The 72089-nt window shown below is 35.8% G+C and overlaps 1 protein-coding gene across 2 annotated transcripts; it reads right to left on the bottom strand.

Moving 5' to 3' along the window:
• Positions 1 to 1609: 1609 nt before the first annotated feature.
• On the bottom strand, positions 1610 to 41189 carry LOC149804289 (uncharacterized). Of its 2 annotated transcripts, XM_089938527.1 has the most exons (8): positions 40780 to 41189; positions 37892 to 38165; positions 36052 to 36165; positions 32404 to 32553; positions 17658 to 17720; positions 16272 to 16415; positions 15111 to 15254; positions 1610 to 10285 (listed from the first exon to the last, which is right to left on the bottom strand). In XM_089938527.1, exons 1-8 carry the CDS (start codon positions 41140 to 41142, stop codon positions 9861 to 9863), a joined length of 1677 nt encoding a protein of 558 aa, XP_089794653.1. In that variant the 5' UTR covers positions 41143 to 41189; the 3' UTR covers positions 1610 to 9860. The 2 variants fall into 2 exon arrangements, with proteins under 2 accessions (XP_089794653.1, XP_089794647.1); XM_089938521.1 differs by lacking the exons at positions 32404 to 32553; positions 36052 to 36165; positions 37892 to 38165; positions 40780 to 41189 and adding an exon at positions 29284 to 30885.
• Positions 41190 to 72089: the final 30900 nt, after the last annotated feature.

The raw sequence follows: 72089 nt of genomic DNA on the forward strand, positions 1-72089 counted from the left end.
CACATTTTATAGTGACAGAACACAGTCTAGTAAAATCGGTGTAAACCATAATGTGATGACACATTTTATAGTGACAGAACAGTCTAGTAAAATCAGTGTAAACCATAATGTGATGGCACGTTTTATAGTGACAGAACACAGTCTAGTAAAATCAGTGTAAACCATAATGTGATGGCACATTTTATAGTGACAGAACACAGTCTAGTAAAATCAGTGTAAACCATAATGTGATGGCACATTTTATAGTGACAGAACAGTCTAGTAAAATCAGTGTAAACCATAATGTGATGGCACATTTTATAGTGACAGTACACAGTCTAGTAAAATCAGTGTAAACCATAATGTGACAGCACATTTTATAGTGACAGAACAGTCTAGTAAAATCAGTGTAAACCATAATGTGATGGCACATTTTAGTGACAGAACACAGTCTAGTGTAAACCATAATGTGATGGCACATTTTATAGTACAAAACACAGTCTAGTAAAATCAGTGTAAACCATAATGTGATGGCACATTTTATAGTGACAGAACAGTCTAATAAAATCAGTGTAAACCATAATGTGATGGGACATTTTATACTGACAGAACAGTCTAGTAAAATCAGTGTAAACCATAATGTGATGGCACATTTTATAGGACAGAACAGTCTAGTAAAATCAGTGTAAACCATAATGTGATGGCACATTTTACAGTGACAGAACACAGTCTAGTAAAATCAGTGTAAACCATAATGTGATGGCACGTTTTATAGTGACAGAACACAGTCTAGTAAAATCAGTGTAAACCATAATGTGATGGCACATTTTATAGTGACGTAACAGTCTAGTAAAATCAGTGTAAGCCATAATGTGATGGCACATTTTATAGTGACAGAACAGTCTAGTAAAATCAGTGTAAACCATAATGTGATGGCACATTTTATAGTGACAGAACAGTCTAGTAAAATCAGTGTAAACCATAATGTGACGGCACATTTTATAGTGACAGAACAGTCTAGTAAAATCAGTGTAAACCATAAAGTGATGGCACATTTTAGTGACAGAACAGTCTAGTGTAAACCATAATGTGATGGCACATTTTATAGTACAGAACACAGTCTAGTAAAATCAGTGTAAACCATAATATCATGGCACATTTTATAGTGAGAGAACAGTCTAGTAAAATCAGTGTAAACCATAATGTGATGGCACATTTTATAGTGAAAGAACAGTCTAGTAAAATCAGTGTAAACCATAATGTGATGGCACATTTAATAGTGACAGAACAGTCTAGTAAAATCAGTGTAAACCATAATGTGATGGCACATTTTATAGTGACTGAACACAGTTTAGTAAAATCAGTGTAAACCATAATGTGATGGCAACATTTATAGTGACAGATCAGGTAGGAGATCATGAAAATCTCTGCTCAAGTTTTAGATCGAGTCTTCACTTTTAGTCAATCAGCGATAACCTTTCAAATTAAAAAAAAATGTCATTTGTAGCTGGATGAATCTAAATGTAAAGAATTTAAAAATTTCAAGCCGTGGGTCGAAACTGTTTACAAATGTGTGCATGCTATATATGGCAAAATACTATGAGCAACTTAAAGAAAATGAAAAGCAGTACTGAGTAAAGATATTTTATTTTGTACAAAAATATAACATACCTACATAAAGACAGACTGCTGTAAAGAGAAAACAACAAGAATATAGCCATAAAACTTAAAGATAGATATCAAAAACAACAAAGACAATAATATCTGGAATTCACATGAAAAATTATTTTTTTAACAAGATTTACTCTATCATGATTTTATAAATATGGAATGTAAACAGTGAAAGAGAAAGAACCTTTGAACCTATCTCCAAAAGTTTTGCTTTGAAAATAAGAAAACTGAAAAGTGACTACAAACAAGAGTCCCTCAATTGGACTGGTGCTCTACTATCAGAAAAGAACTTCCAGGAATTCAAGACCATTTCTTCTTTGTAACTGCTTCATGTTGAAACCAACTCTGTGAGCATTAAGATTTCCAAATCAGTCTATGTGGCTGCCATAACAGATGTAAGATTGGCATAATATTTCATTTGTGACAAAACAGACACCATTGAGTGGCTTTTTTTGTTGAAAACTCCATGTTGATATGACCATCCATTTACTAGAAATACTGATATGATTTTCAATATGATTCACTGCAGCAGTCATATCTGAGGTCAATTCAGCACCATTATAATCTTCTGGAGAAAACCCCATGTTGATATGAATTTCCATTTAAGAGTAGAAACAAAACATTCAAGATGGCAGGCATAGTGGTCATACTTGAAATCAGAGCAAAACCATTTGCACTTAGAACCAAGTAGAAATCATAAGAAGTCTTCTGGTTGATACAACTTTCCATCTAGGAGTAGCAGTAAGATTTCTAGGATGGCAATGTGGTGGCCATATTGGATATCACTAGATACCATAAGAAGTCTTCAGGTGAAAATGCCACCCTGACACAACTTTCTGTTCAGGAGAAGTAGCAATAATAACAAGATTTTCAAGATGGCTGCTGTGGTGGTTATATCAGGTGTCAGATCAACACAATTATTATGCAAGAAAAACAAGACATTATAAGAAGTCATTTAGTGAAAACCACATGTTGATATGACCATCCATTCAGGTGGAGTATCCACAACAAGAATTTCAAGATAGCCAATGTAGTGGCCATATTGGATGTCCAGGTGGCACCATTTTCATTTCGGATCAACAAGACATCATGATAAGTCTTTAGTTAAAATCCTACACCAATATGACTTTATTTTCAAGAGGTGTTACAAGAACAAGTTGCTGTTGTGGGCTTAAATCCATTTATCAGCACATGATAGGCTATACATGGTGGCCAGTATAACTGGTGGAGAAAGAAACCAGGAAAACTCCTGGAAGAACACTGACACAAGGAAGAAAATGTCAGTAACGACAAGATTTGCAAGATGGCTACTGGGTCCCATACTTCATGTCCAGGTGGGCACCAATTTGACTTAGGACCAAATGACTAGACTAGGACTAGATATCATAAGAATGTTTTTTTGTTTAAAAATGCCATGTTGCCATAACTGTCCATTCAGGAGAAGTACCAATAACAAGATTTTCAAGATGGCCATACTGGAAGTCTAAGCATCACCATTTTCATTTAGGACCAGCTAGACTTTGGAATGAATGTGTTTGGAAAGTTTTGTAGTAATCCTCCAAGTACTCTGTGAGGTGAAGCTTTGCTAATGTATGGAAGATTACAACAGGACATCCTATAAACTCTACTGGTCTAACACCTGTTGAACTAAAAATAGATTAGTGAATAGGAGTTAACTGAGAATATAGAAGAGTGCAATTCTATAACTAATAACACATCACAAACATCACACAGTGTCAGAATAACATCACAGTTTCTGTATATGCTCAAATGTAGTGCTGTGAACAATATGACAAATAAAAAATTATCACTTTATACAACTGTAGTTAGCAGACACACAACTGTATGGAATCTATTCACGCTTTTGTTTATTTTTTGTTTTTAGTCACAATATCCAGACATAATTAATTTTAAATAATGATAACAAGGTGCAAATGCAATCAAGGAATGTACAAGAAATTCCAAGAAAGAAAATTTTCTTTACAATCTTAACAATGATGGAACATTACCTGTATAGCTCTATGAAAGAATTGGCACTTGCAGTGTTAGGACAACAGAACAAATGGCAGACATGTTCAATATTTGTGCAAGTTGAGAAGTAATTTTAAAATGTTTTGAGGAATGTGAAAATTACGACTAATACAAATCTGTTTGAACAAGTATGTACCATATGTACTTGCTTGTAAGTTGAGTCCAATTGCAAACTACACAGACCCAGCTCTGCCAGCACATCATGTACCAGCAGATCTGGGTCTGTGCAGTTTATTAGGAGTAATCAGTAGAACAAACAACATAGACCCTGATCTGCAGGTTTACATTATACCACAGCAGATCAGGATATTTGTTGTTTGCAGTTTGACTTATAAGTGAATATATATGGTACACTGACTATATATTATGCTTTCTGTATTGTCATTGGATTTCTCATGAAATTTATTACCCATCGGATTCATCAAATTTGAACAAGTAATGTTGTTTACTGTACATAAATGTACTTGAATTAGTTATGTAATGCCATCATCACTTTGAATTTGTCCTTATTTTACATGAAAGATATCAATTCCATATAGGAATTGTGGTCTTGATTTAGAAAAGTAGCCAAGTGTTACATATTTAAAAAATCTGGAAAGAACGGTACTTTTTATTTAGGCAGTTTTAAATGATGAGTATGACAAATACTTATTTGACTTTTTCCTGGAACCAAACCTGATGATAGAACATGCTACATACAGAAGCATATTCATCTAGAGATGATCAAATTAGAGCAAGTTTAATGACAAGAATTAAATGGCTGCAAATCTGTTTAAGTTGCAAACCTGATGATAGAACATGCTACATACAGAAGCATATTCATCTAGAGATGATCAAATTAGAGCAAGTTTAATGACAAGAATTAAATGGCTGCAAATCTGTTTAAGTTGCAAACCTGATGATAGAACATGCTACATACAGAAGCATATTCATCTAGAGATGATCAAATTAGAGCAAGTTTAATGACAAGAATTAAATGGCTGCAAATCTGTTTAAGTTGCAGGCAGAAATTATTTATAGAGATAACAATTAATAAGCTTAATATTTACCTGTATTCAAAAGGTCTTTAATTTGGCAAGTCAAAGCATGCATGACTTTGAAGCTAACACATCCCTTTGAAAAGAAGAAAAAAATTGTTGCCACACAATCTGATTAAGGCAATTTATAAATTTAATTACTGTGTACCTGACACACTTATATAATTATTCTGAGAAACATTCTAGCGCTTCTGTTGTATTTAAAATATATTTATTCATTTTCTGTATAACAAAAGTTCAAGAACTTCTTTTTGTGTAAAATGAGCCAAGAATTTTTTTGTTTTTCAAAAGCTGATATTATTAAGAATATTTCTGCAAATTTTCTTAGCTTCATAACCATTCATCACAAATGTGAAGAAAATCCATCATAGAATTGAGGAGCGCACTGAAAATGAAAATACTTTAAAATGAATCTGAAACTCCAATTATCTATAACAGTGACCTTGACCCCAAAGTTAATGCAGTGAGCAGACATTTCACAAAATGAACTTAATTTTATAAAGGTTCATCCCAAATTACGAAAAAACATCCACCAACAGGTTTTAAGAATTATTAGCAAATGAAAGAACTTTAACAAACCCTAACACCAATTTTCTATTATTGTGACCTTTACCCCAAGGTCAAAGGGGAAAGTGAGCATATAAAGAATGAATTATCATAGTTTTATTAAGTATTCATTCCAAGTATTACAAAAATCCATCATGGGGTTTACATAATGTAAGCAAATTAAAAACTCTCACAAAAACTTAAGAGTAAATGTTTGTGATTCAGGGGTCATACAGGCATATAAGCGTGCCACTGAATGAATTGTCAGTTTCACAATGATTCAAACATCTATCAAGGGGTTCAGGAACTTTAAGCAAATGAAAAACTTTAACCAAAATCGTGACCAACTGTTGATGCCAATGCATACAGAAAAGTGACTATGTCCCACATTCCAATAATGTGGGCAGGACAATATACTTGTGCACAAAAATAAAGAACATATTTATGCAGATAACATAATATCATATTACAAGGATGTGTAATAAACATTCAGGCTTTGGTATATACATGCAATTTTAAAGTACAAATTTTTCAACAGATATTTTCCCAGTTGCAAAAACTGAACATATTTATACAGATAATACATTATTCTCTCTCTCTCTCTCTATATATATAGATGCACATTACAGATTCAAGTTATTGTATACATATGCACTTTGAAAATAAAAATGTTTCGAAAGTTATCTTCCCATTTTCAAACAATGGAAATCACATGGAAACATTCTTTTAAAAAGTGCAACTGACAAATCTTTTTGATAGTGTAAAAAAAATATCCACTGAGTCAATAATATATTTACAAGTTAATAAGACATTAAATGTATACAAAGAAAAAGGCATAAAAAGGATAGAACATCACAAAAATGTCTAGTTTTCAAAAAAATACTACCTAACATGAACATAACAGCCAGTATAAACTGATATACTTTTTAATGTTTCTACTATGAATTGTTTCAATCAATTCCTAATTTCGTGACACAAATTGTGTATTCCCCAACAATTACCAACTGGCAACTACGATCCTTATACTTCACACAAGCAAATCTTCTTGATCTTTAGGCATATCCATTGATCTTTAGGTATATCAACTGATCTTTAGGCATATCTATTGATCTTTAGGTATATCTGTTGAAAAGAAAATGCTGCTGATGTATATCAGCCAAATAGAAAATGATTGTGTGTACCTTTTCAAACAAATCTTTCTCTGCACACGAATACTCATTTCTTCAATGGCAATACTGGAACCAAACGAGACAAAATTCACATATTAAGTATCATATTATCTTTTTCACCCCCTATTTCTCCTTACACCATCAATTAATACAAATTATATTAATATATAATTTTTCATACTTTACAGGGAGCCTTTTTAAAATACTACAAACTTTCATACTAAATAATACTTCGAAAATTAAAAGTATTTCTATCTAATTTATTCAAAAATTCCAATGATTAATAAAAAGTGCATACAATTATTAAAGAAAAGACTGTATTTTCTTTGGATAAAAGAGACCATTTTAATTCTTTTCATAACAGCCTTCTCATTATCTTCTGAAGCAGTCAACTCAAAATTAGAAGTACAAGGTTAAGCCAATCAAACAATATTAAAAAAAATTAACAGTATTGTTAAAGCAGGCAACTCAGTTGTAAAAGAAGAGGGTAATTAATCCAGCAGCCAGTTGTAAAAGGAGAGGGTAATTAAACTGGCAGTCAGTTTTAAAAGGAGGGTAATTAAGCTGGCAGCCAGCTGTAAAAAGAGAGGGTAATTAAGCTGGCAGCCAGTTGTAAAAGGAGAGGGTAATTAAGCTGGCAGCCACTTTTAAAAGGAGATGGTATTTAACCTGGTAGCCAGTTTTAAAAGAAGAGGGTAATTAAGTTGGCAGCCAGTTTTAAAAGGAGGGTAATTAAGCTGGTAGCCAGTTTTAAAAGGAGAGGGTAATTAAGCTGGCAGCCAGTTGTAAAAGGGGAGGGTAATTAAGCTGGTAGCCACTTTTAAAAAAAGAGGGTATTTAAGCTGGCCACCAGTTTTAAAAGAGGGTATTTAAGCTGGCAGCCAGTTTTAAAAGGAGGGTAATTAAGCTGGTAGCCAGTTGTAAAAGGAGAGGGTAATTAAACTGCCAGTAAGTTTTAAAAGGAGGGTAATTAAACTGGCAGCCAGTTGTAAAAGGAGAGGGTAATTAAGCTGGCAGCCAGTTGTAAAAGGAGAGGGTAATTAAGCTGGCAGCCACTTTTAAAAGATGGTATTTAACCTGGTAGCCAGTTTAAAAAGAAGAGGGTAATTAAGTTGGCAGCCAGTTTTAAAAGATGGAAATTAAGCTGGCAGCCAGTTTTAAAAGGAGGGTAATTAAGCTGGTAGCCAGTTTTAAAAAGAGAGGGTAATTAAACTGACAGCCAGTTTTAAAAGGAGAGGGTATTTAAGCTGGCCACCAGTTTTAAAAGAAGAGGGTATTTAAGCTGGCAGCCAGTTTTAAAAGGAGAGGGTAATTAAGCTGGCAGCCAGTTGTAAAAGGAAAGGGTAATTAAGCTGGCAGCCAGTTTTAAAAGGAGAAGGTAATTAAGGTGGTAGCCAGTTTTAAAAGGAGAGGGTATTTAAGCTGGCCACCAGTTTTAAAAGAAGAGGGTATTTAAGCTGGCAGCCAGTTTTAAAAGGAAAGGGTAATGAAGCTGGTAGTCAGTTTTAAAATGAGAGGGTAATTAAGCTGGCAGCCAGTCGTTAATAAGAAGGCTGTCATAAGCTGGCAAAGCATATGGTTCCTAAAAGTCTGCATGCTTATTGCTCACATTTTCAGTGATGGACTGAAATCTGAGCAAGAAACCTTCATAATTATTTTGTAAAAATGATCATCCATATCAAATATGTCAATTTAAGCACAGTGAAGACACCATAAAAAACTCCAAACTATTTAATACACAACACACACATACAAATACAAATTAAAACATTCAAGCTTTCTATGAGCAACAATTTTTATGTATTTTAATTATATCTGTTAAATATATGTAAAATTTATATCTTTTTAATGTATGTAAAATTGATATCTTTTTAATGTAAATTTTTCTTATTACAAATGTTGGTTTAAGATTTCAAACCATTAAAAACGACACTACAAAATTCTTTTTATCAACCACATCTGTCTCATACTGTTAAAGGCTATGGAAAATACTTAATAAATGTACAAAATTTATCTCAGATATATTTTGATTCTGAAATTCCTTCTCCATTGTTGAAAAAGAAATGAATAATAGAAACATGAAACATAAATAATAGAAGCAATATTTTTGTGATGCTACAATGTCAAGGTCATTCATCTGTAATCTTATATAATAAAACAAGCTGCTATCTGTCTAGGTTTTGACAGATGTTAACAAGATTTCATTCCACAAGAAATTTCTGATGAATCCCAATTTTCAATACATGGGGAACTACCGTATAACTGACACCTAAACATGAGAATTGTTATAAATTTCGTGACACAAAAAGTTTTACACATCCAAAGATTCATTTTCTATAATAGTACAAGTTTATATCATGCATATTACCAATGAGATTCAAAATATTGTATCATTCTTGGCTGGTATATTCAAGATGTTCTTCAAATCAGTAAAAATTGTCACATTTCACAAGAACCAGTCCTTGTATAAGACCTTATTATCCCTTGCATCAATTTAACAACTTGGAGTTACTATAGTAAAATATCATTCAAACTCCATATCCCAAATTGTCTTCTTAGTCAGTCCTGCCCCCATATTACTAGTCAGGGTACTGTTTGCCTGTCAGGGCAGAATGCTGGTTGCCTGCTGGGGCAGAATGCTGGTTGCCTGTGAGGGCAGAATGCTGGTTGCCTGTCAGGGTAGGAATAATTGTTTCTTGTAACATTTTAAGCACTAAAAGGTCTCTTCTCCAGGAATCCTCTTTTTAAAAGAGAGCATTTCTATGCATTCCACTTGTGCATTTAAGGTATTATTTTCACTGCAAGCAAAATAAGGGTAGATTATGCAAAATTGATGCCTGATTTTTACATGTACAGTGTTACCATATGCAGCATATTAAATCTCTGGAGATTCATGACAGGCCAACCTCTAGGAGAACAGTGTACACATCAAAATGAGTAGGGCATTTTTCAGTGACGGCAGAGTGCCAGCATGGTGGTCAGCGTACCCTCCAAAACAGGCAACAGACAACACTGTCAGTGTTTCCTTGTATAACTTGTGAGAAACTCTTAGGACTTCACATTTAGTTCTAGAACCTTTCATTATGACCTATTAAGCTAACTTTGATTTTTAATAATGTTTTATTTGCAGACATTTTAAACAAAGAATTACAACTTATTCACAACCATCTACTTTAATTGTAGATTTGTTTAATACAAAGAAATATCATATTAGAAGGACTAAGTGCCTAGCTTACCATTTAATACCTTGGGAGTGTAGATTTCAAGGGGTTTATTATGCAAAAAGTAACGCTAATCATACTGAGAAAAAAAACACACAACCTAATGGATAACACTGTCTGAATAGTTAAGATATTTTATAAGTGATGTCTGGGTACATTATAAAGCAGCTATAACCAAAACCAAAACTTTCTATTTTACAAATTTTCTACAAGTACATGCCATTGATCAGGTAGTCTGCTTCATTTGAATGAAGTGCTTTCCCTTTTCTCAAGCGACGTTTAACAGTTCTCAGCCGACAGCCTACAATAATAAGCAGCAGCAAGGTAACTGCCAAGCCAACAGAAAGGGCCACAATAGGTCCTTGAGAACCATCTGTAGGACTGGCTACAATAACCTCTTCCATCCCATAATTCCTGGCCTTTAAACTGTCATCTGTATCATTTCCAGGGGCAGTGGTTGTGGTGGTGGCCCTTCCTATCTTATTCTTGAAGGACGATGAATCCGTTTTAGTGTCAACTAGAGCAGATTTATCTTTGCTGACTGAGGAACTGGAAGGTTCTATCTTCTTGTGTGGACTTGAGATCGCTTCAGTTAATTTTGGGTCATGAACATTATTTCCTGTTTCATCACCTACAAAAAAAATTAATTGTAAATCAAATTTTTCATCCTTGATCTTTAACCAATAGTTGATGATACAGACAATAAACATAAAATACATGGGTTCAGCAGACCACAATGTCTCATTCATGTACCACATACTCCTTTGATAGAGCTTTTGTACTATAAATACATGGGTTCAGCAGACCACAATGTCTCATTTATGTACCACATACTCCTTTGATAGAGCTTTTGTACTATAAATACATGGGTTCAGCAGACCACAATGTCTCATTCATGTACCACATACTCCTTTGATAGAGCTTTTGTACTATAAATACATGGGTTCAGCAGACCACAATGTCTCATTTATGTACCACATACTCCTTTGATAGAGCTTTTGTACTATAAATACATGGGTTCAGCAGACCACAATGTCTCATTCATGTACCACATACTCCTTTGATAGAGCTTTTGTACTATAAATACATGGGTTCAGCAGACCACAATGTCTCATTTATGTACCACATACTCCTTTGATAGAGCTTTTGTACTATAAATACATGGGTTCAGCAGACCACAATGTCTCATTTATGTACCATATACTCCTTGGACAGGGCTTTTGTACTATACCACAATGTATACTCCCTCTATATGACTTCTGAAATGTGCCACAATATATACTGCCTGAACATGACTTTTCCACAATGTATACTCCACAGATATGACTTCTGAAATGTGCCACAATATATACTGCCTGAATATGACTTCCACAATGTATATCCCACAGATATGACTTTTGTACTATGACACAATATATACTGCCTGAATATGACTTTTCCACAATGTATACCCCATAGATATGACTTTTGTACTATGACACAATATATACTGCCTGAATATGACTTTTCCACAATGTATACTCCACAGATATAACTTCTGTACTATGACAGAATATATACTGCCTAAATATGACTTTTCAACAATGTATACTCCACAGATATGACTTCTGAAATGTGCCACAATATATACTGCCTGAATATCACTTTTCTACAATGTATACTCCATAGACATAACTTCTGTACTGTGACATAATAAATGCTGGACATAATTTTCAAAATGTAAATACAACAATAACACATTTGTCACTGTCACTAGGAAGACACACTGATACAGTGGAATCAGTATTGCTCACTGCGTACCAATTTTTGGAATTTCAAGGATGTTACAAGCTGTGAATTTAAGGACCCGAAACAACATGAACGTACTGTAGATAGAGGGAGGGAGTATCTTAGATGGTACAGTGTTGGGCTTGTGATCCAAGGGTTGTGAGTTTGATACCAACCAAGGGTATTTTGGATCAGCTGATATGGTGTATCCATGAAAAAGGCACTTAGCTACCATTTCGTTGGCATGATATAGCCAATAAATGTGTAGCAAATCTGATAAAACCTGACTCATCAACCAACATGTGTGGATAAAACCTGACTCATCAACCAACATGTGTGGATAAAAACCTGACTCATCAACCAACATGTGTGGATAAAACATATTTAGGTCCTGATGAAAATCCCTTTTTCCTAAAACCATGAAAACTGACACCTACAAAAATAAATTAATTCAAAATGCATATATCTGACGAGTACCATCAATACACCAAATACTTAATTCTGAATTAGTCCTTATCCAGATCATCCCATATAACTCTTGACTTCTTTGTCCTGCTTGTAGGTGTTGAAAGAAAACCCCTCACTGACCAATGGTCACATTCTGATGGGGTTTGGATAGTGATGCAGCAACAGGTCTCCTTTCTGGCATCTTGTCCAGTTATACAATAGGGTACATGGTTACCAAATCAGGATCAGTAGTTTTCTCTCTTCACAATATTCAGGAGCAAAATAAACCAAATTATTGGTGAAAATTGTTGAGATTTAAGTTATTCCTACATTTTGTGAAATTACAAGATCCCCACCCCCGCAATGCTTAAATTATGTGCTTTCATGGTCTTCAATGGCAGCAGTAAAAGCAACATTTTTCACATCAGGCTTTGTATTTTGTAAAATGGAGGAGAGCTGCAAACAGCAGATGACATTTTTGTGTGCATAAGTGGAAAGGAACGGTGATGATGGCTGCTAATGTAAATGTCAGTGAAGTAAAACAAAAATTGCGCATTCAAAAAATAAATATGTTTGATAAGATGTCACCAAAAAAGATAAACTGCTGGGAATAATGTTTCATCATAACTAAATTAATTAACATTTTACGATTTTCCTGTTACAAAAATATTTACAACATCATCGTTTATGACACATTATGTAATATATCAAAATGATAGAACCTGTAAATGTATCATATTTGTGAAAGGCAAATGCCATTAAATCTGGAACAAAAATAAGAAGTTCACTAAGAAAACATCTAGATCTTTGAGAAATTTACTAGTCCTGCCAAATCTTTACTAGTCCTGTTCACAAAACAATGTCACACAGCTTTCATGTACGTTTACTGATTCAATTTTAAAGTTCGAACAACCCACAACAAAACTGGATGTTTTCTGTGTGTTTGTTTTTGTGAATTGCGTACACCAGTTACACCACATAACGTTCCTTTCCTCATCATAATTCAGTCAATCCCTGTCTTTTGTCCATTTATTCTGAAATTTACCATTACGCTTTTCCCTATCATAAGAATTATTCCTCATCATTCTCATTCAACTTTTGCTTTTTTTCCGGTGGCTTAACACCTTCTATCAAATGCCTCATTTTGCCTGTCTTATAAGGAGGGAATTGTGCCTTGTTTTGAAATATGAGATGTTATAGTATAGCTGACACGAATTATTTAAAGCAAGAAAAGGAATGGCACAGTGTCCTTTATGTAAGAAAGTCAGAGCAAGAAACATGTTTCAAAACACGTGTCTTTGTCCCATCCCACATTTAAATGGCCTCTCCCTAACAAAGACTTAAATTCAGCAGATGTTCTGCATGATCAAAGCAGTGGCTATTGTAAACACTGTTATAAAATATTAGCATCAGAAGATAGTGTTAGTTTCAGCTTGGAAAAGGCACGTTCCCATCAAATGAAGCCATCTGACACTCGGCGCGTTGTATTTAACAGCTCCAATTACGGTATCATAAGTCGTAAGTTTGGTAATTGTTCCTAATTAATCGAACCTCAATGTATTGTTGAAATTAATAATAAGGCGGAAAATTTTCAAATTTTAGATGCCCATGCTCAGAGATTTTAATTCCCAACAATTGTATGGCATTCTGCTTGGATATCTCCACGTGTATTCAATTATTTGTTCTTTCTTGTAAGGGAAAAATATAAAAACTATTCTTAACATCATAGAAAAAGTAGCTGTATGGAAAGGATGTGTCAATAACGTAATCATAATAAACTGATCTAATTCTTATAATTATTTCAATGGAAATGTAAAATATGTATGTAGTTTTCTGGTTGTGACTGTTGGAGTGTTTGGGTAGCGAGCAAAAAATAAAAAGAATCTTAAACAAAAAAAGTGCAAACTAATTTCTTTGAATAGTTTTTACCGTGTTCTTTTGTGTGGTATACCGCTTTGTAGTTTGTTACTGTGGTCGAGTAAATAAAGTGTGATACGTCATTTTTTCATTTAATTCGTTACCAGATTAATTAGGATCAATTAACAAACTTCCGTTGTTAATGATGGGACCATAACTTTCGCTGTTAAGTGAAATGCACAAAATCGGATGTTTTCTTGTTATAGAAATGTACCTTTCCAAGGCAGAAATTGACTTCATCTTCTCATGCTAATATTTTATGACTGTGTTTACAATGGCCACTGCTTTGATTCCACAGAACATCTGCTAAGTCAAGTCTTTATTAGGGAATGGTGTAAACAAATGCTGATTATTGATAACGGAAACTTACTAGCCCATCAGACTATTAACATTATGAAAGTTACTAGTCCGACAGGAAATCTGCTAGCCTCGGGCTAGCGGACTACCGTTAATTTTGAGCCCTGCACTTATGTATGAAATTATGTCCTCTGTGTTTCCATGTAAACAGTATCAAATTTCAATATGGTCTCTCCTGATTCAACTTGCTGCTGTGGTTGGATACAGTAAAATATTTAATAAAAAGGTCACAAATAGAACCGATAACACCTTAAGATATCTCAAAGCAACTCTTCTCTTAAATCAGAGCTTTTTTTATAAGTAAATTAATAAAATTCAAGTCAAGGTTAGCTTGAGAGTGTGCATGTGTTTTGGAAACAAGAGTAGTATGTAATAAAAAGAAAGCTGATTTATTTGTACTAATACAAGATATATTTTATACTATGGTACCCTCCCCAATGATATATTTTATGTTAAAATATAAATGTTTTTTGTAGCACATGATAAAATATATAGGTATTAATGCAAGAAAGTAAAATGTACATGTCCACGATCATTAATTATAAAATATACTTGCAAAAAGTATTTTTCAAGGTTGATACATCAATCATTTTTGGAAAGAATGAGACCAACTGGCAAAATATTTCCAGGTGAAAAATGGTAAGAATTCTGTTTGATTTTGATATACATTTTTTAGACAAGGGATAATTTTCAGCTCCTGAGAACTAATTTAAAATAAACCTCTGCAATAAATAAAGCTTAAATGCTGCCCCCCCCCATCTCCATTATAAATATTCTAATTACAACCTACAGAATCAGTCATCATCATCATATAGGTAGATATTCCATGGCTTGGTGTATACATCATTCATACGTAAATGCCCTTAGTTTACTTTCTCTTTTCACTGCATGTACAGGTATAAGAAAACTCCTTAAAACATGAAAATATCAGCTTTTACACTATATATAAATAGCATCTTGACCTATACCTGATGGCGATTTGTCTTGACTTGAACCTTTGACATCAGAGGTATCAGTTTTCCCTGCATGTTCCATTTTCTTTTCTTCATTGCCAGCACTGATGTCTGCTGGCTTGTCTACATCTACTGTGGGCATAACATGGTCCTGACCACCTAATAATAATAATAATAATAATAATAATAAAAATCAAAATGCACAATTTGTCTGGTGGTACAAATTTTGGTGCATTTCATGGTTGCTTCAAAAATTCACAAATTTTAAGACCTAACATCTTCCACTACCAGTCAGCATGTTATGAAATGTTGGTGGGCTGGACAGAAACTTTTAGCAGGCCACATTCTGGTCCATGAGTCATACACTGGAAAACCCTGGAGTACCTTCATTTAGTATTTATATCTCTTAAAAAGGAATTTTTCGTATTTACATGTCTTAAAAATGAAAGTTCTAACAGTCCTTTAATCCAATAAAGGTATGTATCATTTTGCAATCTTTAAAACAGCTCACATTTGAACACATTACATTAATTTTATCCTTTTTTGACAAATTTCTTAATGAGGAAGAGAAAAGGCATGTATACACATTTTAGCCACATATATGTCTAGCAGATGTAATAAGTCAATGTCCTATACCCTTAAGAAAAGGCATGTATACACATTTTAGCCACATATATGTCCAGCAGATGTAATAAGTCAATGTCCTATACCCTTAAGAAAAGGAAGCATTTTTTCTGAAAATGAAAGTGCTGCAACTGCAAAATAACATCTTCCATCCTTCTGCGATTTATTTCAATGGTCAGTATACAATACAGTTTGGTATTAATATCAAATACATGTTCCTAAAAGAAAAGGCCCCCATCTCACTCAGTAAGGCAATTTACCATCTCCAGACCCTAAGGATTCCTACAATAATTTCTGTGAAATAATTTTTCAATTTAAGGAGATATCCATTTCCCATCTATGACAAAAATGTCACAACTACATTCTCTAGTACCATGCATCATCATGGAGGTATTTTATTACTCTGTACAAAACCCATACTCATATGTGAATACCCTTGGATTTTATTGTATGTATGTATATGTTTATGAAGATTCCTTTAAGAAAACTACTTTTAAACATACAGAATAAATTAAATTTCATTTTATATATAAATGACATTACAACCTATACCTGACTGAGAGTTGTCCTGATTTGAACTTTTGACATCAGTCATATCAGTTTTCCCGATGTGCTCTGGTTTCTTCTCTACCTCAGGATGACTACTGTCTGATGGCTTGTCTTCATCTACTGTTGGCATACCCAAGTAATGACCACCTGATAAAAATAATGATAATAATAATAATACAGCGCTCCCTCATTATAATGCAGTCAGTGGACTCTATAATTGCTGACCATGTTATATGCCAAACTGCATTATAGTGAGAACTGTGCTATATATGGAATCATGATATACAGAGAATAGCATAATATACCAAAATGCGGTACAGCAGGTACTATCAAAAGTGGTTCAACAAGCGTGATTAGAAAAGGGAATAAAGATATAACACTAAGCTTCACCTTATCTTTCAGCCCATATATAAACATTTTTATACTTCTGTCATGGAATGGATTGTGGTATAAAAGTTGTGTCCAGGTGCATTATAACAAATTCCATAATGATGAAAGACAGATTTAATACCAATAATAATAATAATAATAATTATAATAATGATGATGATGAAAAAAGAATTCACCATTTTTCCTGTCACTTAATACCAATTTACATGCATTTTATGGTCGCTTCAAATCCATGAATTTAAATTACTCAAAAAAAATATAATTTTCCTCAAAACCATGAAAATCAAGATTGGAATATGCTTAAAATCTTCATTTTGTAACGATTAAATCTTAAAAATTAATTTTCTAAAGGTCCTTTAATCCAATAAAGGTAAAAACAGTTATTTTCACTATCTTTAATACAAGGTACCTGCAGCCCAGTGAAGATCTTTAATGTTATCCTTCCTGTCCAAACAAGTTTACCAGGATGAGAAAGTTAAGTATACACATTTTAGCCATAAAGAACAATTAGCCAATGTTCTCAGCCCATACCCATAAGAAAAGTATGCATCTGTTGTGTAAATAAAAGCTCACCGCAACTGCAAAATAATATTTTCCAGCCCAACCAAATAATTAAGAGTTCTGCCATTTATTTCAATGATCAGTGTAAAATACAGCATATTTTAAATATCAAATACATGTTCCTACATTAGAAGAAAAGAACCGTCTCACTCAGTAATCGTCTATGCCAAACAGGTAATTTACCTTCAAAAGGCCCATCCCATCAACTGAGTAATTATCTATGTCAAACAGGCAATTTACCATCAAAAGGCCCATCCCATCTCACTGAGTAATTATCTATGCCAAACAGGCAATTTACCATCAAAAGGCCCATCCCATCTCACTGAATAATTATCTATGCCAAACAGGCAATTTACCATCATTGATCTGAACTTCTTACTAAGTGCTGTTGGTTAAAAAGGCCAACTGTAGAGAAAACAAGTACTGATATTATCATACCTTGTCTTCTGTCCTCATTTGTGTTTGACCTGCCTCCATTGGTCTGTTTACTATTACCTGGTCCTGTTGAAAAAGAAATCATCACACGCCGCGTTTAGATACAAGGAAAATCAAGATGGTTGTATCAAAGATACCACATATACTCATTTATAAGTCAAGTCAAATTTCAAACAACAAATCTGCCGTAGCATAATAATAATAATACTGGTAATAATAGTAATAATGCTTTATTTATAGAGGGTGACTCATTAGTCAAGGACTATTGTCCCTTGAGGCCCTCTTGAGGAGAGTATAACAATGCACCTGCAGACCAGGGTCTATGTTGTTTATTCTCCTGATTACTGATAACAAACTGCACAGACCCAGATCTGCCAGCATATTATGCAATGGCAGATCTGGGGTTGTGCAGTTTGCAGTAGGACTCAACTTACAAGCAAGTACATATGGTACAGGAAACTGTGGTGCAGTGCCTTAAAACAGGACTCAAAATCTACTTGTGTGCTGTAAGTAATACGTGAGAATTCTTGATAGGTTTGCTAACATTGAAAATGACAAAACAGGGTCATGTTAATGCAGTATTGATTAAGCCCAATTTAAAAAAAAAATTTACATAAATTTTTCTGACAATATCCAATTACATCAACATCAGATCACTCTGTTATCTCTGAATCAAGCTCTTCCTGAAAGAAAAACAAATGTCTTTAGGTCCATAAAACAGAATGCATGGAACCAACTTTTGAGGGTAACTCCCCTTTATTCCCACTAGGTGGCTACCATTATCCCAGATGTAACCAGTTTTAACTTGAGAAAAACCTTTAACAGTATGCTTGTACTGAAGGGTGGAGAGTAACTTGGTAATAAATGTGGCCAGGTAAGCATTATTGGAAAAACATAATTTACCATAAAATTTGCTTTCCCCAACAAATACATTGCCTGATCACATTAACATTCAGGGGAAGATAAAGGTAACATGAGTAAATGCTGAGTACCAGCTACCAATCTTTACTTGTATCACCCTATAGGATCTGCTCCACAGAAAGGATGATCTTTTAAAGATGAGCGCAACCAAAGACAATACGCTTATAAAGATGTGAAAGATATATCTCAGTGGAATCTCGTACCAGATTATTGTCTCACATGCAACAAAAGTTTTCTGGACAAATCCAGCAAAAGTGGCAAAAGCATGTCTGAATATGATGTTTTCCTTTCATGAACTGGGTATAGCAAATGAAATGTCTGGCAGCTACCAGAGGCCCAGTGAGACTCAGCTTGCTCCATAGCCAGCTCATGCACGACTCCACTATGTATCAAACTGAGATATCATCTTTGAAGGCCAGGCTCATGGAAATTATTTATATTTCATGAGCTGAAATCTTCATCCATCATACCTAACAAGTTCAGAGTATACTGATTGTCCAGCACCTGCTGGGTTATGTTTTGCAAACCCACCATAAGTGGTAGGAACAGACTTCTACAGCACCTGAACATATTTTCTGTACACTTCAGATAGCATCTGAGGATACACCTATAATCTTGCAGTTTTGCATTTTTGCAGAGTTGATCAAAGTGACACAGTAGTTATTTCTTGGTTGCCTAGTGACATCCTGTTCTTAGCAACAAAACCAGGTTGCATCATTAGAGCTACTTAGCCATCAGAACACATCTGCATATAGTTTTGATCCACAAAGAGTGCATGTAGATAGCACTATCAGGAAGCAAATCTTGCATGATATTTGCCTCAGTGAGATGGAAGATAGGGGGCTTGATCTTAGACATTCTGAACCATATTAAGACCCAGGAACAGTTCCATTTTGGGAACAAGGGTGAGTGAGCATGGTCTGGATATGTTAAAAGTTGACAGCAAGTCAGAGAATAATCCTATGTTAATTTGATGATGAAGAAATACAATTTTAAACTTCATTAATTATCAATTAGGGGCAGAAATAACATATCTTACCAAAACTATGAAGAACTGATAGCAATGGCTGGGACTGGTGTCACCAGTAACTAACACTGCCAAGACATACCTCTACTGGCAGGTGTCTTGGTGGGAGACAAAAGGTCATACCAAAGAGACATAGAGGAGGAATGTGGAAGGCCTGATGTGGGAAACCATTACTTGGAGGGCTTCAGACCATCAGCAGTAGCAATCTAACCTTGGCATAACCTTATATTCAATCTAAGTCTTGAAGGGGGATGAAGATTACATTTTAAAGCAAAACTATTATATCCTGAATCTGATTAATGTCAGCCATCCCCCACCCCTAATCAACCCTGGAGAAATTTACATCACAAATATTCAATCAAAGAAATATACACTATATAAATAAACTTTCATAAAAACAGACCATCATTTCAATGTTTACTTAAAATTCTATTAATCCTAGGTCCCAAGTCTTATGATATGTGAAACTTGTTAAGGTAATTTCTGCAAATGAATTTGCTATCAATATTAAGAATGACAAAGAATACATGCTTTTACTATACATGGATGGGGAAATAGCTTATATTCATCGAGCATGTGAGCACAGCAGATTGATTAATATCCAAAATCGACTGGAAAGAATTATGTAGTATTTCAGTTGTAGTTCTTAGCAATATTTTAAATTCTTATTAATGCGAAATTATATCTATGCAAATCTGTATCCTTAAGATCAGGAGTTTTGTCTATCAAATAGTAATATGACTACGCTTGCAGACACCAAGCAAAAAAATTATATTTCATTTTGGAACTTTCAGATATCATAAATAAAATATGTATGCACTGTTTTTATTTGAAGCGATGATATAAATTTTTAAAATCAGATGACACTGACCAACTGCAGTCCAAGATGTATAAAATTGGCATCAGTCTAAGGTCATCAGTATAAGCATAAAAACAACATGCCTACCAATTTAACTTTGTCATGTGGTTTTTGTGCAGTTGTACTGACAAATTATTTACCCCAGTACAGTGTTAATAATATTGTGGCATAAAAATAGAATATATATATATATATATATATATATATATATATATATATATATATATATATATATATATATATACATACACACACACCATAAATGTAATGTTTATTTCAACAAATGTTTGTACACTATCGCAAACAAGAATTTAATCCTAAAATAGGAGCTATTTTAACAATAAATTAAAAATGGAAAACTGTTGAAAATGTAAAGAAATTCTAATCAGATCATCTTTATGCACATACAAAATAGCCTTGTACAACTGTGCTAAAAAGTTATCCAGATGGAGAGACAAACAGACAGGACCAAGTCAAGATGACTCCTGCTTACATAAGTCATCAAGATGGAGAGACGAACAGACAGGACCAAGTCAAGATGACTCCTGCTTACATAAGTCATCAAGATGGAGAGACGAACAGACAGGACCAAGTCAAGATGACTCCTGCTTACATAAGTCATCAAGATGGAGAGACATACAGACAGGACCAAGTCAAGATGACTCCTGCTTACATAAGTCATCCAGATGGAGAGACATACAGACAGGACCAAGTCAAGATGACTCCTGCTTACATAAACAAGAGTCCCTTAAAGGGACTGATGTTCTACTGGCCAAAAAGAATGTCCAGCAGTTCAAGATAAGACCATTTCTTCTTTTTAGCTGCTCAGTTTTAAACCATTTTTGACATGCTTCAACAATAAAAAAAATCTTCAAAACGGCTGCTGTGGTAGACATATTATATGTCAGATTGGCACCATTTTCATTCATGACCAAGACAACATTTTAAGTCTTTTGGCCGAAACCCTATGCTGATATGACTTTCTCATCAAAAGAAGCAACAATAAGATTTTCAAGATGGCTGTCATGGTGTCCATATTAAATATCCACTTAGTACCAATTATACATCATCCAAAGTCTTTTGGTGAAAGCGCGATATCTATGACCTGCCATTTTGGAGTAACAGTAACGAGATGTTTAAGGTGGCCATTATGGTGTCCATATTGGGCATCAAATCTCTATTTTCCTTTGGAATCAGTAGATGCTGTAAGAAATATTTTGATGAAGTACAATATCAATATGACCAGCCATGCAGAACAAGTACCAATAACAAGATTTTCAAGATGGCAACTGTGACAGCCATGTTGGAAGTCAGATCGGTACCTTTTTTCATTTATGACCAACTTGACATCATAAGAAGTCTTTCATTGAAAACTCCATGCTAATATGACCATTCATGCAGGAGTAGCTCAGAAGTAGTACTAAAAAGACTTTCAAGATGTCAACTGTGGTGGCCATACTGCATGTCTCAGCAGCACCATTTTATTATTAGGACCAACTAGACATAAGAAGTTGCTTAGTAAAAATCCCATGCTGAATGACCATCCATTCAGGGAAAGCAGCGATGACAAGATTTTCAAGGTGGACACTGTGGTGACCATATCAGAGCTGCAAGCGACATGATTTTTATTTAGGACCAACTAGAGATAAGAAGAGTTTTGATGAAAACCATATTACTTTTTTACATTTTGTTCAGGTTAAGTAGTAATAACAAGTCTGTCATAAGTCGGTTTTAATCAAAATTTCAAGATGGCCACTGCAATGGCCATTCTGGACATCAGATTGGAACTGTTTTCCTTTTAAACCAACTAACATCATAAGAAGTCTTCTGGTCAAAACCTTACATCAATATGACTTTTTGTTCAGGAGAAGTAGCTATAACAAGATTTTCATGATGTCTGCTGTGGCAGCCATTACAGACACTGGACTGGCACCAGTTTCATTTATGACCAACTAAACATTTCATTAAGAGTTTTAATGAAAGCCCTAAGATGAAATGACCACCCTTTTTCGGGAGGAGTTTTAATGAAAGCCCTACGATGAAATGACCACCCATTTTCAGGAGGAGTTTTAATGAAAGCCCTATGATGAAATGACCACCCATTTTCAGGAGGAGCAGCGATAACAAGATTGTCAATATGGCCATTGCAGCAGCCATATACTGATGTCTGAGTGGCACCAATGTTACTTAGGACCAACAAGATCATAGGATGAATGTGTGTGTAAAGCTTCATGGTCATCCTTCAAGTAGTTTAAGAGTAGCAACAAGAAACTTATGCAAACGGATGGATGGACAATGAATAACAGACTATCCCATAAGTTTTTCTGGTCTATGACCAGTAGAACTAAAAATATAAAACAGAATCAGTGAATAATTTATTTCAATTCATCGACATCACCCCAACACTATAACAACATAAGCAATATTTACACTTGGTTATAAAATATACTACAAATGAAAATGTGCAACATTTTTACTAAATCAGAGGACAACAGCTGCATGCACTGCAACAATAACATACGAAAAAACAAAAGAAATCATAGAGGACAAAAATAATATATAAACTAGATTAGTGTTCGCAAGATATGAACAACAAAAAGGTCAAAACTTTAGAAAAATCTACAATACTGATGTAATTCAACAAAATCTATTGAGGTCAGCCTATTAAGACTGTAATTCAACAAAATCTATTGAGGTCAGCCTATTAAGACTGTAATTCAACAAAATCTATTGAGGTCAGCCTATTAAGACTGTAATTCAACAAAATCTATTGAGGTCAGCCTATTAAGACTGTAATTCAACAAAATCTATTGAGGTCAGCCTATTAAGACTGTAATTCAACAAAATCTATTGAGGTCAGCCCATTAAGACTGTAATTCAACAAAATCTATTGAGGTCAGCCTATTAAGACTGTAATTCAACAAAATCTATTGAGGTCAGCCCATTAAGACTGTAATTCAACAAAATCTATTGAGGTCAGCCCATTAAGACTGTAATTCAACAAAATCTATTGAGGTCACATACATACAGCACTCCCTCACTAAAGGATCCTTCTACATTAGAAGGTTACTCTTATTAGGTGAGTATTGTCATGGATCCCCATTTCATTAAGAAGTAAAATTCTATGTATTGTTTACCTCATTATAAGCTGGTCTCACTGTAAGGCAGTACATTCTATGCCCCCCATGGCTGGCATCATAATGACTGAGCATTGTATAAATACAACTATGCATACATGTAGCAAAATTTGACCTGTCCAATTCAAGTACCTTTTGCTCAATTTGGCTAAAATGGTTTTTGTTAAGTCATCATACAAAGTTTTTTATACAAGACTTTCATAAAATCCATTCCCAAAAAGCTCAAAATGTGTAAACCTTTCAAGAACTGCTGCAATGAATTTCAAAGCTAAGTAGGTTATCTGCATATGAAATTTAATTTGTTGACCTCAGGTTGTTTTTTCTCATCAAAGTAATGAGGTTTTTAAAACTATTTAACAACGTGATTTTTTTTAGCAAGAGTATCACAAACAGCTCATTTTATGTCCAAGCCACATTGAATATCCTCTATGTAGGCACTAGTGCGGTAGGGTTGATGGAGATTATCAGTGACATTGACCTTTAATCAAGTTATGCAGTACTGAATAGAACATACTGTGCAGAAACCATTTTAGTCTTATCCCACTTACCATGTTCATGGCCTCAGACAATTACACCCAAGAATCTATAGCACAGGTCTCACTAAGATTTTAAAACTAGGAGTCCAGGACTCCTCTTTTTGGTAAAAATAGGAGTCCCACCAGCAAAAGTTGCAGTCCCTTCCAGAAGCATGTTGGGCATAACTGAAGTGGCTAAATGTCCATTATAATGCCAGGAATAAAGAGACACAAAACCTTATCAGTTTTATTTATTTTGTAATTAGTTGTAATTCTTTAAATATCTATGTATTAAAATTGAGATAATGTATGAGTATCATATTATTTAACTACAATATAGTTCACTTTCATCTATTTCTCAATTTGCAAACACTAAGCCAGGCATCACACACATTCATACACTTGGCTCAGCTTTATAGTATTCCTAATGAGGTGGTAGTCTCCATTTTGAATGGTTCTTCTGAAGGAATATGTTTAAGGCAGAAAGATCAACTGTAAGCCAAACTTTCCACCTTACCTGGACAACAGGAAAATCTGGGAGTAGAAAGTTGGAGATGTCTTTTTCCTCTCTCCTGACTGTGTCCTTCTACAGAAGAGTGTTAGCTTCTTCTCTTAAATGAACCAGCTAAGACTGGTGAAACTGGACAATGGTCCATTAAAGAAGATGTTGCTTCTATAAATGAAAAGTAGAAAGGACACAAATCTTCTGTGAAGCTGGAAAGAGGAATATACAACATGAAAGGACACAAGTCACTAGGGTAGGTGTTGGCAAACTGTGGCATCCAAGACTCAAGTTTTTTTAACTTTATGTAACAAAAATGATAATTAAATTAAAAGAATGAAAATAACTTGGCATGCAGCACTCTATAATTGAGCAGACCTGGCACAGAAGTTCTAAAAAGTTGCTGATGCCTGCCCTAGGGCCCTCGAACTTCCTTGAGGAAGAAAGATGATCTTGCATACTTCCTCTCTTGGCTTTTGTGACTGCCTCATTTTAGTAAAAGATGGGTGATAGGAAGATTTAAAATGTGGATTGCTTCTGGGATTATTGGGCTGCATCCTCTTAAAAAATTGGCAGTCCAGATAAGCATGTTTCCTGTTCTGCTTCAATGGGCCCAGTGTCTCAAATCCTGATACACCATTAAGGGAACAAGACCTTCAAAGTGTATCTTGTAGAAGAATCTTGTTGGGGTACAGTAGGACCTACAAAGTGTCCAGAATAACATTTCTGCAGGGGTGGAGCATCTCTGCCAATAGTTCCATGGACACAGACAAGGTATGCCTCAATGTGAAACTCAGCCCCTGAAATAATTAAGTGCAGCTGGAAGCAAAGATTCCTCCTTCAGACAACTGAAGGAGGCTGCCAAAAACAGATTGGCATGTGAGCCTATGATGATGAGTTTATGACTCTTAAGCTCCAGCATCTGCAAGGTCTTGACCAGAGGGGTAGTCATAGGACCCTTCTGAAATCCCCCTTTGTGACCCACAAGAAGGGGAGGGTTAAGGAGCCAAATGGGAGTAGACTCATAGCTGGATGCTAAAACCAGCAGTCACCATATAGAGGTGGGGATAGAAAAGCCCTTATGTTGCCTGGCAAATACATGGACCCTCAAAAACTTCTGGGGAAGCTCATGTACCATCATGAAATGAGGGAGTAAGAGACGATCCAGGTATGATGGTGCCCCAGAAAGTCTCTCCAATCTTGGAGGGTGAGGGGCATCCAGCTTTCTTCCTCTTCCAATCCCTGGGCCAACAGGCAGGAGGATACTGGGACCCAAAGGGATGGGAAGGGACTTTTTCAGTTGGTTCCTCATCAAACGCATTCGAGTTGACCAAAACACAAAGAGCATTCACTCCCAAGGGGAGGCAGGACATTCCATCCCATCATCTCTCTCTTCAGCATGAGACTTGGAAATAGGGATATCACCATTTTGTAACTCCTCATGGGAGGTGATGGAACTGCCCTTATTACCAGACCTTTAAGGAGGGCAAGTATGCATTTCGTTCTTTCTAGACCAACTGGGGGAAGAGGACCAGTCCCTTTTCTTTTTCTTTGGCTCCACTTCTGCAGATGAAGCAGGTCTACATCTTTCAATATCCATATCTGCTTTGAGAAGAAGGCATGAGATCCATGGTGCCATGATGGGAAGTGAAGATCTGCTTTCCTACAATGAAAGTCCCCATATCTGATACAGATTTCAAGGGGTCAGAGGAAAAGGGGAGGGGGGATCACCTCAATTGTCAGATTTGTATATTCCAACTCCCTATCCCCCTTGTGATTGATCAGTATCATAGAGGCAAGAGGGAGTATCAACCTGATCCATGTCTGTAGACCAATGATGGGACTCCATTAACTAGTGACTGGCATCTGTAGACCAGCACCTCATTAAAGACTAGATCTGATGTAGTGCTAACATCACAAGATACAGAGCGAGATCGCTTTCTACAGTTAGGTGTGATGTGCTCTCACCATACCACTGAAAATGAGAGGGTGCTGCTCTATCCTACATGGGGTGGGGTGAGGTGCAACTCACTCTCCATTAGGAAGGACCCAGGATCAATCCCTGTCAGTCACCGACTGAATTGGTTCTTTTTCTCAAAACTGAAAAAATTAGATACTCTCCTGGGAGAGAATGGAGTTGTCAACAGAAGACAAAGAGGAAGAAGGTCCCCTTATACGCATGCAGACTCTCAGGAAGGTGTCAAACTTCATCTTGCCACAGACAGCAAAACGGGCAACCATCTGTGCTTGCACAGAAAGTACACACTAACCATGGGGTCTATTTTGTGTCCACACCTTCCCCAACTCTATCATTTCAGCCTAAAATGAAAATTATTACAAAAAATATTCAAAAATAACACAAAACAAATGGAAGCAAAATAATACTTGAACACCAGATAAGAGGAAGGGGATAAATTAATTAAGCACTTCTTTCTTTGCATGGCACATTAAACTCAGCAAATATATCAATAGAGCTAAATTAACACTCAAAACCTACAAGGACTGAGGGGATTATCCATTGATCAGTATGGAAAAATAAGATTAAAATGCCAAAATATACACCTCTCTTTTGTACAACTGTTAAAGGGAAACAGGAGATATATCCCACATATCCCACATGCTCCTATGATAGTGATGTCAGACTGGGCTGTATTCCTTATGTTCTAGGTGTTCTAGAGACCGCTCTGGTAGCCTAGTGGTTAGAGCAACTGCCTTGGATGAGAAAAGTCATGGGTTGGAATCCCAGTCGAGTCAAACAAAAGACTTATAAAAAATGTTACAGCTACATCACTAGGCGCAAAGCATTAAGAGGTCAGTGTTAGGACTAGTCAGCCTGGTGTCAGGATAATGTGACTGGGTGGGACATCATGATATATGTCTGCAGAATGATGCCCCAGTGCTAGACATCACTATAAACTGCCACATTGAAGACATCATAGCAAAATGACTGAAAAATTGTTAAAGCTAACTTAAATATCCAAATCAGATACACACACACACACACACACACACACAGTGTTTTGGAACTTTCCATACTAATGGGAGTAAAAAATTATAAGTCTAAGTCTGGTTGAGGACATTTGTGTCCCAGAGGAGTAGGCAATGTAGTAATGTCACATAATGTATTACTGAAATGAAAGTCCCAGTAATAGCTTTCATTACAATACAACTGGCATTTCTTTCTTGAGCCTTTGGATTATTATTATGCAAAGAAAGCAAATAAACTGTAAAAATAAAACAGAACAATAAAGTATAAATACTTTTTTGATAACAAAATACTTTCTGCATTTTATGTATCAGCAACAGTTCATTGCTGTAGAAGTGTACATTAATGCTGGCATATTAAAGTTATAGACATTTATCAGCAATATTTTAAAGTTAAACAGTTTGTGACAAAGGGTAAATTATTATGGGTTCTCCATCCAAATACAAATAATATAAGTAGGAGATACTCAAAACCATCCTTCTATGCACCTGTGTCATAAAATGAACAAATGCCCACTTGTAAATAAAAGAGTTCCTGCCTATAGCAAGAAAAAACAATTAACCAATTACAGAGTTTGTTATGTTGCCTGTTAGGTATTCAGTACAGTGATTTCCATGATGTCTACATCATGCACAAGCTCAGAATAAAAACTTGTTTGAAATATTTAAACTGGAGAGCTGGTGGAACTCAGATGTGACACGTGTCATTATCTACCATGGCTGCTATGATTATTCCTAATTAGGTATATCCCAAGGTAAATATAACAAGGAATCTGATTGGATCAGTTTCTTGGATCAGCTGCATCCATTCAGACTGTAGGTAGAACAGTAGGAACCATTTCAGCCAGCAACATATACCAAGAGTTCATCTGGATCATAGTGGATTGAGAACCCCTGGGATAGGCTACTTGAACATTATTTTTACTATTTTGTTACCAAGAATAAATAAATCAGAGGCAACACTGGACAATTAAAAGGTCTTACATTTACTGACTTTAAAATGCCCAAAAAAGGTAATGGTAATTACAGGCAACTGTTGATTATTATTATTTTTTTTGGGGGGGGGGGGGTAAATTCTAAGAATTTCCCATAATGTGCTTTCAGACTGAAAATATAAAATGATTGTGGAAACATTTTGCTACCAGATTTTCAAGCAGGTAGCAAAAAACTGCTAGTTGTTACTGCTTCTTCAATTCTAAAGCATGACAAAAATACAATGATATAAAAAAAAAACATAATATGAGTGTTGCAAAAACTGAAATGACAAAAAGTAATGTTGTTTTAAGAAATAACACTTGGAATGATTATCTAAACCAAAACTAGGCCACAACAAAATGACAATCAATCTACCGGCTCTATATTCACAAAACTCACTGACAGACAGTTCACTCAAACCAAAACTAGGCTACAATAAAATTACAATCAAGCTACTGGCTCTATATTCACAAAACTCGCTGAGAGAGTTCACTCAAACACCCTGATATGTATTATATTTTTGAAATTGTTACAGAATATATAAGACAGATTTAACAGCAAAAAGTATAGCTAGTTTAAAATTTCAATTTGCTGATTATAAGTTACCAAACTTTGAGCATGCATTCAAGCTGAGGCATTTTGTGAATACAGTACCTTGACAATAACATTAAGATGTGCAATGACAACACCGACTGACTCTATCTATACCTGTCTTGAGGTTGCCATAGTCATAAAAGTCAGCTTGGTTTGTTGAGAATGGGTCAAACTCAGATGGACTCTGGTAATAATAGTCAGTATAGTCATCCCAGCCCTTACGAGGGTGACCCCTTCCTTTCTGTCCAGGGTTTTCCTGGTATGGATACTTGTTTTGTCTGTGTGTGTTGATATTTCTAACTGGACCCCTGTTCTGGCCTCGACTGTGAGAATTTGTCCCAGTGTGGTAGGGCGAATCACTCTCAACATTTTCAAAATTGTTGTACCTGTCAAGATTGTAAAGCGTGTCACCATCCATCTGATCAAATTTAGTTTTCTCTTTATGTTGAGTTTCCTTTCTTGTTTCGGAACTGGTTTTTTGTGGAGTAACACTTTGTGTATATAAATCACTAACTTCCATTTTGGCATGACTTTCAGTTTTCTGCTGATGGCTCAAAGTATCACTAATTCCATCCCAAGACTGTAATGCATCTACATTACCGCCATGATTATCAAGGATTTTACTGCCCCTAAATGGGGCCAAAGTGACCCTTCTAGTGGTAACCTTTATTTGATACTCTGTAGTCCTGATGGGTAAGGACGTTTCTGTGGTGACCTCCATTAATGGCTTAATTTCTGCAAGATTTCTGGACCCAGCATCAATAATGTCCTCATGATTGTATGAACTGCTTTCTTTTGAACTTCCATATCTATTCAAGTCCTCTTCTGGTCCAACATCAGGGTCAGTCTTTGTTCCTTTAGTCTTTTCTGCTGATGCGTCAACATCATACGGATTTTTGAAATTGTCACTTTCTGTTGTGTCTTGGGCAGGTGGTGATGTTGGTTTTCTGGATTTATGCTGTAATTCAATCTCTGAATGAACTTGGACATTCTGATCAACAGGGTTGCCAGAGGATACAATGCGGATGTTGTCATCTTTTTGATGATCATTACTACCTGAACCATCATGTGTTCTTGGTGTGGGTTCCATACTGCCTGCATGAAATCCATTAGCAATTTCCAACTTCCCCTTTTCACCAGAAGTATGCTTACTTTCCTCATTAACTTCTCCAACACTCTTCTGTGTTGGCATGTTTTGGGCTGGAGAGCTGGCATAACCAGACTGTTGGGAGTATTGCTGTTGTCCTGTTGCTATGAGAACCTTACTCTGTGGTGGTGGGGCAGGACCCAGTTGCCATGGAGACTGGTATGACCCTGACTGGGTGTCCACATTTCCATATCCAGGTATATAGTATTGGCCTTTGAAGGCCCCAGTTTGGGAGAGATCTGGATTGCTGTAGATGGGATTAAGGGATTGGGAGAGAGGCAAATGCTGCTGGCTGCTGACCCTTTGTGGTAGTCCAAAAAATCCAAGCTGATCCATGGCATTCTTGCCGGGATAGATGGGTTGATAAGCCGCAGGACCATAATACTGGCTTTTACTGCTTTGCTTAGGATGAATATAGCTGTCAACTTTAATAATAGAAAACACATTATTCATCTGGGTGATTCTGAAAATAGGATTGTATAATACAAAAGGTAAAACCAGACCTGTTTTAAGTAAATACTCGGAACCCACTCCTCTGTGGCGACATTAGTATTATTAGGTAAACAGTGTGAAGATTAATGGCCCTGTTCAAATGTAGAATAAACATTATAAAGTCCAATGTGATATGGAAAACAACTTACTCCACAAAACATCTTCTGTTAAAAAGGCACTTAAAACACGATAATAAGAGTTGCCTTCCACTTTCCACCAAACTTTTTATTAAAGTATCAGTGCTTTTTTTTAAATGAAATATTCAAACAGACTTTTTAATATGATAATTTGTTTAAATGCTGTCAAGGATCAGACTGGGGAATTTAGGCAAATGTTTAATTTTTCATTTACTGCTACCATGGTCCAACAAATTCTGTTTGGAACACAGTGGTTATAATAATGTAAAGCCTGGGCTACCAAAATGAATTAACTAGCCCAGTAAGCTACTATGTATCATCACTACATTTTCTTAAAATACACCTACAAAAATAAAATATTTTTAATGACTTATAACACAGATAAGAGAAGCTTTAAGGCTATCAGTTTCATTTAAAAGTGCCATATTTGGATACTAAATTTAAGATGGGCTACAAGTTCCTTTTCTGCGCACATGTTGGGCTACTATCTGATTATGAGCTGAGTTTTTTTTGTCTTCAGACTATGCAATACAATAAACCCTTTATATCTACTTCTAAATGTACATGTAGATCAGTCTGATAAGGGAAGGGAACTCTTACAATCTTGTCCAAAAGTGCTGTGATCTGCTAAACTCAGTCTCTCCTGAAAAGGCAAAACAGACAGCAGCACCCAGAACTTTGTTGCAGAAGTTCAGAAATCATAACATGGACTGAAAATCATATAACTTTGAAACCTGATATTTGGATTACTTGTTGGAGGTCATTTCTGACTTGCTAATAGTGCCAACTCAATCTCAAACTTTATGATCTACAGACAAAAGACATTGCTGCTGCCACTTACATAAGGCCACCAAAATATTATATCTCATTTACTATGACAAGCAATACAAAGTTCTCAGCCTGATATGAGTAACAATTTATTAAACCTGTAAAATATTAATTACTGACTACATTAGACAACTGTGAAACCAATCTCAAATGGAAACTTAAGGAACCATACAAATTTGCAGTCAGCTCCTTGTCAAAAGTCGCAAAGAAAAATGATATAATCTCTTTCTTTACCTGTGGCTACCTGTGATAGGATTTCCTGATTACTCTCCAATATGTACAAACATGCTTAACCAAAAACTGCAATCAGGTGTACAACGTTCTCAGAAGGGTAAGCCAACATTGTAAAATGTTCTCAGGATGGTGACCCAACATCACCTCTTTGATGACATATTTTTGTTTATGCATATCCCTAAGAAGTGAAGAAATCTTAATGTATGCATGGGTGGAAAAAGAGCATAAAATTTTTTTGCCTAAGGCTTTTGATCAGTTGTCCTTTAAATAAAATGGTCAATCTCGTAGTTAAATTTAGAAAAGGGATTTGCTAATGATTTCATTTTTGAAGTGTCATTACTCTGAAAATGTCCATTAAAGAGGTTTCTCTGTATTAATGAAGTGCTAATGCCTCACCCTGATAATCTACATCACAGTTTGTCTCATCAGACCCATCAGCACACTGAGGCGTCCCATCACATTGGTAGCGTTTATAAATACAGTCTGGCACTGTGGAATTCATCCCCTTGTTGTCACACTCAAAGGAAAAATCACCACAGCTCTGCCCTGTAAGATTTTATTTTCATCTGTAGAATGTTTTCAAAGATCTTTGTGTTCTACATTACTGCTGACAGTCGGAGCGGGATATTGTACATACTTATGAAGTCATATTTTAATTAGAAATATAAACATTTTAACAACCGTCTAATTTAGAATCTAACAGCTAATAATTCTTTAAGGATCTGCTAATTTAAATCCACCACAGTTTATTGACAATAAATAATACAGATCCTTCATCTAAAAATAGGAGGAAAATAATGTGGAGACCACCGGTAATATTTTCAGACAAATATTTTTTAACAGAACGTAAATCTATTTTAAATATTTCAAACAGCAATTTAATAAAAGAGATCGATCATTTCTTGAGAAATATCAACTGCAATATTTAAAAAGTATTCCACATGTACATCATAATCATGGACATATTAGCAAACGTTTGATGCTGAAAGATATTAAGACCATCATTAATTAGCTTTAAAGACACCAGATGGCAAATCTTTGCAATACCATTCCCCTGTAATAAGTTCATGATTAATTAGCTTTAGAGACACCAGATGGCAAATCTTTGCAATACCATTCCCTTGTAATAAGTTCATGATTAATTAGCTTTAGAGACACCAGATGGCAAATCTTTGCAATACCATTCCCTTGTAATAAGTTCATGATTAATTAGCTTTAAAGACACCAGATGGCAAATCTTTGCAATACCATTCCCCTGTAATAAGTTCATGATTAATCAGATTTAAAGACACCAGATAAGAATGGAAAATCTATGCAATACCATTCCCCTGTAATAAGTTCTTATGTCACTTGTTTAGGCTCAAATAAACAGTAACACAAGAAAGAGTGAAAACAACAACAAGCTTTGAAAAAATACAATAATTTATTTCCCTGAAGAAATTCTGTAAAAATGAAAAAATATGAACTTATGGTTTTATAGAATCAAATCCAAAAATAATCAGAGAATTATCCAAGAAAAAAATTTGTCCTAATAACAAAATGTTCTACTGATCTCATGTTCGAATCCTGACGAAGAATCCAAGATGGAAGATGATGATGTATGCTGCAATCTGTAGTGTTGAAGCCTACAGTTCTTTGTAGAAACTAGAATTATCAATCCGGTTTCTGATAGCTGAATAAATTTTTATAAAAAAACTGTGCTTGTTCTACAATATTACATGAGCACACGTATTTTCCAGAAAAATAACAGAATTAATCCTTCTGAATCCAAGTAATTTGAAATAACTCCAAACAGCACAACATGCAACTAACAGTTTAACAGCCCAACTTCTACTGAGATTAATTCTCCAAAACATGGGTTATATGGGCTTTCTAAAACATAAATAAGGGTCACGTGATCATCTTCTGGAAGTTTATAGAAGCCAATACTTGTTACTGAGCACATTTACCGAGTGTGACCCTGACGAAAACCAATCATTTTTACTCTAAGAAATAAAAAAATTAAAAAAATTGTTTATATCTTAAAGACAAAGTCCCATCATGACATTGGAAACAACCAATCATTTTAAAATAAAATAGAACTTGTTTACAAAGGCTGCTACAAATTCTGAAACAAGGTCAGCATTTAGATCAACAACTGGTGTTTATAAACTAACAAGGGAAAACTATTTTTGAAACAAAAAGTATCATCTCTGGTGAATAAATTTACATTACAATATCATGTAATGAAAAATAATTTTTTTTAAAAACTGACAAACAATTAAATTGAAATAAATATATATTAAATCAGATATAATTAAATCAAATATAAATAAGAAAGTTCATGATTAATTAGCTTTAAAGACACCAGATAAAAATGGCAAATCATTGCAATACGATTCCCTTGTAATAAGTTCATGATTAATTATAAAACTTATTCCCTATCTTTAAAAAAATGTCTGCAAATGTTCCTTAAGAATGCAATTTTTTATATGCCCAAATTCTTCTTTAAAATGAATTTCAAGTACTTTGAAATAATAAAAAAATATGATATGCTTTGTGAAGATGCTCTGTTAGTAGCAGAACTGGGCACCAAGTGTAAATATTACATGTGGTAACAAATTCAAAGAGAAAATCCCATCAAATTAATTTTCACAAATAAAGTAAGAGAACAACTTTCATGAAAATGTTATTAAAGTACTGTACAAACTCAATGATAAATCAAGACCAGCTGCGAACTGCACAGACCCAGATCTGTTGTTGCATAATGTGCTTGTAGATCTGGGTCTGAGGAGTTTGCTAGGAGTAATCAGTAGAACAAACAATATAAGCACTGATCTGCAGGTGCAATACGCTAGCAAGTCACGATCTTTGTCGTCTGGAGTTTGCCTTGACTTATCAGTGTGTATATATGTTACACACAAGGTAGTTAGTACAGTATAGAATACAAAACTTAGATAATAGTCTTAACTGAAAGTCATACACACTGCCTGATCAAATATTCAGATTAAGTTGTGTTTAAACAGATTCAAGAAGCATGAATGTTTCAAAAGAATTTTAATTTTCCTCGTCCTTAGCATATTCACATTATATATGTGTATGTAGAATTTGTAAAAATAAATAGGCTACAATACAGTCTTGTTTAGAGTACTTCATTTACCTAACACGATGAAATATGATGTATCAAATGGATTAAGTTATTAAAAGTTTTCCAATATGGCACAGTTCGTTTTAAATTAATAATAGAATATATTTGCTTTGGATGACAATTCCCTGCCCAACTAGCACAGATCAAGGCAACCATTGTTGGGAATGCCATGTAACTAACCCAATCTTTAACTCATTCGGCCCCAGAGGTTTTTGTCGTTTTCGCCTGAAATGTGCGTAGGAAAGACATTTGGGGGGCTATTTCTGAATACATTGTAATACATCGGCTTTGAACAGATTTTCCATGAGACTAATGCCTAGTTGTATTAGAAACATCATTTTCCATTGGTTATTTTGCTTGCGCATGAGCAGAAGGGTAAAAGTTGTTTTTTTTCTCTTAATGGACCCATCATTTTTGTATGGAGACCGCAATTTATTCCAAATGCCCACCTTATCCTAGTTTTTGCAAAGAATCACCTGTCTGTGTGCAGTTAAGACTGGTCTGCCTTAGATCTGAGGCCAAAAGGTTTAAAATCCGGACACAAAATCGCATTCTGACCTCGAGCGAATTTTGGGTGAAACAAAACGGGTCTAAAAAATGAAGTTTTCCCCTCTGTATTTTGTAGTGCAACTAGAACTTCCAGATTATTTAGTATCATTTTAGAGCTATATCTGTCTGCCTTTTTTAAATACCACCAAAGTTTGTGTATCTTAAATGACCTTGATGCTGCAGAGCTCGGAAATAGGGTACAGCCTCATCACGCCTATAGACGGGATCGGGGCATAATCAGTTAAGAAGCAAACAGAAGAAACATCTGAACTAGACTTCATTTTTCTGATGCCATCCTTGCCACACCAGTAGGTATAAATAAGAACTGTTTTAGATGATTTGTATTGTGATTTTTATTATTTACTTACGACAGACTCCATATTTGGCTTGGTAACCATCTTTACATCCACAGTGTTCTGTCACGCACACTGCATTAGGATCTGCGCACTCAGACCACCAGCTGCATTCAGCAAACAGGGGAACTGTAATACAGAAAACGCGAAAACAGGTATTGAACTTTAAATTGAAAGCATCATGTTGTTTGTAATCTCCAAGCATCTAGGACATCCAGCTTGTGGTCACAGAGTCTCAGTTTACCATTTGAAAATGGTCATTTGCATGCTATTTACTAAAAATGATTTTAATTTTCAAATATAATGATTTCATTAATGCCAAAAATTGCAGTAAGGAATGCATCTAGTGATGGGAATCAGTCAGAATTTTATAATCGAAAATCGGCTCAAGTTAATCAACTGATAATTGATTGAAAGCAAAGTTTACTTTTTGTTTGTTATAAAGATACCTCTTTGCTCACAAGTTCAAAATGTTAATAAGTATACAGGAGTAGTCTCTTTTAATAACAAGTATTATTTAATCTGATAAAAATATTACACTTTTTTTATAATATGGTTTTTTTGTTCTAAAACTTTGATAAATAACATCAAAATTTTATGGCTGATCAGTTTTATGTAACTGAAAAACAGCTGCAATCCCCCAAAACCTTTTCATTCATATGTGATGTGTCTATCATTTTAAAGTAAAGAAGGACATGGTTTTCTTGCTTGTCATTATTTACAAATACTACAAATGATTTTAAAATGAAACTAAAACAAATCAGAAGAAAAAAATTAAAAATGCATTAACTCTACAATTTAATAGCAAAATCATGTAATTACGACTGTATGTTCTCAATCAAAGTTGTACCATAGGAGTATGGTATAATTTTACATTTTTAAGTTGTGATGGGAAGGAATAATTCAGACTGACTGTAGTAAATGGATTTCCTTTTACAACTTAATAGTTAACATCTCAGCAATCATTTCAAGATTTACTGCTGAAGATATTCCAACTTTTCATCAATCCCAAAGAAGTGAGTTCAAAATAATGTTAAGCCAATGTTATCTATGGAATAAATGCAACTGCCATGCTCACCTCTGTCTGCATGGGTTCGAGTCTCGGATTCGGCCAATGTGGATATGTGAGAAAGCTTGCCAGTAGCTTCTCGAGGGTCGGTGGTTCTTTCCGGGGATTTCCCGGTTTCTTCCTCCACCATTAATACTGGCCGCCATGTATAGCCTATCGCGTGCTGAAAAATGGCGTTAAACCCTACAACAACAACAACAACTGCCATGCACAATTTATCACTGATTTAATTCTTAAATGCATATATTTATTTATCTATGATATGTGCATGTAATAAAATAATGGTTAGTGATAATTCCCCATATTAGTCTATTACTATGCACAAGTGAATTTGGCAAGTGCCCTCCCATATCCCCCTAACCTGCTATAACATAAATTAAACAAGATGAATTCATTGTGATGCTGGTGAGCTAATTCAATAAATGCATTTGCAAGTCGATATTGGATTTTGCTTTTCAACCTTACCATGAAAGCAACTGATGATACAGACAATATACATATTTAAAATAAATTTAACATCTCAAGCTTCGTGATAGCCACAAATAGCTGTAAAATCAGACTTTGAAAAAACCACTCTATGGAAGACCACCTGTCTCAACAGACCATATTTTTAATGCACGTATTAATCTCTTATATGGCAGAATGACCCCTTTTGAGTTGAGACCCTTTGAGTTGAGAGTAAACTTTTTTGTTGGTCAACAGGATGGCTATTGACACCGCATTGCATACTGAAGGCACAATATAGAATTAATGTAGTTGATCAACTTAAGGTGTCTATAAACTTACCTTTGTTTTTCACTAGAGGTGGTGTGGGTTTCTTTGTTGTTGGTTTTTGTGTTGATTTTGTTGTTGGTTTTAGTGTTGACTTTGGTGTAATACTGTTGCTCTGTAAATGCTGCAATTCAGTTTCATGTTTTTCTTGAAGATTCTCATCACTTGGTTCAGGATCTACATTCAGATCTGTTTCTGACGTAACCATGATACTTCGGTACAAGGCATGTGGAACAAATATGCAGGAATCTGGATTGCTACAGTTAAATAGGTAGCAGTTATTTTCATCCTGCAAAAAATGCAAGATTGGAAATAATAAGTTTTAAATATAAAGATAAAAAATGCTTGCCATACAATTTGAATAATAAAACATACATAAATTATTCCTGTTCTAGTTTCTTCATCTTACATTCAGCCAAAAGAAGAAGTAAAAAAAAAAAAAACAGTATCAAAATTCTTTATGCATCTGTGATCCTACAAAAAGAATAGATATCCTAAACATCAAAAATTCATCACACATCTAGGCATCCAAGTCAACAGACTGATTGAAGATAAATACTCAGTTGCTGGGTATAACCCATGTCTGTAGAAGGTAAATAATATTCAGATTACTGTGTATAAACCTAGACTTCCATTTCTATGTAAGGTCAATACTAGCTTCCTGGGTATAAATAGGTATAAATAGGTATGTATTAAAGTTATTGTGTATAAACCTTGACTTCCATTTCTATGTAAGGTCAATACTAGCTTCCTGGGTATAAATAGGTATGTATTAAGGTTACTGTGTATAAACCTTGACTTCCATTACTATGTATGGTCAACACTAGCTTCCTGGGTATAAATAGGTATGTATTAAGGTTACTGTGTATAAACCTTGACTTCCATTTCTATGTAAGGTCAACACTAGCTTCCTGGGTATAATTTGGTATGTATTCAGATTACCATGTATAAACCTTGACTTCCATTTCTATGTAAAGTCAATACAAGTTTCCTGGGTATAAATAGGTATGTATTAAGGTTATTGTGTATAAACCTTGACTTCCACTTCTATGTAAAGTCAATACAAGTTTCCTGGGTATAAATAGGTATGTATTAAGGTTACTGTGTATAAACCTTGACTTCCATTTCTATGTAAGGTCAACACTAGCTTCCTGGGTATAATTTGGTATGTATTCAGATTACCGTGTATAAACCTTGACTTCCATTTCTATGTAAAGTCAATACTAGTTTCCTGGGTATAAATAGGTATGTATTAAGGTTACTGTGTATAAACCTTGACTTCCATTTCTATGTAAGGTCAACACTAGCTTCCTGGGTATAATTTGGTATGTATTCAGATTACCATGTATAAACCTTGACTTCCATTTCTATGTAAAGTCAATACAAGTTTCCTGGGTATAAATAGGTATGTATTAAGGTTATTGTGTATAAACCTTGACTTCCACTTCTATGTAAAATCAATACAAGTTTCCTGGGTATAAATAGGTATGTATTAAGGTTACTGTGTATAAACCTTGACTTCCATTTCTATGTAAGGTCAACACTAGCTTCCTGGGTATAATTTGGTATGTATTCAGATTACCGTGTATAAACCTTGACTTCCATTTCTATGTAAAGTCAATACAAGTTTCCTGGGTATAAATAGGTATGTATTAAGGTTATTGTGTATAAACCTTGACTTCCACTTCTATGTAAAGTCAATACAAGTTTCCTGGGTATAAATAGGTATGTATTAAGGTTACTGTGTATAAACCTTGACTTCCATTTCTATGTAAGGTCAACACTAGCTTCCTGGGTATAATTTGGTATGTATTCAGATTACCGTGTATAAACCTTGACTTCCATTTCTATGTAAAGTCAATACTAGTTTCCTGGGTATAAATAGGTAAGTATTAAGGTTACCGTGTATAAACCTTGACTTCCATTTCTATGTAAGGTCAATACTAGCTTCCTAGGTATAATTAGGTATATAATCAGATTACAGTGTATAAACCTAGACATCGATATCTATATAAGGACTGTACTAGCTCTCTGGATATAGTCAAGTAAGTACTGAGATTGGTAGGTATAAGCCAGAATATTTTGATTTTCATTTGCGAGATACTGTCATACAGTAGACCTGGATATAATTCAATATTGATTATTTTGCACCCAACACCATGTCATGCATGAATAGCATATTGTGAAGTCATTCAGGTGAGCCATCAGTCCAAGTTTCATCATATATTTCCCAAACAATGTGGAATATCTGAACAGTTGTGTCAGAGCTAATAAAAACATGGATTTCTTCAAAGTGATGTTTTATTGGCATATGGTAATCAATACAGAAACATTATGCTACCTTGTATTAACTCTTAACTTGCCTGAAATCAATATTCTGAGTTGGCTTTGCATTCATAACAGCTAAATATGTGTTCTCTTTTAAATAATCTGACAAAAGAGACAATATTACAGTGTTTACAAAGTGGAACTCATACAAAATGATTTCTTACATTCCTTAGTCATGTGATCCAGTACGCCCTGCCTCTGTCTACATTTTTTCATGACTAAGGCTACAATGTTTACTAAAATATAAAAAAAACATGTGCACAGCTGACAATAACTGAAACGGTGCCACTTAAATACACCTTTCTGCTATCTGCCCATTGTACTAACTAAACTGCTGGTATAGTGTGCATGTCTTGCCTTGCTCAACTTGTGACTGCTTCACGCTTTTTGATCTCTTATTATGTTAACAGTATATAATTCAAAATGTGCCTAAGAAACTCGCTGTGCACCGTGGTCTTCAATACAATCGCTATGCAGACATGTATGCTTATTTGTTTTGTTTGCAGTTCAAAATATTTTATAGTTAATTGTGCAATATGTTAAGACTGATAACTCTTATCGAATATTGGATTTACCTTTTCTTCGTACACTGCCACATCACAACCATCAAGGTTGCAGCATTCTTCAATGCATCCCTGTGCGCATGCAATACCTTTAAGATTTTTCAAGAATTTGGCTCCATTCAGCAAGGATTCTTTTGTTTTGATGATTGTACTACGGCTAGAATTAAATGCGCACTTTTTCTCCATCTTCCCCCAGAGTTTGCCAACAGCAACTGTGCCAGACATTGCATCGCAATCTTCGTCAACATTAAGTCGTTTTAACAATGACAAAAAATGTGAATCATTAAGTAGACTGTCCAGATCTAAGTCAGAAACCCTCTCCTCTTCTCCAATCGAGAAGCAAACTAGGGTAATGAGAACAAATATGGATTTCATCGCAACAGCATTAGTTTATGTAAAACGTCAGACATCAATATACCCGTTTCCGGTTCATGGTTGACTACAAATGAAAGATTTTCCTATATTTTAACGGATGGGAAGCGAAACTATCAACTAGGGAAAGGGGAATCACCACCGTAAGAGTGTGTGTGTGTGTGTGTGTGTGTGTGTGTGCAAAGAACTGTATTTTTATATATTTTTTAAAAATATCATGATTATGTATTTCTTATCCAGCTTGATAATGACCACCGCAGGGGCTTGCATTGTTTTTTGCTTATAAATCTTGCATGTATATCGAGTACCAACGTATACGATTTACTGGTTAATTGTTAGTAACGGTAACCACTATACAATCGCTAAGGATTTATTTTTTTCAAAATACAGGATTTTCGCAAAGCCTATATTTTAAATATAATTCACACGGTGAAATTAAATCTTCATTAATGTCGTCGTCATTACTGTACGGTTCAAATAAAAATAAATTTAACCGTCTATGCCCTGTATATTATGTAAATCTAGTTATCATGCACGTCCTTTCGCTGTCCATACCAGTATCCTTTCTCTGTCCGTACCAGTATCCTTTAGCTATCCATACCAGTATCCTTTCGCTGTCCATACCAGTATCCTTCCGCTGTCCATACCAGTTACCTTTCGCTGTCCATACCAGTATCCTTTCGTTGTCCATACCAGTATCTTTTAGCTGTCCATACTAGTATCATTTCGCTGTCCATACCAGTATCCTTTTGCTGTCCATACCAGTGTCCTTGGGGCCCCGAGTGGCCGAGTGTTCTAAAGCGCTCTCCGTTACGGATCACTGCCATCTCACCTCTGTCTGCGTGGGTTCGAGTCTCGGATTCGGCCAATGTGGGTATGTGAGAAAGCTTGCCAGTAGCTTCTCGTGGGACGGTGGTTCTTTCAGGGGTTTTCTCGGATTCTTCCTCCACCATTAATACTGGCCGCCATGTATAGCCTATCGTGTGCTGAAAAAAATGGCGTTAAACACAACAACAACAACAACCACTGTCCTTTATTTGTCCGTACCATTATCCTTTCGCTGTCCACACCATTATCCTTTCGCTGTCCATACCAGTAACTTTTCTCTGTCCGTACCAGTATCCTTGCGCTGTCCATACCAGTATCCTTTCGTTGTCCACACCAGTATCCTTTCAATGCGCACGCCATTATCCTTTTGCTTTCTATACCAGGTTCCTTTCGTTTCCATACCAGTATCCTCTCGCTATCCACAAAAGTATCCTTTGGCTATCCATACCAGTATCCTTTCGCTGCCCATACCAGTATGTCGCTGTTTTTTTATTTGTTTGGGATGGGTGGCGGTGAACTTTATTCATGTATAAATTAGCAGATATTAATCCTTGTATTGTGTGTCACAATTAAATGACTGAAATTCTATTTTCATACGGAGATATTGATTTAACTGAACAATGTCTAAGTAAGTATTATGAATATTTGGTCTTAAACTAAGTAACAGAAAAACAAAGACAGCAAGTTTAGTAAAATTCAACAAATAATTTAATTTATTCCGTATAATACAAAGTGAAAAATAAAAGAGAACTTACAGTATTGTGAACTTAATCCCAAATAATCCTTACATTTCTATCACAAGTACCAAAAATAGAGTGGTCCGAATGAATTCTGGTTGTGTTCCTGATGAATTCCATCTTGAATGCGCTGATGTACAAATAGTCTTGATGTATTACAATGATATTATCCAGAATGTCTTTGAATGATTCCTCAATAATCCCAGACCTTGGTTTAGTCCAAAAGTTGATGAGCACTTTTTAATTCAAATGAATAATTTTAAATCAATGATTCCTCGAAAATTGTATCTGAATACAGTAGTAAATACTTCTACAGGCTGAAATTATAGAAGGAATGAGATAATTATGTTTATTGAACCTTATGTACAAATCTAAGGCGCAATAAAACGACCAGGATATCGGACAAAAGTTTTCTTCCAGAACATTCTAAAATTTCTGTTTAAAAAAGATCTTAAACATCAGTAAATAAAACCCAAACAAGGCAAAACCCAGAATGCACCAAAATTCTCAATCATGGACAAAGGGCATGCGTACACAGAATATGTCAAATATATATATTTGGAACAAGAAATGTATGGTATAAGTGAAATAGTTTGAAAATAGCATGCATGTTTCGGTTGAATTATTTATAAATGTCATTTTTTTAATTAAAAAAGCATTCGTTCGATCTCTCGGCGCTGATATTTAAAAACTTTCACCTGGTGAACATATGGAACAATCTAATGAGCAGAAGTGCATAAAATGTAAAAACGAAATAAATTAAATTATCCAATTCAGACACAAGGTCCATATTACAATATGTGACAAAATACAGAACTGCAAAAGCAAACACACGATATTATACTGGAATTCCTCCTAAGTGGTTAGAGCGTCCGCCTGGGATGCGGGAGGTCACGGTTTCGAACCCAGGCCGAGTTATGCAAAAGACTTATAAAAATGGTTCTAACACTGCCTCACTAGGCGCTCAGCATTAAGAGGTTAGTGTTAGGACTGGTCGTCCTGGTGTCAGGATAATGGGACTGTGTGGGACATCATGCTACATGCCTCAGTGCTAGACATCGCTATAAACTGTAGCAATATGGCTGAAAAATTATTAAAGCTCCATTAAAATTCAAAATCACACACACACACACACACACACACACACACACACACACTGGAGTTCCTATGTAAAACAACTTTATATTCTAAAAGGAAACATTGATTATTAGTAGTAATATGTGGAATTAAGATTTTCCCCTTGCTTTCCACGTGGTGACGGAGTTTTCTCCTATCGCAATAATAATGTTAAAAATGTCTATAGGTTTAAAATGGGGAAGGGGTGCATACAGTTTCTCGCACGTGATCTATGGACCGAAGTATATTTTTAAAATGCTGGGACTGTATGAGCCACAGCGTGAATGGCAATGCTAAAAAAATATTACTATTCAGCAACCCACACTATACAATAGACACACTGTTGTGGCCAATACTTAGATGTTCACACAAAAATACTATCATATAGGAGTTGGTATGATGCAAAAGAAGGGGATGAGCAGCAAGAGAGGGTAAGCAGAGAAAATGGCGGATAGAGGGTGGGGGAAGGTGAAAAAATGACGGCCTAAAATACATGGAACCGTTGGAATGACCAACGCATGGTAACATAAGTTAAATGTGACACATCGTGATATTTTTTATGTGCCATAAAATGTGAATATTTTTATTTGATTTTTTTAGACTCAGTATCAACTAATCATGACATAGCAATGGGGAATGGGTTAATCGACCAAATGGTGAGAAGACCGGGCGAAAATGACGCCCCAAAAATACAAGACCCAATTTCAGTAACCAATCGTGTTAGAAATTCTTGTGGTTGTCCCCGTTGTGCAATTTCGTAGCTTCTTTGTTGTTTTCTCATGAATCCGATTTTAATCAACGGATGACTAAATGTTTGGCTAATTTTAAAAAAAAAATTATTATATCGTTCTGAGCAGCAAAAATAGACAGTAGAGGCTGATCTTTTTGTTTGTGCCAGTTTCGTTGCCAGTTTACTGCCAGTTATACCAATCATGAGGTCACTTCATTGGGTACCACTTGGCCAACTGAGTCGTCACTTACTTTATTAATTTTTTTTGTTATGTACCTCTCCATGTAATCCTCTGCGTCTGGTATTGTTACGTCATCAGACGAATTTGTTATCTCAAATTATCTTTTCTACGCACGATATTTTCTTCCGCACAAGCTATGCATAATTGTGTCCTACCTTTAACTCCGACGCCACAATTCAGACAAGGTTTTGGTCCGGTATTTTCTTTTCTGACACTTTGTAAATGGATACCGTAATAGTCACTGCGGTAAGTTTTCCACAAAGTACAGCAGATCCCATCATCAACCATTTACAACTATTATATGTTTGGTTAATCATTACATTATTTTGTGAAAGTCTACTTAGAGAAATATTATTATATTAAAGAAAAGCAATTATATAATATGGGCCGGTGGGACGAAGCTAGATTACTACAGCAATAATATCAGGATCTCACCGGGAATACAATCATATTTCCAAAACAAGAGATGATTTAAATATCATTAAAAAAAATACAGAAACGCTTATCCTCCTACAGCCGTTATTTACGCAATTTATTACCTGAATGAACCAGACATAGCTGCTCTTGCTCCGATGAAAACAAGCTCACTAAATTATGTTCTCAACGTATCACTGAGCATTTTGTAAACTCCAAACATGGATACAAATTAACAGAATCAAGAATTAAAAAATAAATAATTGGGAAACATGTCAATGCGACTGGAGCTAACGTAGATGACGTAGCAGAATTAGAAAAAAACATGAACGTTTCCGATAATTGTACAAACAATAGCGAATGAAGTTTTATATAACTGGAACAACTATAGAACACGCGGTGCTCCAATGACATTACTTGATCATAACTCACATGCTTAGACTGAGTTTGTAACAAAATTTCCAAGATAGAGAATAACACGATTTTACCATGGTGACATCTACAAAGAAATCTACAACATAAGTAGGCATGACCCTATATCAATCTGGCTATTTCACGGAGATAATTCTATAGACGAATCAATATGTGATCAGTTTATGTTACCACATGGAGTTATTTATAGGAAAGAATCACTTTTGCAAATTATAAAAGATATTTTGGTAAAATATAGCATAGACAACGATTTATTACGCAGAAACTGTCTACGGCGTCGTCTGTTCTTGTGCATATAATCCAACAAAGAAAACTTATGGCGACCACCTTCAAAAGAATTTCTCGATCATGTATCACAATCTTGTGTCGAATTTGGTCATGGTGGTCTTTTGAACACAGACTATAATTCCTCCAGTATGATTTCTGTCGACAATGTCTTTGCTTATCAGGCGGCTTTTCTTGGACTTGGCGAGTGTCATAGTTATTTTGAACGATTCGTTCATCCAACACACGAAATGACTAAACTTGCAATAAACGAGCCACTACCAAATATCGATCTTACTAGATTTGCCGAGATTGGCTCATTCGAGTTTCAGCGGGTATTCATCCAGTTATACCAATTTGGTTCGGTAGACGCTTTAACAAACCAGATACCAATGCCAATATCAACGACTGCTGCGTACAAAATCAGCATAGTTGGGCTCCAATAGTGTTATTACGATATATGTTCGACACTAAGATTTTAACGTCGTTAATGGTAACCTCTGCTATAATTTCGTAAAACAACAAAAACAAATTAGGTTTCTGCAAGATGACAAAGAAATATGCAGAAACATTATTGCGAGATTTACTCAGTGCTAATAATGGGTCCAGCAGAATTAGTTTATTATCAAGAACACAGCAGCAAAAGGTATACTGGTGCCACTGAGAAATGCAACAACACGAGATGGAATAATTACTGGCACGATCATTAGCTACTGCGAAGGCAAATCTCACTTTACTCATTTAAGATCATCATTGCTCACCTATTCATCAATAAACCTATTATCGATGATCAAAACATTTCCCAATGATGCTGTTAGAGTCGCCACGGATTCTTTTTATATTGGTCGTTGTAAAATGGACCTTTTTGAGCAATTTATCGAAGAAGACACCAGCGATGTCAACTGGGGTTCATATCGAAAAAAGCGCGAGAAAATGCGTAAATATTCAGAGTCGGCTTACGTTAAAACACCAGATATGTATTACTTTAATGTCAATTTATCAGAACCATCATCATCATCGTTAGTAAGCTATCTAATCCTATATATAGCACGGTCTATCTGAATGGTCCAAGTAGATCTGGTAAAACAAAACGTGCGATAGAATTATTTAAAAACTCTGACATAATTGCGTTGACGTCAACTCTCCGGCTTGCCAGAGAGATGAGACAACGTGGTCTTAGCGCATGCACGTTTCATAGTTTCTTTACATGGCGAGGTGATTCCTGGACACGCGAGCGAATGGGTGAGAAATATATCCTGGGAATAATTATCTGGGATGAAATTTGCACAGTATCCAATACATATTACAGATATTTCTGGATTGGTTATTAACCAAATCTACTGCAGTTGTCATGCATGGCGACCATGGACAGCCTCCGCCGTTTACAGGTGAATCAACACACGAATGGTTGATCAACTATGTTAGCCACTATGAAGAAGTGTTGTACGACCATCGATCACAGGATGAACAACAACGACAACTGAAATCGTTATTCAGATTACAACCTGAAAAAGTTCAGTGTGAAATACTGCGTACAGTAATTTCAGAGACTACAATGTCACATTTCTGGAACTTATGATGCCCTAATAACTTAATAGCTGTATCCTGGAATTGTTCATTTTTTACTTCAGCATAAATTATTTGAGCTTCACAAAGAAAAATTTCCTGATTAGCTTATTCCATTATGTTATCGACCAACAGATATACGCAGGCAAAATATACTTGTTGATATTCCAGGAACGGAGACAAAACGAAATCTCGTTTTTAATGATATTGTCGAAGCTCCAGTAGAGGTTGTACAACAGGCGTTGTCGTTAAACCCATTGTGTTGGACTCTGGGATATGCGATAACAATTCATTCGTCTCAGGGACTAACAATATCAGATACCAATATCTAGATTGTTGATGATCGCATATAATTGTCAAATTTAATTTATCTGGATGTGTCTAGAGTAACAAAAATATCTCAGTTACGCAGTATTGTCTACATGCTGTAAATGCCAACGGCAGCGGCAGCGGCAGTAGCTCTGCCACCGCCGCCGTCACAAACAAAAGCGTCACCAGGAATTATCAACGCAGTGAAGAAACAATTAGCTGGTTATGCTCGAGATGACAAAAATAAACCCAGTGCCAGTTTGATTTGGATATGGAATTTGTCATGACACTGAAACAACGACAAAATAATCACTGCGCCTGCTATAATACAATAATGTTGTGGCAGTATTTTCCTAATGACGTAAGACCATTTGCCGTGGACAGAATCGATAGTAGTCTCGACCACACACGCGAAAATGTTTATCTGACATGTCTTGAATGTAACAGACTTAGCTTCGTTACTCAGAGCGTGTGACTTTTGTTAGAAATTTTTGTTGGCGAGTATCCAGTCGTGTAGTAACTTGGTGTTTTCAGAAATTACCTGTAATTGTTCACGTACAAATCGACGTTGAGGAGATGCTGGATCTAATCCATAGATTGGTGGCTGCGTAGTAGATCTTACCACGATGGAATTTAAATAATTCTATCGCACGTTTTGTTTTACCAGATCTACCTGGAAATTTTATGCTGTTACACTCCACACGGGATCAGTTTCTCTTGCTGTACCGCCTTCAAGTTCACCGGGTTCATATAAATACCTCACTGTTACTTTACTACCCAACACTAGTCGTTGTAGCTGATCTGGTGATTTTCGTTGTGGTATATGTATTTTACCAATTGCATCGACAGGTTTCATGTTAATTCCACTCGTGACCTTGTTGTTTAACGCGGCCAACACACGAATTAGTCTCGCAGCCCATTCACGAGATCTGTCCTGAACTCTCAGCGTTCCGCGAAGTAATTATTGGGCATATTGATGCCCAAAGAGTCGCTGTGCAAGTGTTTGATTAAATCGTTCGACGATTTCCAGATCGCGATTTGTCGTGGTGTGTCCATGTCTGATTTTAACATTATGTTGTTGAATCAGCGTCATTACTGCGCCGAGAAATTCTTTGCCAGGATCAACCTGAAGCAGTTGTGGCTATCGCAGCCTTGTGGCCCGGGTCCTCAGAAATAAATTTGTACAAAGGCTGCTGAGACTTCGGTTGCTGTTTTAGACGATAACGGTTCAGCCTCCTTATATCTACTTGCAACATCTACGACAGTAAACGCGTATTTGTATATGCGTCTTTTATGTATGTCATGTGGTAAAAACAAGATATTTGTCTGATGAAATTCGATGGAGGTGCTGACATCAAACCGTCCGTGTTGAATCGTTTTGGTACGTCGAAGATAAATGTGCCATATGTCGTGATAACCAATCTGCGGCTACAGCACGTGTGACCACTGCTGTATCGGCGAGTTTCTAATTTCTGCTGTATCTCTCCAATATTCTCTTGGACTATAATAAATCGATTTCATTATGTAATTATTGGTGTTTAATTGCCAGCTCGGGAAGCTACGCTCCCAACACTATTTTACCTTTCATCGTTGATCTTATCAACCAATTCGCGAGTGATTCTCATTTGCTTTTATTCTTTATCGAATGCGGCGTGTGAATTAACTTGACATCTGCGATATGTCGTTGTTGTTGGTCTGGATTTTTATACGCGACATCATGAACATGGCACTCTTGATTACTCGCATTTACCGGATATTCACCTGGTTGTTTTGTTTTTTCGTCAAGTCTATTATCAAGACGAGTTCAAGGACCACAATAAAAAATTATATTCTGGAAGATGCCTCTCACCAGGATACTTAGCCTATAGAGTTCCAGGTATTTTCCGAATGCTCTAGCAAAATCGCCGCCCGCTGTGTCAGCAGGAATACTCACAAACTTATATTTTTGTGTGCTGCATTTTACACATTTACATGTAACTGTCGGCGTGTTCTTTTTCAGTGTGCTGCTCTCAGATAGTTTGTACCAGTGATTGTCTTGCATCGAACACAATATAAACTCATGGTTATAAATAATATTATATTTGTACAATATGAACGTGATTGACGTTTCAGCGAAACGTAAGCAAGCACTGGTCAAACATCATCCAATGGCACTAGATTCCATTCGAGCTATTATAACTGGTTCATCTAGGTCGGGTAAAACTCAGTTGTTCCTCAGCCTAATAATGAGGTGGCTCACATAGGACAAACTTTATTTAGTAGCGCCATTCGTGGATGACTAACGATGCTATAATGTTCTTAAGGTATTGAATGAGTCTACAGCGACTGAAGACGATGTTATTGAATTTATCACAGACATCGATGGCGCGTCATCCGTCGAGGATCTTAACGGGAATATCAACAATCTAGTGGTTTACGATGATTTCATACTTGGCAAACAAGCAAATCCAGCCAGAATATTTTTACGGGGCAGACAAAAACACAGATGTAATTTACGTTGCTAAGCGGTATATTCAAATTCCCAAAGTGATCAGAGATTTGCATTTTTTGTTGTTATTTTTAATCGGGTTGATACACATACGCTGCGAAATATTCACACGACATGGTGTCCGGCGACATGGACATAGGTAAGTTTAAAAACTTCTTCGCACATGCTCATAAAACCCTGCATGGATTCATCACGTTAAGTTTACACGATCCAGCAACACGTTGTAGAACTGGTCCAGATAAAATCTGTTATTTAAGAAATAAATTTGTTGCATAATGAACCAGGAAAACATTAACGTGATTATTGCTACGATCGAACTATTTCAGCAAGATGGTCTCGCGGTTCAACTCGATGTTGAATAAATCAATGCTGATTTTGAGATGATACAGCAGCTACATGAAGTGGGTATATATACACTCGCGGTTGAATACAGATTTATCAACTTACTCCAGCATGAACTGGAACTGTCTTTGGTTTATTTACACGAACTATATGATATAAATAATTTTTTCCATTCACAAGTGCCATTGAAAAAATACAATCAGATTTGTCTCAATAATATGAAATTCGAGCGGGTGTAAGTGCTCGTGTAAGACATCTAAAAATCTTGTACTGGAATCTATTAAGATTTCAGCAGAATGAGAAGCATTCGCCGAGGAGGAATAGCTCAAACAACTAAAAATTAACTCCCCCGAAAAATTACCGACAAAAAGTTTTTTTTGTTGTTAATTTTTCTTTTCATCATCGTGTGCCGTCATGGTCTGTCACGCACATACAAGCTAACCGCTAATTCTTCACCGGCCGTATCCAATAAATTACCGTCTTGATTAGTTAGGCGAATACGTATTCGTGAAAACGATGGACTATGATATCGTAAATAAACAGGATTAGTGGGCACCAGCACAATCAAATAATTCGGCGGGACATCCGGAACAAAACTGTAAAGAACAAATCATTGCTGGACCTGCCCTTGTAATGCTTGCCTAGACGTGGTATAGCTACCACAGACTGCGTCACAGACCAGATTTACAGAAATCGTCAACGTGATATTGACAATGCCCGGCGATACATAACGACGACCACCACCATCCGGATCGTTATGTTGTCGGAGAATTACCGGCAAGGCCCTAGCTTTTTCGAATCGTTGTAAATCCTTGGAAAATATTCGTCAATTAAGTCATTTATTTCCTGTTGTAATTTATCGATGTCAATCCATTGTGTTTTGAACGTAGGCATCTGGTCTTCGGTGATCTTAAAATAATCAAGAGAATGAGTTTTGTGTGGTACTCCTTTTACTTTCTCATTTCCCCACTTGTTAATCGCTGATTTTGTAATGTTTCTAATTCGTATCTTAGTCCATATAATCTATAGATATGCATAACAATTCCTTTTATTTTTCCATCACAAGATTGCATATCAATTCTTCTAGGTAAATAAGTGAAGTGTTTTATGTTTAATCGCCGAGCAGCATCAAGTAAATCAAAATTAGACACGAGAAGCTTTAACGAAGCTTTCCCGACAGTCTCAGACATTGACCATACCGCATTCTTGGTAATCTTAGACCCCGTCCTTTTTTAAGGTGTTTATGCCGTGTCCTGTTGCTTTTTCAGTGCCATAATGTCAGCTGTTTCACCAGCACCAAGTGCAGCTGCTTTTGTAATATCTGGAGACGCTGATGAAATTTCCGCTGGTAATGCCGCTAAAAACGGAAACATACCGCCGGTTTGTTTTTGTGTCGCTGATCTCATTCGCAAAAAGATTAAGTCGAACACCAGTTTTTGATTTCTTGGCGTGAATGTAGTGTTTGAGCTGACGTTCAGTCAACGATAATTTATTTGAGCCCTGCAACTTTGCTGATTTCAGAGATATGTTTTTCCCAGAATTCTTCTTCGAAGCGGATTGCAGTTTTTTAATCTGACCAGGTGTCATAGTAACAATGACGTGATGACATGACATTAAAACATCATGAATGAACTAATTATAGATCGCTTGTGATCCAATTACATTTACATATTTGCTATGGGCGCATCAATGACTCTCATTCGTCCAGGAACACCTTCAAGCAACATTGTTTTGTCTGACAATATAACAGCGATTGCTCTGCAATTAGCAATAACACCTCGTGCTACGCGAGCACGAAAATATATGTCAACGACATATCGCCTAAGCAAATCCAAGTTCTCCAACGAGAAGTAATAGATTTGACATAATGATATAAAATCCCGTTTTGAAATCTGCAAACCAGAATCAGAATCAACATTCTGATTGAGACCCATCAACATCATCTGGCAGAACTTTGAAAAATCAAACTTCAGATAAGCTAAATAAAATCATTGTCTCTTCCTACATGTACCTATTGTAAGAAGAAAGGACACGTATTTCTGATGATTCACGTGTGCAACTTGATTATTCTCAAAATTCAAGAACACTTCTTCAGATGGTTCTTGATGATCATTTCTCCTCAGATACACATCAGCAGCTCCAAGCAATTCAAACATTTGTGTTTCACACTTCGTGGCGCCGACACTCCCTGTTGTGATGATATCTGCCATGTAAATAACTCAGCAACATTACTCTGGACATTGTCTTAGGTCTTCGTCAACCATAACAACGTTTACTTTGCGCCGATGCCCATGAAAGAGAGCAGCCGTTGTTCTTCAGTGAGTGATGGTGTCATTGTTGGCATCCACAACGACAGTTTTGTCAGTATTACGTTACCAGGAACACCAACAGGGCATCAGATTGCATCGTTATCTGTGGCTTTTCTAACAAGCACAATTGTGTGTTTATCACCGAAAATAGCTTTTCTGACATTTCTGCAGAATCCAATGATGTGAGACAATGGATTTAATTACACATGAAAGTGGAATAACACGTTTAAATTCTCTGTTATTACCCTTGTACATCGATTGACGCGCTGAGAATCCTAAGTTGAAATTTTCATTCATCGATGCATCTTCAATTTCAGCGACATTCATTATCACGTTGTATTGTTCTAGTATTGTCGTGGCAACATCGATATTTTCGAGACACGATTCAATCTTTTTTCCATTAATCTTATACGTGGCACTGTTAAACAACGCCGTAACACCATTATTAACCAAATCAACTTGAACATAAGCTGCATATTCTGTATCATCTGTTTCCAGAAGTCTTCCTTCGATCTCAATCTATGCCGCGGCGGGCAAGAAGTATCTGCTTGTATCTTGCACTTGTAACTGGAGTCATCCACGTGCGTCAGGTACACGTGCATCATAAGAGTAATACTGATAATCACGCACTGATTCATCTTTGAGGACTGGTGCTTTCATGTCAAATGCTGGATCAGATGCACATTTAAACATTTTTATTTATTTTCGTTGTTTAAAACGACCGTCGAGCCAGACCACTTCCCGCTGTTAGACTTGCCGTAATATTTTTTCTCTCTCGGCGGCTACTTGCTGTTTTGTCGGTGATGGCACTCCAGCCAATTCTTTCAACTGCTCATTTGTAGCTTGATTTATTATTTTGCTAACACTTGGTGGCATCACTTCGGTGCTGAGCAGTTTTACTGGAATGCTTGCGCTAAAATGATTCACATTCTGTTGTGGTTTTCGTCGTAACAATCGTGCGAATCTGTCTTTGATCGCCGAGAATGCTTTACCAGCAACATCACCAATATTGCCAATACAATAATCGTGGAAAAACTACGATGGCTTTCACACCTAATTGTTTTGCAATCGGGATGGCCTTTGGGAATATCCTTCTAAATAAACATTGAATAACATTTCCGTGTCCATGTCCATAGGTCATTTTATAAACTGGTAATCGTGAATTTGTCACCCTGATGTTTTCAGGTCTACGTTGGGCATTGTGTATAATGTTATTTTGTTGTCGCCGATCTAATTGTTCACGGACTGTAGTAAGCGGCGACATGCATCGATCAGCGCCCGATAGACGCTACTGTTCATGACGCCAACGGTAAATAAAAGCTGACAAATAGCAGATGCTTCATTAACGATTTCTTGCCAATTGTTACCGGCCCGTCTTCTACCAATCAGAATTTTTCCAGTCGATGAACATCAGCGAGGATGTTATTTGGACAAACTTTATGCTGAATCACCGGCGATCCAGAGAGCATATTACCACCTTGTTTTCTACGACGTCTATCGCGAGGCCATTTACGGCTGCTTCTTCTGCCTTTACACGAGGAGGTCCCGATTGTAATCTTTCCGGCCATATTATATCTTCAGGTGATAGCGTTTCTCGCCTGTTTGACTTGTTCCTCAATTATTTAAATTCATCCTTGTATTTACATTTGATCTGAAGTATACATGGCAAATGCCAAACACAAGAAGATTCAAGTTTATTTTGGTGACATCGCCGGTTACTGTATCTAATAGTTTAATATGAATCGATATCCTACTGCAGCAAAATCTACATGGATTTCTCAAAGTATTTTACAACCTTCATCGTAAATTTGACAGATGGTTTTTCAACAGGTTTTGGTTTTGGTTCAACAAAATTCCTCACCTCAGCGATTTCATCACGAGCTTCGTCGATTCAATCAATCACTTCCTTTATTTCTTCCTGTAATTGTGGTTCAGCAGCAACTGTTTTAGCTGGAAGCTCTAAGAGAATCTTTTTGGTGTTTTTTTAAGTTCTTTCCGCTATTTTTTCGGTTGATTTAGTGGTTTTTAAAAACGACGGAAGAAGATCTTTAGTGGTGTTTGTGACTGGTTCAAATAACTGTTTTGTATCCTCTGTAAATTCCACATGAGTATCCTGGCGTTGTTGCAGCTGGTGTTTTACAGAATCACGGACTGGAGGATACTTCTTAATTGCATTTTGTTGTTGTCTAACTAATTTTGCCGCAGGAGATTCCATAGTAAGTGCAGAATCACTCAATATTATTATTACAACAACGATTTAATTATAGATCGCTAAGTCAGCAGATATACAAGGTTTTACTATATTGCAGTAACATAACGTAATTTTTTCGAACCACAATGAATTGCCGGAAATTTGAATTCTATTAAATATTTAGACATTTCCACGGTCACGTGGGTGACTGCGCTAAATATACCAATCCGCTAATATAACACGCAGGGTTTTCCACATGAGGTCACGTGACCGAGTGCGCTAAATACCTATGCGTTAATTATAACTCGTTGAGATTTACAGGTCAGCCAAAAATCGATCATTGTACACTCGTTAGAGAAATCTGTACCTGTTAAATTAAACATAAATTTTAAAATACTAGAATGCTTGATAAATAAATTATACGATCTAAATGCGTTTGCTTGTATCTTTATTTTTTAATGTGTTTGTATATCTATTTGTTCACAAATATAATATATTAATATATTCTCTGTGAAAACCACCCATTTTTCCTCAGGCTGTTTATGAGCATTCTCGAGTATTGTGATAATGAGCCATACATGTTTTGCTTGACTAACTTTATCTGTGGACTATAGATATGGATTATTCTCCCATTCGACAATATACGTATTACGAATATAGATATATTTTTTGAGTAACACTATATATTTTATTTCAGCCGCACATTCTAGAGCATGGGATAGTTATAAATTATCTAAGACGTTATCGATTTATCGCCAACAGGTATTTATATTAGGTTTTAATAAATGTCTCTCGAAGATGAGTAGTCTAGTGGTAACGTCGTTGCATTGCCATTACTGGTATACTTCGTGCGTTCAAACGCCGGAATCGGCACATTGCTGGCGGGTTAAACCTGGAAATTTTAAGTAAGGGCTCCAGCCGAGCTCGAAAGTTAGCCGGGCATTCACCGATAATTGATAGTTCACCCTGGTAATTTCGTCCCACGGGGGGGGGGGAGGGGTGTGGGAGCGGAGTGAAAAAATACTCAATATTTGATGACTGTCCTGACCGCAGTGCGCATGGCTGACAAGCCTAGATTTTTTTTCGAAACTGCTAATAAAAGCATCAAAGTATTAAATCAGTTATGCTAATTAAAGCATTAAAGCAAACTTAATACTAAAAGCTTTAAAGCAAATATGTCTGTATTAGCATTAAAGCGAAAATGCTAATAAAAGCATTAAAGTATTAAATCAATTATGTTAATTAAAGCATTAAAGCAAACTTAATACTAAAAGCTTTAAAGCAAATATGCCTGTATTAGCATTAAAGCGAAAATGCTAATAAAAACATTAAAGCATAAAAGCATTAAAGCAAAAATACTAATAAATTGCGTAATTTTTTCGCCAAATCTGGTCGCCATATTCCTTGGTTCCCCCTGTGCTATGTCATATTTTTTTAATATTGTGACTAAAAAGCAAATAAGTATCTTCACATTTTACAGCACATTAAAAACATCACGATGTGTCACATATAGTTTATGTTATTATTCGTTGGTCATTCTAACTGTTCAATGTAGTGTTTTGCGTCAAGGTTTCACCCGTCTCTATTCACAATTTTCTCTGCTTACCCCCTCTTGCTGCTGGATGAAAAATATACACAAACTATAACACACAAAACAGGAAGGATATGAGTGTTTATAGACACACTATACCCACAAACATAGTCATACACAATATTTTTTTTCAATAAAAATAATAATTTGGATGTGAACATAGACATAGAAACATAAAGTTTCTTGTTCCAGTCCTATGTTTCCTTCTCTCAGTCCTGTTTTTTAATTCTCCCAGTCCTCTTTTTCTTTTTATTGACACAATCTTTTTTCTCTTCTCTTCCGTATTCTCTCTTGCACTCTCACTCAATACTGGTTGAGGGATGACATTTTTTCTCTCAGTCTTCTCCGCCCATGCTGCCTTTATTTTCACACTTCCTTGTCCATCATATCTCTGACGAACTCCATGGCTAATTGTAAAGCGGTCGCCTCCGTCTGTAGGTGTCTCTTGTGCGGGTGACTCCCCATATCCTTCACGCGATCCAGCAGCTGCTCTACTTCCTTCATTAAACTGATAGGTTCCATCAATATTCCCACTCTACAATGTTCTTCATCTCTGTCAAAACTGGCAGACTGATCATTCACTAATGTCGTTTATGATCTGTATACCTTGTACGACGAGTTATATTAGCACCCCTGGCTTCGTAATTAATCGGAGGGTGGGTATAAAAACCACCATCTTTCCGCTTTAAAGTGTGCACTCTTTCAATTTTGAAATCCAGAGGCTGTAATGGAGGAGAGAGGGCAGAAGACACTCCAGTAGAACCTTCTACAGCCCCCGCCCCCGTGTCCTTTGCACCTGAAGTTCTCATTCGCTTAATGAACGTAAAGCCCCTTTTTGACAGGTTTGAAGATATGAAGCAAAATAGCAGCTAAAAGGTCCATAAATAGTAAACTTATGTTATTCAAGTTTGCATACTATATAATCAGCGAAGTCTTGAATCGAAAGGCAGAGAAGAGGGGGATGAAAAAAAAAGAAAAGATACAGAAGGAACAATACCAGATGTTTTTTCAATGACAGCAAATTCGTCAGCAACAACATCAGCACTAGTATGAGACAGACTCATTAATTCCACAAAAAGAGGACGGGAAATCAAAGGGAACTAGCTAATTTGTCCTTATCCGTGTATATTAACTCTTGCGGTGGGAATCAATGGAGCCGGAGATGCGCTACATGTGGAGCCGAGCATAGAAGATACGGACACTAATGGAAAGTGTGTCTGAAAAACAAAACAGCCGCTTCAGGGCCAAACATGTATCAGAAAAAGACATACTATTCAAATTATTGCCAAAACTTTATCTTCTTCTGTGTGTGCATGTCTTTGTATTCTACAATAACAAAAACTTAAAGTGTTTACACTCGGTTCTTCTGTCTGGTTCTTACATTCGGTTCTTCTATCTGGTGTCATAACATCGTGTAACAACTTTTTTTTTTTGTTTCTGGTTAGTAAGTGTTATTTCCTAATTGCTCATGCCTCAGAAGCATAGAAAATTGATATAATTCCACACAAACGTTGCTTTTATGACCAGGACAGTGATATTTTCAAAGTTACCATTTTTCCAGAACATTCCAGATAAATTCAGTGCTGAGAAAACTTGGAGTAACTTCTAGAACTTTCCAGTAATATAAATACAGTGTCCTTAGGCCCACCAGTTCAGTTTAGTTTCAGCTGCCTGAATGGATACATATCTGCATTTTTCTGAGATGGCATCAAGAGGCTGCAAGTATCCGGCATACGCACTTTGCTACGTCTGCGAACAATTTATCAAGACAAGAGCGCAAAAGTACTCCGTGGAAGCATCTGTTAAGATGTGTGCAGCCTACAAAACATATTTCGGCATGCCTGTCGGGGATCAAGCAAACCCTGGGCACCTCATTTCACCTGCGAGCACTGCAAAAAAAAAATCGGGAAGGTAAGATGAATAATTGTTGCTAGAATTTTTATGTTATAAAAATTGTTAAAATTTATGAAATTGTAATATTAAAATATTTTAAGATTCTTAATGTTATTGAAAAATATATATGAAAAATGTTGCGAGAATCTCTTACATATTAGTCATGGATGAAATAAATGTATTTTTCTTGGATGGTACAGAGAGAAAAAGACAGCCATGAAGTTCGCTATCCCAAGAATCTGGAGGGAACCCACTGACCACTCAAGCAACAGTTGCTTCTGCATGGTGGACCATTCCCAACGTTGGACTGGCAAGAATGCACATGCTATCACGTATCTGGACCTTCCTTCATCCATCCCCTGGTGCCACACTGCCCTGAGCTCCCTGTACCCACTCCTCCGGAGAGAGAGCAGCCGTCTTTAGAAGAGATCAGCAAGTCAGAGAGCGAGGGAGACGTTGTAGATCCAGATGACAATTTCAGAGGTGGAGTTGAGGTGGAGTTGAGGAGAGAAATCCATACTACCCCAGGCAAAAAGACCTCAACGACTTGATCAGAGATTTTGGTCTCCCCAAGTCTAATGCCGAGCGTTTGATGGCTAGGCTCAAGCAGTGGAACTTGCTGGATGAAAGTGTGCAAGTCGTAGTTCAGAGGAAGCGTCACAAAGCTTTTCCCAGCTTCTTCACCCGTCAAGATGGACTCTGCTTCTGTCACAATGCGACCAGTCTGTTCGAGGTAATCGGAATCGCCTGTAACCAGAATGAATGGCGCCTCTTTAATGACAGCTCATCCAGGATTCTCAAAGCCGTGCTGCTCCATAATGTGAACAAGTACCCGTCTCTTCCCCTGGCTCACTTGGTACACCTCAAAGAGGATTACAACAACATCAAGACCTTGCTGGATGCCTTGAAGTGTGATGAGTACGGCTGGGAGGTCATCGGAAACTTCAAAATGGTATTATTCCTGATGGGTCTCGAAGGCGGTTTTACCAAGTTTCCCTGCTATCTTTGCCTTTGGGACAGTAGAGACATCAAGGCGCACTACCACAGGCGGGACTGGACACAACGGACCGAGTTCTCTGTGGGGAGGTACAACGTCAAGTGGGAGCCACTGGTAGACCCCCGGAAGGTGCTGATGTCACCACTGTACGTAAAATTGGGCTTTATTAAAAAATTTGTCAACGCTCTAGTTAAGAGTCGGCGGCCTTCAAGTACCTTCCAGACTTCTTCCCTAAGCTGTCTGACGCAAAGGTCAAAGCCGGTATCTTCGTCGGACCACAGATAAAGAAGATCCTGGAGTGCACTGGATTCTCCATAAAGCTCACTAGTAACGAGAAAGCGGTTTGGAACATGATGGGAGACTACATCTGTCGGCTGATTCGTGAAAGTGATTTACAGTATAATCGTAAATCTAGAAAAAAAAACACTCCCTTCTAAACAATTTGTGGTCATTTTTGTATTACATTAGTATAAATACTTGTTAATTTGTATTCATATGTTTTTTTCTTCTTCTGACTTTATGTGAACAAAAAGACACAAATTAGCCCGTTTTCTCAGGAAATAGATAAATTTCAAAATATCACTGTCCTGGTCACAAAAGCAAAGTTTGTTGGGAATAATAGCCATTTTCTATACTTTACAAAATAACACTTACTACCAAGGAACAAAATTTGTGTTACATTGTGTAATCTATCCGAGTGTGCTAAATAGAGGATCTCAGATGGGTAATGATTTGAGATTCTTTTTATCACATAGTTGTTATGTCATTGAAAATTATTTAGATGGAAAGATAAACGAATAATTTCGTTCATTTTGACAGACGTTGCACCTTTCATTTGTTGTGCATAAAAAATAGTGCCAACTAAAGTTGAACTAGTATTGACATTTAAAAGTAGATTATACTTTTCTTACAAGCTATAAATCAAAGAACAACCACCGTTCAGAATAAACAGAACATTTTACACAGACAAAATCATTTTTCAACACACAATGTCCAATGTGTGTGATGTCGCATTGTTTGATGAACTATCCATACAGTTGACGATCCATAACCTTAAAGTGTCACTTTCACAACTAAAATGTCTTGCGATATTCACGTAAAAGAAGGTTTACTTGATGCAGAAATTTCCATATTTACTGTAATGTATTTGTAACCGGATTTTGGAGATCGGTTGTGTCCACATTCTTCTGTGAACAGAGGTGATTTTATTTATTTCTGTAAGTTAACATTTAAATCACGCTTGTATATAGGGTGGATTCCATGCTACAGATATACCGCCACCCTCGAACCCCACCCGACACAAGCAATACATGTAGTTTTACTTGTTGTTGTTATTGTTTTTGTCTTGTGGTTTTAGTCATGATAATAAGATACCAGTGTGTGGGTAAATTATCCATATGGAAACAGACGAGACCATTTTCTCCAAATTTCTTTGGCGAGTACATTCAAAAGATGGTAGCCGAAAATGTCATTGAATACTAAAAATTTCAGAAGGCCGGGTTAGAAAAGTTTTCCCACGATCCCAAGGATCATGCCTAGAGCGACCCCCTATACTACTCATAATGTTTTTGTCGTGTAAATGCCTAAAAAACGTATGTTTATTTTTTGGATTATTTTCTTTTCCTGTCATTTCACCATCTGTAGTTTATTTGTAAAAAAAAAAACATACATATTCTTCCAGCGCGACCATTTCCGTTTTCAAGAGAAATATATTCGTCTGCGTCTGTATGCTTTTTCTCCAGATTACTTGTTTAGATTTCAATTATTACACTCGGGTATTTTTGTGTCATTTTAATTTCTTGAAATACTCCTTTCTTGGACCATCTCTCTCACATAAGATGTTTCCCACAACCAACAAATGGTTTTCCCGGCAAATGTACCCCAAATTAACATTAGAAAGCCCATCTGGTTGGCCAAAGTGGTCAACTGATAAAACGTACCATACTAAACTATTGACAAATACCCGTATAGGCAGGGCATGCAGACTTTTTGTTACAGCAGTTTCAGTTGGCAAAGGTGTCAGTCGAAGAATAGTGATAAATTAAATCCTATATGTTTTACATAACGATTCCGTTTCTATAAGGCAAGAGTAATAGATTAGGCTAACACTAAAATCTCAACGAGACAGTATGGCCTCATTGGGGATTGGGTGCGTGAGGGTTACATTTACGTTAGACTCCATATTTTCTATGCTCATTTAAACCTCCCACCCCAGTACCATCACCATTTCCCAAGGGATAAATGTGGGCTCAAAATGTTAATTTTCCATTGGATGTAGTTTTAACGTTATTTTAATCTCTCTGTTTCCAAAAGCGAAACTATGGTCTCATAATGCTAGTTTCCCATGTAGGCTACAGTGCCGCTTTGGGGCTATAGTGTTGGTCCATGCCATTGGCAAGCATCTTTTCGCTTACGTGTTCAGCCACTCCATGTTACATTCAGAACTTTCAAAAAGTGTCTTCTGGCATGATTTTTCTTAGAGGAATGATCAGGATCTGCATTGAAAGAATTTTAAATGTTGAACAATGCTGAATTTATAATTGTACTAATCTGTTCATCCTGATTATACAACTGTATCAAAAAATATCCCATACGATCATTAGGAAACAAAAGGAAGGTTTCCTCTTGACAACAATAAATATTCTTACTGAAGTAAACACAACTCCGGAAAATAATACTTAGCTACTCAGCAGTTACAAGAATATTCCTGAATTATATTATCTGACACACTTTCCCTGCCATTTTTGTTTTAACAAAATTTCTTGTTACCAAGCCAAATAATACATTAAATATAGTACATCCTTCATGCTCTTTTGGAACGCTTTTATTATTATTATTATTATTATGGACAGGCATGGGATTTCGAGATTCCCAAAGGGCAGTAGAGAACAGGGAAATATGGAGAGAATTGTTTGTAAAGTCAACGGTGGTGTCCCAACGGCCTCTTGGGTTAAGGGATTGATGAGGATGATCAGTAGTAATAGTAGTGAGGGTTGTGATCTTGTTTTTAGCAGTATTATTGTCTGTTCTAGTATCTAGCCACAAAACGATAATGAGATATTTCCTTTACTACATGTTCACGCATAGCTCACCAGGATACAACTTTTAGCAGATATTGCAGTTTCTGGTCTTCGATGACATATTTCTCTCCGCGTAGTCCCCTTTCTCTCTATATATATTTATTTAATTTATTTACTCAAAGACTTATACTATGTTTTTTTTTGTTGTCGTTGTGGGGTTTAACGCCATTTTTCAGCACAAGATAGGCTATACATGGCGGCCAGTATTAATGGTGGAGGAATTACCGGGGAAAACCCGACCCACGAGAAGCTACTGGCAAGCTTTCTCACATACCCACAAGATTCCACACGAAATTTGTTAATCCACAGTCAATGAGCACTTAGTAATTCCAATGAAAATTTAAACAAAAAATCCCTCTTGAATTATATCTGAACATAACTATAAACTCTGATTACAAATCAATTCCACAGACTGATCTTACGATAGGAGTGAATTATTTTTTTTTATTAAACCCCTATTTTTAAAGATTTTCACATGCTCTACGACGCAACAGAATGTTCCGGGGAAGAAAAAAATAATTTTGGGGAAAATTCCACTAACTCGTCAAAAGGTTAGACCTTGAACTAAAATTTTAGTAAACATCTTGTTTACTACTTAAGATCATGACAACAGTCAGGTATGGGTAAACTCCATCTACAGCCCTCAGTGACGGATATAGAAAAGGAAGCACACACACACACACACACACACACACACATATATATATATATATATATATATATATATATATATATATATATATATATATATATATATATATATATATATATATGTATATATATATGTATATAAATATGTATATATATGTATATATATATGTATATATATATATATATATATATATATATATATATATATATATATATATATATATATATATATATATATATATATATATATATATATATATATATATATATATATATATATATATATATATATATATATATATATATATTACATCTCCCCTCATAGAGAAAAATAAAGATTTATTCAAATATACATAATACAATAAGAATTAAAATTACATAGGATGATGTTTTATGACTGACACAAAATATACTCAGAATAAAGCAATGTTGCACTTCTATATACGTGAAAGTGTATCTGCAATCACAATACCTTCTTTTCCTCTAATGGGTCTAATGTCAATGCTGTATTCTTGCAGCTTTAAATTCCATTTTAACAATCTCTGATTTTGTTTCATTTTGTTGTTGAAAGCAAGGGGGTTGTAATCACTGAATATAATAATCGGAGAAGGAGCTGAACCAATATCAAGTTCAAGATCTTGCAACGTTAGTATCAAAGCCAAACGTTAGTATCAAATCAAACGTTAGTATCAAAGCCAAACGTTAGTATCAAAGCCAAACGTTAGTATCAAAGCCAAACGTTAATATCAAAGCCAAACGTTAGTATCAAAGCCAAACGTTAGTATCAAAGCCAAACGTTAGTATCAAAGCCAAACGTTCCTTCTCGATTGTGGAATAGTTTATGTTATGCTTGTTGAATTATTTTTGTTTTGTTGAAAAAATATCATACTCACTGATCCATACTATGTTTATATTCTTGGATCAATAGACCACCAATTCCGACATAACTTGCACCAACAAAAAAAAATTGAAATAATTCTCTGAAATTTGGAGCTCAAGGAGTCGGTGCACCTTTAACTTTGGCCCTAAAGTTATCCAATGATTTCTGACACTTGTCAGGCCAAATGAAACTTGGATTTCTTATTCAAGAAATGTGTGCAAGACTCAGAGATTACGCAGAAATTTCAACAAATTTCCAGATAATATCCAGCCATAGCCCAAAAATCGAATCAGCTGCGTTTTGCTAACAAACACTGTGAACTCAGTGATAGCCTTGACCTTAAAACTGTTAAAGGTGGAAATTTACCGTGTCCAACAATATGTCCTAAAATGTATTACAAGCACAGCAAAACTCACTTTTATCTAAATTAACCATCAGAGTTCTATCATTAGGTCATCACAATAATTTCATCATAGTTTCCAAGAGATTCTTCCAGGTATAATTGTGGATGATAACGTCATCGGTATACGCGTCACAATTATCTAAATCAGACGTTATCATGTGTATTAAATGCTCGAATGATGTCTTAGAATTTTTCGTACCAGATGGTATCAATTATCCTGATACGTTATATATGGGTATTGCACATGCCGAAATTAGTTTTTTGCTGTTTCCTTTTAAAAGATCAATCTTGGGGACATATTTTGCATTTCCAATTTCGTCATGCAATAATCTATTCCTGGTATTGGAAACTGATCTGTTTTGGGGATACGTTGACTTTTCTATAGTCATTACACATGCGGAATGTATTATCTGGTCGAGGCACCAGAATACCTGATAAACTACAGTCACTTTTACTTTTTTCCATAAAATCATACTTCAGCCGATATTTAATTTCTTTTTCAGACATTCATGCTTGAGAGGATTCATCCTGTAAGGATGCTGTTTAACATCTATTGAATCTACAGTCTCAACGTCATTACATATTTTATTTGTTCGCGTTTGAACATCAGGAAACAAGTGCTCATATTCACATAATATCTGTTTTGATTCACTCTTTTCCAATGGTTGTCGATATGAACGTTTCTGGTCCAAATTGTTTAATATTTCTCAATTCCGAATATTGGTTAAACCAGAGTCATCACTGTCTGATTGCATTTAATTGTTTACATCATCACTGTTTGTAACAGATACATCTAAATTGATTGAATAACTAACTGGGCTATCCGTGACAAAATACACCATCAATATATTTATATCACTAAGTTGTTTCTGTTTCCGCCTCCCATGAGTGTTAATGACATAAATTACTTTCTTTTCTATTTTGCACATGAACCATAACATTTATACCGAAGAAGATTTTGAGGCAGGAGAGCTAGAAGTTTATCACCAGGATGAAAAATCCTTTCATGTGCATTTTTGTCATGCTTTAATTTCAGTTGTGACTGAGTAGAGATTAGTTCTTGCTACTTTACAAGACTTTCACTACTTATATTTGAAATTAGACACACAGCCAAGAAGATTGATCTTGGAATCTTAATTTAAAAGAACTTTCTCTTTTATTAACTTCAACGGTTCACAGACAGTATGTCAAAAGGCTAGATTAAAAGGATTGAAACCCAATGATTCTTGAACTGATTCCCTAACAGCAAATGAACACTATCATCCGAATTCATTTATGGATCAAAGGAACATCACCGAATCATATTCTTCAAAGTTTGATGACAACTTTCCAAAGCCATTGACTTTCATAGTGATAGGTGGAATACTTAAACTGCTCAATTCATGAATAACGTGATGTAAAACTCCAGACATAAAATTTGACTTATTCAGACTGGAAAAATTTGGGAATACCGGCAATTTAAACCCATGCCCACAAGAAACAAGCTTTATGGTCAGTAAGTATTGGTTGCTGACTTACCTTTAGGTAAGGGACCGACCCAGTCTACCTTTATTCTGCTAAATGGTTCGTTAAACGCAGGGATATTTTGTAGATGAGCCTTATCTATCTTCAGATTAGTTTTTGCTATCAATTGACAAACGTGATAAGACCTGCAATATTAGAAACATCATTTTTAATTTTCGGCCATTAAAAAGGATTTAGGATTTTGTGATAAGTCGTAAATGATCAGCCTGATGAGATTATTGGGCTGAACTAAGAATTTCATCTCGATGTCACTTCGGAACACAATCTAAAAAGAAACCTAACTGACCACCCGTCAGTTACCTCAGGTTTTCTTCATTTTCAAATAAGGACCTCGTTGCTTTTACAATGAGACTTGTGTGGCTTCAGTTTCGCTAATAGCCTTCTAAAAAAGCAGGAGATCTCAAAATATTGTTCTTGCTCGAAAGGTGATCGTCTTTTGTCACCGTGATTAGAATAATGAGAATGAGCGGTAAAAAGAGGACCAATGTGATCACTATCTATTGACTTATCAATTCTATGAGCACACGTGACCTTATCAAAAGGCTGGCCAATAAATGTGTCAGCTAAAGGAATAATTTTCTGATGAACACCATTCTCAAGAGCTATTTTTGCCATAGCTTATGTAACTTAACGTGCATTTTATAAATTAAGGCGTTCACTCTCAGTATAATCAACGTTTTGGCACTTACAAGTGGACCAACCAAGACCATATCTGCCGCTAGATCATTGCGTATTCATAAACGAATAGCTTCGATATGTAAAAAAAAATCACTGCTCTAAATAGCACGGCTCTTGAGACCAAGCCTGATGGCACATTGACACAACGAAGAGAAATATTTCAAAGTCGCAGTTTACTCCCTGAATAAGAGCACTTACACCAGAAACAGATTTCTCAGACAAGGGAAAAGTACCAAATAGTAAAAGACTCTGAGAAGCTCATATGTCGATTAATATTTTAATTGGGGTGAGGCTTGGCAGAATCACCCATCAAATATATTGTTTCAATACATGACCGTAACCCTGAGTTCTTTGAAATAAGTGATTTTTGAAATAGCTGTTTTTATTCTATTGCTTAGTTTTCAAAATTTAAATCAGTAAGTACACGAAGGGAGAGATAAGGATTTCTGATATGTCTTATCAGATATTTGATTTTTAAAAGTTGTGGAAGTTTGAGAATCGGAAGTACTCATATGAGACTGAGATGATTTTTTTAAGACCAAAACAGATGCTGAGAGAAAAACGTAATAAGAAATGACATTTTGTGAGAAAAGGAATAGTCATCAACTGTGCTTGCATCATTTTCAACAAATTTATATATTTTGCTCATCATCAGAGATCTTGACATCACTAGGGATGTATTTCTTGAACTCTTCAATTGTTATGAGATGTCTGACGTTATCATAATCTTTATTAACTTTCTTGACTGAGCACCACCGATCAAAGAGGTGTTTTATCCCTTGCAAAATCTACATTGGTTTGTTCAGTTTCTTTCTACAAATCTTAAACATTTGTCGATATGCCTCAAATACCAACTCATAACCCATCAAGATAGATTCCATGGCCACATGATAATCATCACTCTGTTGTACCGATAGTGAAATGTACATATCAAGAGCTGTACAGATAAGTACACTTTGTACAAACAAAGTCTAAAGCCTTTTTTTAAAGCCATTTCGTGTTTTCAGCAATTTTTTTCAAAGTCAAGAAAGTATTTATCTACTTCATTTTCGTTAAAAGGGGTACTAACCTAATATTTTTTAGTAATATCAAAACCTCAACTTGCATGCAAAGTGGGGAGTGTGCTCTGTCTGCCAGTTCTAATACTTTTAATTTGTATCGCGTTTCCATTACTTCCTTCTGCGTCTACATTTGCCGCTCCTTTTCCTAATTCTGATTTTTCATTTCTATCATGTCTTCTGAAGTTGAAGTTTTTTTTTTATAAATACAATTCCATCCTTATATAACTGTAATTCCTTTAAATTCGTATCAAAACAAAGACATACTTATTAATCAAACCAAAGCGCTGTCATCCAACATATCCTTTCTTCTTCTATATACTGGACGAATAATTTATGTATCTTTTGCTTTGTGAAAAATGCTTACTTTTCATAAAGATCTCAATGTCTGTCCGGCTACAGTAACTCGTCCTTTTTCGTAGACAATAATCCCTTTAGGGTAGGACTTGAAAGAAAGTTCTCGACATTAGCTGACATTGTGAAATCTTGTTAGGTTCGCTAAAGATTTCTTATATGTATGAGCTATAAAAAAAATCTTTATCAGGAAAAACAGAAATTCCGAAACAAATTGAAGTAAAATTTTAAAAACAGTTTTAATAATTTTAATATCTCTGAAATGTTTGAAAGAAAATCAGATCCCCGACAAGCCCCCTATTTATGTCATGACTATGTCTTAAACTATGTAACAGAAAGAACGTGAAACCAACAATTTAAGTTAAATTCAGCAAACGATGTATGTTCCTAGGATTCAAGGTGAAAATTCAAAAGACTTACTGGATTGTGAATTAAATCTCAAATAATCATACATGTATAAGTTCAAAAAGTTTAGAATGTTCCAAATCAATTCCAATAGTCTTGAATGTCATGATGTATCAATAGTCTTTAATTTCCTGATATACCATTATTCTTAAGTGTCCTGACATACCAATGATTCAATCCAAAATGTCTCTGAATGAATTCACAAACAATTCCAAAGTAATCTATTCAGCTACAGTCAATGAGCAGTCATTTATTCCAATGAACAATTACAGTAAAATAATTCATCTCAAATATTATATGAACACAACTATAAACGCTAATACCAAATGGATTCCACAAACTGATATTAAGATAGGAATGAATAATTTGGTTAGCAACCCATTATTTTTACAAATTCTCACATCACCTTCAACGCAATAAAATGTTCTGGAAAATTAATCATTGTAATGGAAAATTCTGCAAACTCGTACACAATGTTAGAACTTGAATTAACCTTTTAGTAAACATCTTGTTTACTACTTACAATGATGACAAAAGCCAGGTATGCAAAACCTCCCTCCAGAATGCTCAATCACGGATAAAACATTAAGCATAATATAGATATACATAACAATATAAACACACACACACACACACACACACACACACACACACACACACATATCTTTGACTCCATCCACAATCTTCAATCATGGTCAAAACTTAAGCACATTATATAGACATGCAAAACTATAAACACACACACACACACACACACACACACACACACACACACACATTCTCGGATCTTCAGCGAAGAAAGTTAAAATAACATTAGCCCTTGTACCTAATTATATTTATCATATCGACATATTATGAAAACGTTAGATGAATTTCAATTCCCTGATTTAGAAGGTGACACGGAGACATACAGAATAAAGAACGGACGGAAAAAAGTGAAGGAGGATATAATTTAATCCTTTGACACTCGAGTGAAAATTTAATGACTTTCCCCACATTTTCTTAAAGCCCAGCGCATGCTCATTTGCATCAGAAAATCTATTTAAACGTACCAAAATAAATAAACAAAAAAATGTAATTTTTACCGTACCAAAATAAATTAGGTAAAAAAGAATATTTACAGACCGATGGCTGAAATTAAGTTTTTGGTTGCGATCTTAAATTGACGATTATTTTTTCCTTTTAAATTTATAATTCTTATTTTTCTATGGAAGTTTATCTTGCGTATACTGTACAGACCCAACGACCCTGACACAGCTTAAGATGGTCCAAACAATTTTCCAAATGCAAATAGAGAGGGAAACGTTAGCATTATATGCAATATCACAGATGAAAACGAGTTAGTGTTCTATTTAATATCCGAGGTGAAAATGATGTAGTGTCTGTTTAATATTAGAGATGAAAACAGGTTAGCGTTATATGTGATATCAGTAAGAATAATCATTTGCTGTGCGTAAATTCTTTTGCTTGAACAGTATGTATTCAAGAAAACATTTTCATGTATGATTTATAAACAATAAAATCAATATGGGGATTCGATAAAAAACTGAAAGCTTGTTGAAAACTGTCTGCCCTATTACTGAGAAATCGTATCAATCAATAATTGTCTACCGATATAAAACCGATAAATTATATTCAAATATAAAAGTATATTTGATCATTTCTAGTACATGAGTAGTTAAGTGGGCCACCATAGGGACAATGGGACGTAGCATTAAAAACACCCCTGGGCAACTCTAGGGACAATGGAAATTTAACATGGAGAAAAACGCTGGTCCACTTTAGGGACAATGGGAATTTAACATAGAGTTTGGGTCTGTCTAGGGACAAGGGAAATTAACATGGGAATAGAGTTTGGGTTTGTCTAGGGACAAGGGGAATTGAATATGGGATTTTTTTTTTTTTAAAAAGTTTTTTTAAATTTAAATTTAAATTTAAATTTAGAAAAGGGGTAGGCAATGGAAAGGCTATCTCTTTTCGAGAAATATGGCTGGCCCTGAAAAGGGCCTTTGGGTTTATGTTAATATTAATATTAACATAGATGGCATCTGTCACATCTTCTTCTTCTTCTTCTTAAACTCCTTCTAACTACCGGTCCATACACAAGTACCCTCTTGAGACATCCTTGTCTTTCTATGTAAACTCTCCTCATCCATTGACTAGTATCTGTCCTATCAACAACAGTCCACTTGGACCTGACATACATGAGCATGTCCGTCCTAAACATCATGGAAGACACATGGGTGGATGACTCAATGAGCGGGTACAAACACAAACACACAAACACAAACACACAAACACAAATACACAAACACATACGCTAAGAAACAATAAACAAATCCATAATCTACTATCCACACAATCGTACGTGAGCGGGTACAAACACAAACACACAAACACAAACACACAAACACATACGCTAAGAAACAATAAACAAATCCATAATCTACTATCCACACAATTGTACGTGAGCGGGTACAAACACAAACACACAAACACAAACACACAAACACAAATACACAAACACATACGCTAAGAAACAATAAACAAATCCATAATCTACTATCCACACAATCTTACGTGAGCGGGTACAAACACAAACACACAAACACATACGCTAAGAAACGATAAACAAATCCATAATCTACTATCCACACAATCGTACGTGAGCGAGTACAAACACAAACACACAAACACAAACACACAAACACATACCCTCACACTATCTTAAAAAAGAGTTAGTGTTTATATTCACACTACTCTACCTACACATTGGCAAATTGATGGTTATTTCTTTTCTAGAGTATTGGGTAGCCCTGAAAAGGGCTGTTTTTTGGAACTTCATGGACACCTGGTTAATGGTGGCACCTTCCAGGCCTGGCGCCACATACACATCTTATCCCCCAGTTACTTTTTACTTTTTTGGGGGAGAGAGCAGAGGCAGGATATGTCGCTTCAGAATCCCAATTTTCGCTCTCTGGGATTCTGAAATTTATTCTTCTTCTCTTCTTTTCCTTCTCCTCCTCCTCTTCTTTGTTTCTTCTCTCCTCCTCTTTGTATCTTCTTTCCTCTTCTTCTTCTTCTTTATATCTTCTCTCCTCCTCTTCTTTTTTTCTTCTTTCCTCCTCCTCTCTTATCCTTCCCTCCTCCACAATGGCTTCCGCGGCCAGTTTATTCAACAGGCGCCTGGCATATTCCAGATGCACATGAAGTTCCAACAGTTTAGACAGTCTCGTGTTCATTTTTGGTGTTGATCAATCAACAAGGGTAGCTAGACTGCCCAGCGAGTTTCAATTTATAGTGAAAGCGCGGACGTGAAGGAAAACATCCCCCTAAAAAAACATAAAATTGATGTTACCTACATCATGACCAAAAACAACAACGCGCGGACCTAAAGGAAACACTCACTCACTTTTTTATGCTACCCATCACTATTTTAAATTTTTTTATAAATCACTTCAATAGACTA

The sequence above is a fragment of the Sinohyriopsis cumingii genome, chromosome 2, assembly GCF_028554795.1.
Source record: "Sinohyriopsis cumingii isolate HCF-2022 chromosome 2, ASM2855479v2, whole genome shotgun sequence".
Taxonomy (NCBI): domain Eukaryota; kingdom Metazoa; phylum Mollusca; class Bivalvia; order Unionida; family Unionidae; genus Sinohyriopsis; species Sinohyriopsis cumingii.

What these genes read in the sequence shown, in the direction of transcription:
- LOC149804289 (XM_089938521.1), bottom strand. Translation starts at nt 30,769, where the DNA reads ATGAATAATGTGTTTTCTATTATTAAAGTTGACAGCTATATTCATCCT. An exon ending in CTATGGCAACCTCAAGACAG is followed by an intron (nt 17,721 to 29,283) that starts GTATAGATAGAG and finishes CTTTTTCAACAG; the next exon opens with GACCAGGTAATAGTAAACAG. An exon ending in AAATGAGGACAGAAGACAAG is followed by an intron (nt 16,416 to 17,657) that starts GTATGATAATAT and finishes TATTTTTATCAG; the next exon opens with GTGGTCATTACTTGGGTATG.